Source organism: Urocitellus parryii, chromosome 1, assembly GCF_045843805.1.
Source record: "Urocitellus parryii isolate mUroPar1 chromosome 1, mUroPar1.hap1, whole genome shotgun sequence".
NCBI classification, from domain to species: Eukaryota; Metazoa; Chordata; class Mammalia; order Rodentia; family Sciuridae; genus Urocitellus; species Urocitellus parryii.
Genome location: NC_135531.1, coordinates 5870295 through 5940993, shown reverse-complemented (window position 1 = coordinate 5940993; position 70699 = coordinate 5870295). Strand labels below are relative to the sequence as shown.

The 70699-nt window shown below is 51.9% G+C and overlaps 1 protein-coding gene across 2 annotated transcripts; it reads right to left on the bottom strand.

The window, feature by feature from the left end:
- Positions 1-18865: 18865 nt before the first annotated feature.
- Positions 18866-58747, bottom strand: Ube2ql1 (ubiquitin conjugating enzyme E2 QL1). Of its 2 annotated transcripts, XR_003301569.2 has the most exons (3): positions 57422-58747; positions 20641-23882; positions 18866-20512 (listed from the first exon to the last, which is right to left on the bottom strand). XR_003301569.2 is itself a non-coding variant. In XM_026397070.2 (2 exons), exons 1-2 carry the CDS (start codon positions 58211-58213, stop codon positions 23751-23753), a joined length of 924 nt encoding a protein of 307 aa, XP_026252855.1. In that variant the 5' UTR covers positions 58214-58747; the 3' UTR covers positions 18866-23750. The 2 variants fall into 2 exon arrangements, 1 of the variants encoding a protein (XP_026252855.1); XM_026397070.2 differs by having other exon boundaries at positions 18866-23882.
- Positions 58748-70699: the final 11952 nt, after the last annotated feature.

Below are 70699 nucleotides of genomic sequence, written 5' to 3'. Positions count from 1 at the left end.
TCAGCTACCCACTCCTGGGGACTGTGGTCACATTCTGTTCTTTGTGGGCTGCTGAACGGGGAGCTCTGTTGCTCCTGTCCACAGGCCACCCTCAGTTCCTTGTCCCCCGGGTCCCTCCATCCTGGTAGAGTCTCCCTCAAGCCAGTCTGCCTTCCACGGCTTAGCAAACCCCGAGGGGCTGCCAGGGGGCCTCTCTTGAGGAATTTGTGGACCCCAACCTTGTCTGGCACAGGCACCCGGCCTCAGCTGGCCCCTTCTGTCCCAGCCATGATTCATCCACAATCCCTTACTCCGTGCCTCGTCTGTGCTGACCCTGGCAGCAACATCGAGGGGAAGGCGTAAAAACTCCAAAAGAGCAAGGTATGTTCAGGTGGATACAAGCAAATCCTTCTAAATATTTCAATAGCTCGCTGGAGCCAAGGGCACCCTGAGGACCCTTGAATGGATGATTCTTGTTTGGATCAGACTTTGGGGGCAATGAATTTCTCTAACACTCCAGCAATGTCCTTGTATCAGCAGTGTCAAGTCATCTTTTTCAAGTTTTCTCTCATAGGAGACAATGACATACCGATCACTCAGTGGGTTATAATGTCTTAAATATGAACACATTTTCTCTGTCACTGTTTGCATCCAAGTACATTGCCTGGCTGGTTTTCACCATGAGGTGGCCCAGCGACAGGGAGCATGGAGGTACGGCTCACACTCAGCCCTCAGGCTGTCCCTACATTACAAGGCTTACTACATGGGGTGGTGACATCCCATCCTGAGCACAGATGCCTGGCCTGCGACCAAGAGCAGAGTGAAGTGGCTACAACTGGTTTCTCTTCCCCGAACTCTCTGACCACGCGTGTGAGGCACCTGGAGGAGTGTAGATAGGGAGACAACCGGGTTTACCTGAGGCAGAATCAACCCACTGGAATTCAGGAAGAGCTGATGTGTGTCTTGGGTCTGAAGTCTAAGGTGGGGTCCCTGTGCTGCTGTGTGGAGGACCCCTTCCCAGGGAACCCCAGTCTTTATTCTTCTGGCCTTCAACTGATTGGATGAGAACCACCTGCGTGATGGGGGGCAATCTGCTTTACCCGAAGTCCACTGCTATGGTGTTAATCACATCAAAATACCTATACGGAACATTCAGCCTAGGGTTTGACCAAATAGCTGGACACCAAAGCCCAGCCACGCTGACACATGAACCATCACAAGGGGAGGGCCAGCTCTCCAGACCTCTGCCACAGGGTGGTGTTTTGATTTTGCGTTACCTGCTGGGAAACCCAGGGAACTCACTTAAGGCGGTCACACCTTATGCCCACCTGGTGAGGGCGCTTGCCCACGCTGACCCCTGCACTGCCTCCAGGGATGTGAGTAGCAGTCCTCTCCCTGCACAGCTCCTTTGGTGCTCCTTCCTCTTTTGATGGGGTGACCTGGTTCTTAGGCTTCCTCTCTTCTCCAAGCAGGAGGGGGTGAGTTAGAGCTCATGGTCAAAAGCAGAAGTCATCTGTAAGCAACTCCCGGCTGCAATTGATAAAGGTGGAGGACTGCTGGGTGTTCAGAAGGGAAGTAGACATCGAAGACAGTACACAGGGGACCTGGGGACCCCTAGGAAGATGGCCACTTGGGGGCTTCTGTTCTCTGTAGAATGGCCTTCACCAGGGGTCTCAGGCATCCCCACGGAGGGCTGTACTGGGCTGGGGGTGGGTGTGCTCACAGTACCCAGGCAGGCTCCCAAGCAGGGACTCCAGAACCTTCTGTGCCCTGGCTGTGTGAAGTCCTAGGGTATGGCTAGGCTGGGATTCAGGTTCTGTCTACATGGCAGATGGAGGACCAAAGTTAGAATGGATTTAAAGAAAATCAAGAAATGGCTTGGTCCCACCATTTCTTAGACTAATATCTATACCGTCGTCACCCACTCGTCACCTCTCAAGACACCATCCTCGTTCCTCACCATTGTTACTTATTTCCACCCAGAGCTGCAATCACAATAAGATCGTGCCAGTTCATCCGAACTGTTCCCTCGTTTGACCCCACAGCGTCCAGCTAGGTGGAGCCTCTCCCCTCTGCAGAGTCACCTGGTACGGTCACCTGGCTGAAGTGAGTGGCGGGCACCGCTGGCCTGAGGGAGAGCCAGCCTTCATTAGCCTCAGCTCCACCGCCAAGGTGAAAGCTTGGACAGGTGGGCGTAGCTGCTCCCCATGCAAGCCAGGGGGCGCCTTGGCACACAAGTCCTGCTGGATGGGCGAAGCCAAGCTGGGCCAGGCCAGGTGGCACCTCTGCCCCTAACAGCCGCCGTTCAGGAGAGAGTGAATTCTGCCCAGGCCAACTGGAGACTCTCTCCTACTGTCTGGGATGCTGCCCTCTGGGGTCTGGCTCTGTCTCTCTGGACCTGGGGCTGGCTCCCTCCAGTCCATGGCTCTCCTTCTCTGCCAGCAGTCTCTTGCCTTTCCAAGATGGTGGGGCCTCATGGTTTTTGCCCTGTCTGTGATACTGAGGCTGCCGATGTCTCGGCATGGATACCGGAATCGGAAAGGGCTTTCAGACTCATCCCTCCCGCCACGCGGTTCAGAGACCTCCTCCTCAAGAGGCAGGGAGAGAGGAGTCCTCTGGCAACTGGATGCTCCTGTGTCGAGAGCTCGGCAGTTTTCAAGAGCTGCTTCTCGCTTGTCCACAGCCCTGCTTCACAGGGTTCTTCTCTGCTGGCCTCCCTTAGCTCACGCCCAGGCAGACATGGGGAAGGGCTGTGAAGGGCTGCTTCCTCTTTATAGGGACCGTTCTTCAAATATTAAAGCACCACCATTGCTGCCAGGAGGCCTCTGGGTAATAGCCTGACTGCTGACCACCGTCCACTCCAGAGGTCCTGAGGAGGAAACGGGGACCGGAGGCCCCAGGGTTCAGGTGAGGCTGAACATCGTGGGGGAAGAGTGCAGCAGAAGGAAGCGGCTCACACGGTGGTCAGAAAGCAAAGAGAGAGACTCCACTCGCCAGATACAAAATACACACCCCAGGCACGCCCCGATTCCCACCTCCGCCAGCCACCCCGCCACTGCAGTCGCCACTCAGTTAATCCCAGCAGGGGATTGATCACTGACTGGGTTAAGACTCTCACGACCTAGTCATTTCTCCTCTGAACCTTCCTGCGCTGTCTCACGTGTGAGTTTTCAGGAGACACCTCACATCAAAACCATAACAAAGGTTTTACAAAATGACGCGCTGGGAATTACAGGGCAGCCATTTCTCAACAGACCCAGGCAGGAACTCGAGTCAGCATTGATCCACTTTTTCTTTTCTGGAAGAGCTTCTCCTATGGGTCTGGATTCTGGAATCTTCTCAGGGTGACCCTAAGCAGGCACTGGGAGCCTCTCACTCTGTGGTCCTCCCCAGCGATATGCAGGACTGTCCATGAGGCCCCACAGGTCAGAGGGAGGCCATCTGGGAGGTGGGTGTGTGTGCAGGGGCTCAGGGGTGGTGAGACCCCCCTTGGCCTGAGCAGGAGGAAGGTCAGCCTCTGCCTCCAGTCCCAGCCGATGGCCTGTGTTGTCTGCTGCCCACTCCTGCACCATGCATGGCTCCTGTGGCTGAAAGATCACAGCTTAGCCCCTCCCCCTGCCTGCCCGAAGCACCTGTCCTCTGGACTGAAGCTGGCCACACCCTGTCCCTCAGCGGTGCCAGCTATCTTGCCGCTGCTCTGATCCGTCTCATGGACTGCTGAGGCAGTCCAAAGTCAGGAGTGACTTGGATCCTGGAAGCTGAGTCCCACGAACCCCAGCTGACCTCCGTTGCCCTCTGCCCCATCTAGTGCGCCTTTACCCCCCTGGCCAGCTTCCGCCAGGGCACACAGGGCTGTGCTATCCATCCCCGGGCTTGGCAGGTGGTCGGGCTTGGGGCCTCCCTCGCCTTCAGGACTGGGGCGCACACGGCTCAGGTGCTCCCAGACCAAAGTCTTCCACTGTGTCTTGGGGACCCTGTCACTGACCTGCTCTTGTGAAAACCTCTTGTTAACCTCTCCTTGGACCCTCCGCCTCTTGAGGCTCCTCACCCCATCTCCCAGGGCTCCATTGCACGATGGCCACCTGGATAACCACGAACACAGCGTGGCCCTGGCACTGCTTGATGTTTGGGTACTGTCCAGGCCCTTCCTGAGGATGCCTGCAGGGACCTGTGCCCCTTCTGGGGGGCCAGCTATGTGGTTTCTTAAGGCAGCAGACAACACACACAGAGGCCGAGGGCAGCACATGCTTGTCATCTTGTGGGGCTGGAGGTCAGAAACCCTCAAGTGGTAAGTGGCAGGGGCTCCTAGGGTGGGGTCCCCCCCTGGCCTTCCCCAGCCTGGCGCTGCCCGTGTGCCTCGCCCCTGGCTCTCTCCTGTGTCACTCCAGGCTCTTCCTTCGGTTCTCACAGCTCTGATCCTGAGCCCTGCCTCCCTCTGCTGACCCTGACCTGATGCTGGGCCCATGAACGATTCAGCACAAACCTCGTCTCAAGCCCCAGTGTGCACCCTCATGAGGGGCATGAGTTCCATTAGGACATCCTTGGGCTATGTTCTTCTACCACCCCAGGCCAGACCTGTGTCTTCATGACCCCACCCTGGACTCCCCTACGGTGGCCACAGTGTGTGCCTTCCCGCGAGCCTCGGGCCTTCCTGCAGTTCCTCTCCGCTGTAGATTGTTTGGCATCTTTTCAGATTTATGCTCACCATGGAGAAATCTGCTCCAGGCCACCTGAGGAGGGAGCCTGGCCACCTGAAGAGGGAGCCTGGAATCCTGGAGAAGGGAGCCTGGCCAACTAGAGGAGGGAGCCTGGTATCCTGGAGGAAGGAGCCTGGGCACCTGGAGGAGGACACTTGGCCACCGGGAGGAGGGAGCCTGGGCACCTGGAGGAGGGCACTTGGCCACCTGGAGGAGGACACCTGGCCACCTGGAGGAGGGAGCCTGGTCACCGGGAGGAGGGCACTTGGTTACCTGGAGGAGGGAGACTGGTCACCTGGAGGAGGGAGCCTGGTCACCTGGAGGAGGGAGCCTGGTATCCTGGAGCAGGGAGCCTGGTCACCTGGAGGAGGGAGCCTGGTCACCTGGAGGAGGGAGCCTGGTCACCTGGAGGAGGGAGCCTGGTATCCTGGAGCAGGGAGCCTGGTCACCTGGAGGAGGGAGCCTGGTCACCTGGAAGAGGGAGCCTGGTCACCTGGAGGAGGGAGCCTGCTATCCTGGAGCAGGGAGCCTGGTCACCTGGAGGAGGGAGCCTGGTCACCTGGAGGAGGGAGCCTGGTCACCTGGAGGAGGGAGCCTGGTATCCTGGAGCAGGGAGCCTGGTCACCTGGAGGAGGGAGCCTGGTCACCTGGAGGAGGGAGCCTGGTCACCTGGAGGAGGGAGCCTGGTCACCTGGAGGAGGGATCCTGGCCACCTGGAGGAGGGAGCCTGACCACCTGGAGGAGGGCACTTGGACACCTGGAGGAGGGAGCCTGGTTACCTGGAGGAGGGAGCCTGGTTACCTGGAGGAGGGAGCCTAGTCACCTGGAGGAGGGAGCCTGACCACCTGGAGGAGGGCACTTGGCCACCTAGAAGAAGGGGCCTGGCCACCTGGAGGAGGGATCCTGGCCACCTGGAGGAGGGAGCCTAGTCACCTGGAGGAGGGAGCCTGACCACCTGGAGGAGGGCACTTGGACACCTGGAGGAGGGAGCCTGGTTACCTGGAGGAGGGAGCCTAGTCACCTGGAGGAGGGAGCCTGGTCACCTGAGGGAGGGCACTTGGCCACCTAGAAGAAGGGGCCTGGCCACCTGCAGGAGGGATCCTGGCCACCTGGAGGAGGGAGCCTAGTCACCTGGAGGAGGGAGCCTGACCACCTGGAGGAGGGCACTTGGACACCTGGAGGAGGGAGCCTGGTTACCTGGAGGAGGGCACTTGGCCACCTGGAGGAGGGAGCCTAGTCACCTGGAGGAGGAAGTCTGGCCACCTGGAGGAGGGAGCCTGGCCACCTGGAGGAGGGAGCCTGGGCACCTGGAGGAGGACACCTGGCCACCTGGAGGAAGGAGCCTGGCCACCTGGAGGAGGGAGCCAGGTCACCTGGAGGAGGGAGCCAGGTCACATGAGGAGGGAGCTTGGCCACCTGGAGGAGGGAGCCTGGGCACCTGGAGGAGGGAGCCTGGTCACCTTGAGGAGGGCACTGGGCCACCTGGAGGAGGGAGCCTGGCCACCTGGAGGAGGGCACTTGGCCACCTGAAGGAGGGAGCATGGTCACCTAGAGGAGGGAGCCTGGGCTCCTGAAGGAGGACAATTGGCCACCTGGAGGAGGGAGCCTGGTCACCTGGAGGATGGCACTTGGTCACCTGGAGGAGGGAGCCTGGGCACCTGGAGGAGGACACCTGGCCACCTGGAGGAGGGAGCCTGGTCAGCTGGAGGAGGGCACTTGGCCACTTGGAGGATGGAGCCTGGTCACTGGAGGAGGGAGCCTGGTCACCTGAAGGAGGGCACTTGGCCACCTGAAAGACGGAGCCTGGCCACCTGGAGGAGGGAGCCTGGGCATCTGGAGGAGGACACCTGGCCACCTGGAGGAAGGAGCCTGGCCACCTGGAGGAGGGAGCCTGGTCACCTGGAGGAGGGAGTCAGGTCACATGAGGAGGGAGCTTGGCCACCTGGAGGAGGGAGCCTGGTCACCTGGAGGAGGGAGCTTGGCCACCTGGAGGAGGACACCTGGCCACCTGGAGGAGGGAGCCTGTTCACCTAGAGGAGGGAGCCTGGCCACCTGGAGGAGGGAGCCTGTTCACCTAGAGGAGGGAGCTTGGCCACCTGGAGGAGGGAGCTTGGCCACCTGGACGAGGACACCTGGCCACCTGGAGGAGGGAGCCTGGTCACCTGGAGGAGGACACCTGGCCACCTGGAGGAGGGAGCCTGTTCACCTAGAGGAGGGAGCCTGGCCACCTGGAGGAGGGAGCCTGGTCACCTGGAGGAGGGAGCCTGGGCACCTGGAGGAGGGGACTTGGCCACCTGGAGGAGGGAGCCTGGCCACCTAGAGGAGGGAGCCTGGTCACCTGGAGGAGGGAGCTTGGCCACCTGGAGGAGGACACCTGGCCACCTGGAGGAGGGAGCCTGTTCACCTAGAGGAGGGAGCCTGGCCACCTGGAGGAGGGAGCCTGGTCACCTGGAGGAGGGAGCTTGGCCACCTGGAGGAGGGAGCCTGGCCACCTGGAGGAAGGAGCCTGGCCACCTGGAGGAGGGAGCCTGTTCACCTGGAGGAATGTGCCTGGTTACCTGGAGGAGGGAGCCTGGCCACCTGGAGGAGGGAGCCTTGTCACCTGGAGGAGGCAGCCTGGTCAGCTGGAGGAGGGCACTTGGCCACCTGGAGGAGGGAGCCTGGTCACTGGAGGAGGGAGCCTGGTCACCTGGAGGAGGGAGCCTGGCCACCTGGAGGAGGTAGCCTTGTCACCTGGAGGAGGGAGCCTGGTCAGCTGGAGGAGGGCACTTCGCCACCTGGAGGAGGGAGCCTGGCCACCTGGAGGAGGGCACTTGGCCACCTGAAGGAGGGAGCATGGTCACCTAGAGGAGGGAGCCTGGGCTCCAGAAGGAGGACAATTGGCCACCTGGAGGAGGGAGCCTGGTCACCTGGAGGATGGCACTTGGTCACCTGGAGGAGGGAGCCTGGCCACCTGGAGGAGGGAGCCTGGGCACCTGGAGGAGGACACCTGGCCACCTGGAGGAGGGAGCCTGGTCAGCTGGAGGAGGGCACTTGGCCACTTGGAGGATGGAGCCTGGTCACTGGAGGAGGGAGCCTGGTCACCTGGAGGAGGGCACTTGGCCACCTGAAAGACGGAGCCTGGCCACCTGGAGGAGGGAGCCTGGGCACCTGGAGGAGGACACCTGGCCACCTGGAGGAAGGAGCCTGGCCACCTGGAGGAGGGAGCCTGGTCACCTGGAGGAGGGAGCCAGGTCACATGAGGAGGGAGCTTGGCCACCTGGAGGAGGGAGCCTGGTCACCTGGAGGAGGGAGCTTGGCCACCTGGAGGAGGACACCTGGCCACCTGGAGGAGGGAGCCTGTTCACCTAGAGGAGGGAGCCTGGCCACCTGGAGGAGGCAGCCTGTTCACCTAGAGGAGGGAGCTTGGCCACCTGGAGGAGGGAGCCTGGCCACCTGGAGGAGGGAGCCTGTTCACCTAGAGGAGGGAGCCTGGTCACCTGGAGGAGGACACCTGGCCACCTGGAGGAGGGAGCCTGTTCACCTAGAGGAGGAAGCTTGGCCACCTGGAGGAGGGAGCCTGGTCACCTGGAGGAGGGAGCCTGGGCACCTGGAGGAAGGGACTTGGCCACCTGGAGGAGGGAGCCTGGCCACCTGGAGGATGGAGCCTGGTCACCTGGAGGAGGGAGCTTGGCCACCTGGAGGAGGACACCTGGCCACCTGGAGGAGGGAGCCTGTTCACCTAGAGGAGGGAGCCTGGCCACCTGGAGGAGGGAGCCTGGTCACCTGGAGGAGGGAGCTTGGCCACCTGGAGGAGGGAGCCCTGGCCACCTGGAGGAAGGAGCCTGGCCACCTGGAGGAGGGAGCCTGTTCACCTGGAGGAATGTGCCTGGTCACCTGGAGGAGGGAGCCTGGCCACCTGGAGGAGGTAGCCTTGTCACCTGGAGGAGGCAGCCTGGTCAGCTGGAGGAGGGTACTTGGCCACCTGGAGGAGGGAGCCTGGTCACTGGAGGAGGGAGCCTGGTCACCTGGAGGAGGGAGGCTGGCCACCTGGAGGAGGTAGCCTTGTCACCTGGAGGAGGGAGCCTGGTCAGCTGGAGGAGGGCACTTCGCCACCTGGAGGAGGGAGCCTGGCCACCTGGAGGAGGGCACTTGGCCACCTGAAGGAGGGAGCATGGTCACCTAGAGGAGGGAGCCTGGGCTCCTGAAGGAGGACAATTTGCCACCTGGAGGAGGGAGCCTGGTCACCTGGAGGATGGCACTTGGTCACCTGGAGGAGGGAGCCTGGCCACCTGGAGGAGGGAGCCTGGGCACCTGGAGGAGGGAGCCTGGTCACCTGGAGGAGGGCACTTGGCCACCTGGAGGAGGGCACTTGGCCACCTGGAGGAGGGCACTTGGTCATCTGGAGGTGGGAGCCTGGTCACCTGGAGGAGAGAGCCTGGCCACCTGGAGGAGGGATCCTGGCCACCTGGAGGAGGGCACTTGCTCACCTGGAGGAGGCTTCCTTGTCACCTCGAGGAGGGCACTTGGTCACCTGGAGGAATGTGCCTCGTCACCTGGAGGAGGGAGCCTGGCCACCTGGAGGAGGCAGCCTGGTCAGCTGGAGGAGGGCACTTGGCCACCTGGAAGAGGGAGCCTGGTCACTGGAGGAGGGCACTTGGCCACTTGGAGGAGGGAGCCTGGTCACTGGAGGAGGGAGCCTGATCACCTGGAGGAGGGCACTTGGCCACCTGAAAGACGGAGCCTGGCCACCTGGAGGAGGGAGCCTGGGCACCTGGAGGAGGGAGCCTGGTCACCTGGAGGAGGACACCTGGCCACCTGGAGGAAGGAGCCTGGCCACCTGGAGGAGGGAGCCTGGTCACCTGGAGGAGGGAGCCTGGGCACCTGGAGGAGGGAACTTGGCCACCTGGAGGAGGGAGCCTGGCCACCTGGAGGAGGGAGCCTGGTATCCTGGAGCAGGGAGCCTGGTCACCTAGAGGAGGGCACTTGGCCACCTGGAGGAGGGAGCCTGGCCACCTGGAGGAGGGAGCCTGGTATCCTGGAGCAGGGAGCCTGGTCACCTAGAGGAGGGCACTTGGCCACCTGGAGGAGGGAGCCTGGCCACCTGGAGGAGGGAGCCTGGTATCCTGGAGCAGGGAGCCTGGTCACCTAGAGGAGGGCACTTGGCCACCTGGAGGAGGGAGCCTGGCCACCTGGAGGAGGGAGCCTGGTATCCTGGAGCAGGGAGCCTGGTCACCTAGAGGAGGGCACTTGGCCACCTGGAGGAGGGAGCCTGGTCACCTGGAGGAGGGAGCCTGCTCACCTGGAGAAGGGAGCCTGGTCACCTGGAGGAGGGAGCCTGGTCACCTAGAAGAAGGGGCCTGGTCACCTGGAGGAGGGAGCCTGCTCACCTGGAGAAGGGAGCCTGGTCACCTGGAGGAGGGAGCCTGGTCACCTAGAAGAAGGGGCCTGGCCACCTGGAGGAGGGAGTCTGGCCACCTGGACGACGGAGCCTGGGCACCTGGAGGAGGGCACTTGGCCACCTGGAGGAGGGAGCCTAGTCACCTGAAGGAGGGAGCCTGGTCACCTGGGGAAGGAAGCCTGGCCACCTGGAGGAGGGCACTTGGCCACCTGGAGGAGGGCACTTGGCCACCTGGAGGAGGGAGCCTGGTTACCTGGAGGAGGGCACTTGGCCACCTGGCAGAGGGAGCCTGGTCACCTGGAGGAGGGCACTTGGCCACCTGGAGGAGGGAGCCTAGTCACCTGGAGGAGGGCACTTGGCCACCTGGAGGAGGGAGCCTGGTTACCTGGAGGAGGGCACTTGGCCACCTGGCAGAGGGAGCCTGGTTACCTAGAGGAGGGAGCCTGGCCACCGGGAGGAGGGAGCCTGGTCACCTGGAGGAGGGCACTTGGCCACCTGGAGGAGGGCACTTGGCCACCTGGAGGAGGGCACTTGGCCACCTGGAGGAGGACACTTGGCCACATGGAGGAGGGCACTTGGCCTCAAAGGACCTCCTTTGCAGCCCGGAGTCACTGTTGAGCGGTTTCTGGGCCTGATGTGGTGTGTCACACCCTTGTGTTGAACTCCTGGGTCTGCTGTCCTGTGGGTGCCTCCCTTTCCCCCACCCACTCCCCGCTCCCTGGCCTCGGGGTATAGCAGCCCTGGTTCTATGACAGCAGCAGAGCAGCTCCTTCCTTTGCCGAGACCCCCAGCTTCCCCTGCCCGCTGTAATTCTCCCCCTCTGTTTTCGCTCTCCCCCACCCTGTTTTTATTTTTTGTATTGTTTCCTTTTAAGTAAAAAAAAAAAAAAAAAAAAATTGCTGGAAATACCCTGCTTTCCCTAACTGAAATGGAAAGAAAAAGAAGCCACATAAATAGAACATCAGGCGGCTCAAGTGGGCAATTTGTGCCGTTCTGAGTGAGCTCTCATGTCCAGGCCCACGCAGCCCGCTCCCTGCCGGGCTCTGTGGGTTAGGATGGTCTTGCTTGTGCGGCTGCCTGGGTTCTACTTGTGGTTGAGAAATGCCAGCCTTCTGTGTGGGTCTTGGGATGACAAGGCACCAGCGGACCCAGTAAGCTAGGAGGCCTCCACACCCAATGACAACACCAAATGTCACCCATCCTGAGCAGAGGCCTCCAGTGGACCCCTAGGAACAGTGGCCCTGGGAGAGACTCCGATCTCACGTGCAGTTCGATTACTTGACATGTGATTCGGTGTCGTGTTTAGTCCTGGCCTGTGTGAGCTCTGGGAAGCTGAGCAGGTGGCATGGCCCAGCGCTGCCCTGCGCCTCTGCCCACAGTCAGACTGCCAGCCTCAGGAGAGGCGGGTCAGCCTCTCCCATCTCAGCTCCCTCTAACTAAGAAGTTTCCTCTTTCTTCGCCAGGCCTTACAGAAGCTCCTGAGTGGGAGACAGACAGACCCAGACAGCCCACCTGGCTGAATTCTGGCTGGAGGGTGAGATTGGACCTCAGCCCCAGGGATGTGAGTGTTCCTTGTTGGGGCAGAGGTCACTTGGGTGGTGGAGGGAGGTGCCCTGTGCTGGGAGAGGTTTGACCTTCTATTGCAGAGAGAGACTCTGAGAGTGGCTGGTCTGTATTTGCCTCAGGGCTGGTGGGCTGGGGTGGGAGGTGGGGGGTCTGGGGGTGGAACGGGAGGGGTTGGGGTCTGGGGGACCAAGGAGGCTTGCTCCTCAGAGTCTAGCCATGATGATCTTCAGGGTGATTGGTGATGCATTGACAGAGCTGTGAGAAGACTGATTGTTTTAAACCCCAATTCTCTTCCCTCTGCGCCCCGATTGCCCCAAGACATCTGTTCCCAGTCAGGCTGGGAGCCCTCTCAGGAGGCTGATGAGTCAGGACCAAGTGGCAGGCCTGGGGCTGGTGACACAGCAAACATTTAAGGACTTTGAACAAACTAGCTAGAGAAAAATCCAATTACAGGGAAAAGGTGCACTGTGACTCACTACCCCCTGGGGAGTCACCTGGGGCTTCCTAATAAAACGCCTTTATGGGTCCTTAGACCCAGCAGAACCACCCAGTCCTGCCTACTCCTTTCTCCCCTGACAGTGTCCAGTGGAGGAGCAGTGGCCCCTCTGTCCCTGGCCATGGGGAACTGACCTCCTGCTTACCTGGAGGCTGCCTCCGGGCCCCTTCCCCTTCCCAGAAGAGGGACACTTTGAGATGGGGCCTAACTGGGCTTCTGGTATTCAGGTGTGATGCTCCTGGGGCCGTGGGCACTTGGGGATGAGGGTGGTCAGCAGATCACAGAGGAGAGAAGGGCTGCTGTCAGCAGCTGGAGGCAGATGGGGCTGGGATGTGGGCGACCACGTGCTTGCTGACAACGATGCCCAAAGTGGGTGGAATGGAGGCCAGAGGATCTATCCATGTCCTAAACTCTGAAACCTATGATTGTGACCTTAGAAAGAGTCTCTGTGGGCGTGATCAAATTAAGGATCTCGAGATCATCATGGATTATCTATGTGGGCCCAAACCCAGTGACCTTCTCTTCCTCCTTGAGTTCTGGGTCTGGGGTAGGGACAAATCAGGACAGAATGGGAGGTTTGCCTGGCATCTTAGTTGCCGTGTGACCAGTCACAAATGCCGAAGTTGAAAACAGCAAGCCTTTATCACCTCCCCATCTGCACAGGCCAGGAGGACAGGCTCATGGGCCAGCGGGCTCCTTGGGCAGGACGTGGCCAGTGTGCAGCCAGGGCATCAGCTGGGCTGTGCTCTTTGCTGGAGCTCAGTCTGTGTCCAAGCTCAGGAGGTTTCTGGCAGAACACAGACCCTTGAAGCTGTAGGAGGGAGGTCTCTGTTTTTGCTGGCTGTCACCTGGGTGCTAGTCTCAGCTCCAAGAGGCCCTACAGTGCTCTGCCATGTGTCTCGTGCCTTCAGGGACAGCAGGAGAATCTCTCTCTGTCTTTCAGGGCTGGGAAGTCCACGCAGGCTCATGCTAGACAGGTGCCCTGTCCCTGAGTTACGGCCTGGACCACAGTGATCTCTTTTCAGGAGGCTCAAGGCATCCTTCCAGGGGCTCATCTGATTAGGTCCGACCCACCCACAGTAATCTCTCTAAGTCAACTGATGAGAGGCCTTAACTACACCCTCAAAATTTCCTCATCTTTGCCATCAAGTGAAATATAGCGGGTGAAATCCCGTTCCCTTTTCCATGTGCTATGGGCCTGCCCCACTCAAGGGGAGAGGGTTCTACCAGAGCACCTCTCACTGGGGTCACCTTCAGGTCACCTGTGGAGTCTGTCTTCCTGGCTCTGGGCACAAGCTTTCACTTTCTCTCTAGGCCCCTCCCTCCTGGCCCCCAGCCTAAGAGCATTGCACCATTGGGGTCTTTACTCCCAACAGAGGAAAGTGTCAATGTCACTAGAACCCTGGCACCCAGGGTGTCAAGGATTTAAAGGGTGAAGCTCAAAGAAATGACTTTCAGGTTACCAGTTAGTCTGCCCAGCTCCAGGGAGGAGTCCTGTGGAACTTGTGCTCGGCTGGGCTCTGTCCCTGTGGTATGGGAGGCAGTGGGGACTTTGGCCCTCTGACTTTTCTCCTCTCCTCCCAGGTGTAGACACGGTGTCCCCTGCATGTGACACTACTAGTGATCTCATGTGAGAGGTAAATGGGACAATGGGGGTCCAGTGCCTAACCTAGAGCCTGCGGGTGGCTCTGCCGCTCCCCTCCTTCCTGTAGCCACCGTCTCCCAGGGCCCAGCCTCTCTTCCTGAGCAAGTCACAGGGACAGGGCCATTTCAGAATGCCATGTGCCAGAGAACATCCAGTAAAAAGACCCAGTGTTTACCTGTGGCCTTCTGTCCCAGAACCCAGGGACTTAGGAGAAGAGGGACACCCTGCTCTGTGCTTCTAAGGTACATTTGAAGTAGGGCAGAAGTGTCCTAAGAGGTTGAAATTTTAAACCCTGTTCTACCAGTAGACAATAATGATATATGAAAAGTCTTATTAAAAGAACAAGAATGGAAAAAAATGTAAAAACCAAATTGATACAGAAGCATAGTATCTAGCAATTTCTATTTTACATTTTTTATTATTTTTGCCCAAACAGCAATTTTTGCATGACATGAAGCCAAAGGTACACATTTTCCATATGCCTGAGATTTTTGAGTTAGCATGACTAGTATCTTTTGAGGTATGAGGTGATTAAGAAGGTGACAAATGGGACTGGACACTAAATTCTGTCTAGACCACCTGGACCCCGAGGGGACACTAAGGCAGAGGCGAGTGGAGCTCTGGGTGTGAGCCTTGCCCTGGTACATAGAGGAGCCCTGAGGACTGCTGAGCTGGGGCGGTGTCCCCCGAGGCCAGAGCGCTCCCGGGTGCTCTGGAAGCAGGAGGATCTGCCTGTCTGTCCTTTCCCTGGACCTCACAGCCTAATAACATAAGGCCCCATGGGAAGATCAATCCTGCTGGAGGTGAGAAGGGGAAAATAGAGGCTGTTTCCACATAAAGCCAGAGGTCAGGCTGAACCAGCCACTCCACCTATATATCCATCCACCATCCACCCTCTCCATCCGCCCACTCATTCATCCACCCACCCATCCACCCACCTGCGCGTCCACTTCATCCATCATCCATCCATCCCCTGCATCCCATGCATCCCATGTGGTTTCTGACTTCTTCCACCCAAGCAAGATGAGCAAAATGGTCTTCATTACTATACCAGCTCTACGGCAGAAGACTCTAAAGGCAAGTCCAAACAGACAGAAAAATAAGAAACAATTAACCAAAGGAACTAGAAACTCCCAAGAAATTGAATCAAAAGAATTATCCCATTTGATCCTTACCCGCAGAGTCATCTCACAACAGTTGGGCCCCCGAGAGAATCCAAATTTCCCCCTGACCATCATTTCTACTCCTTCCCAGTCGGGCTGGGAACTCCTTTGGAGGTTAATGCTTCCTTTGGACCAAAACAGGAAGTCCATCATCTGAAGAGGTCCTGGTTCGAGTGGCACTTTGAAAGTGGTTCAGTGTGTTTCAGATGCAATCCTCCAGACACCAACAAAGACCCTTGCTTATTGTTGTGAGCCTGATAGTAACTACTTGTCTGGTGCTGTGGTCTTTGATGGACTGAATGTCTGTGTCCCCTTAACATTCAAACATTGCAACCCTGCCTGGCTCTCAGCCCCAGGGATTGTAATGGGAGGCAGGAGCTTTGGGAGGGGATCAGGATTATTCTGAGAGGGAGCCCTTGTGATGGGATTAGTGCCATTTTGAGAGACCCCGGAGTGTTCTGCTTCCACCAGATGAGAATGAGGAAGGGAGTCTCCTCCAGATAGAGAATCTGCAGACTCCTTCACCTTGACCTTGACTTTCTCAGTTTCCAGAACTATTAGAAATAGATGTCAATTGTTTAAGCCACTGATCCTTTATTCTTTGTTATAGCAGCCCAAACAGACAGAGTCTGACTAAGTAAGTTATATTTTAAGCAAATTTGTGTCCTCCACAGTCAGACTAAATCATTATATGAGAGAACACAGCTTGAAGTGAGCATGTTCTGCTCACTGGGAGAAGTTATTTCTTCCTTTTATTCTTTTCCCATGAGGTACTTTTCAGCATGGTGGTTTAAAATAACAGAAATTTGCCCGTAGAGTTCTCAGGAACAGAGTGTAACACGGTTGTCTTTAGGAAGGCCCTTGGTGCTCTTGGGGTATGGAGTGTCACGGTGATGTCCACCCATTTCCTGGGACTTCCCAACTTTATCTCTGCTTCTCAAAATTTCCTTTCTCTTGTAAGGACCTGCCATTGATTTAGGGTCCAGACTAAATCCAGGGTGATCTTAGCATTCTGATATCTTTAGTTACATCTGCAAAGACTAATTTTTCAAATAAGTCACATTCACAGACTCTGTGTTTTAGGACATGAATATATCCTCTTGGGCCACTATTCAATACACACACACACACACACACACACACATTACATATTACGTGTGCATCATTTATATGTATAATTACATGCATCTATACATGATTTTCCTTCACATTCCAAGATCAGGCCTACTTCTTAGCTACATCTCACATGTGTTTATGTAGATACATTTTGTATTTCCAAAGCAGTGTAACCAGGAGGAACAGCGTTCTCATTTCTGCTCCCAGTATCACAATATGTTAGCTGAAGACCCTGGATCTGAATGTAACTTTCTATGCCTTAAAATGTCCTGAGAAGTGAGGCCTCTAGGTTTTGCTATGTCCCTTGTCACAGAGAATCCTTAGTGGAAGCCATGGGGATGGGTTAGGTTGCAACCCTCCTTGTACTGGGATAGAAGTGTGTTTGAACAGTCTCTGAGCTGAGGCCTGAGCCTGGGACAGACCCAACCAAATTCAATGACCGAGTTCTTCCCAGTGATCTCTGTGGCTCTTTCCAGTTAGTTTATTTAATAAATAATGACGTGAAGTTGAGAAGTCAGAGCCTTGCTTTATTTCCGATGCTTCAAGATATTATTAACCAAATTCGGCTTCTATTCCCAACATTTGAACAGGAGACATCTGATCCTTGGAGGCTGTGAAATCCAGGGCTCCGTACAAGTGACACAGGACTCAAGAGCCCTCACAGGTGTGAGCAAAGGCCCTAGAGACCCTCAGTCACAGAGAGGAAGAGAAGGGAAGTCGGAGCTATTCTGGACATTCATGTTTTATGGAAAAACAACACCATCCATTGCAGAAGCCAGAATAAAGCAAGAAGAAAACCGTGGAACAATGAGAATAAGATCACACAAACCAGCAGTGTGTGTGTGTGTGTGTGTGTGTGTGTGTAGAACTTGATGAAAGTATGAAGAACTTTCAATAGCAAATAGCAAATTTCCTGCTATTGAAAAAAGGCAAATTTTGGAGAGTTGCCGCTCAGAATATCCCTCCAAATTAGAGATTTAGATGTTGTTTTAGGATCAACTTAATGTAATGTTTTAGTGACAAGGAAAAGTAATTGACCATGTTTAAGTAAAATCAGATTAGAAAAATCCATTGAATCTAATGTTCACTTCCCGTCTATAGGCTGCAAGCCGCGGTCTGCTAAATCCATCTTGCAGTGTTGCCCACAGAGATGAAAACAGAAGATGGCTCCAAAGGCCTTGGAGCAATTAAAGACTTAGCAAGTGTAGGCAGAGAAGCAAAAAGATTTCCTGGAGGGAAGCTCATTTAAGCTGCTTAGAATCCTGTCACTGGATTTCACCTTTGATATTATTTTTTAGACAATAAATTCTTATAAAAAGTTAAAAAGTTGGACTTTCAGACTTGCCACATCCCGACCCTGACCCGGCTGCACACAATTCCTCCACTGGAAAGCTGAGCAAACACAACTTATCTGAATTCCATCTGGCAAACAGTGTGTGTATACATCTACCTTAATACAGCTGTCGTTTGCCCCAGCTTCAGTAAAACTAGCTTGCTTCCAGGGACACCTGGTATGTGTCGTGGTGAGGAAACAGAGCTTTTTAAGACACACACCTCAGGGCAGGTGAGGCAGAGCCCGGAGAAAGCTGTGCATCCCGTTCGACCTGCAACTGTCCTGCTCCCTCGGACACGCCTTCAGGGTCAGTGTCAGTGTCCGGGGTCCATCCTCTTGAGTTTTCCACTTTTGGCCTTATGACACAGTGCCCAGGCCACGACCTGTCAGCTCTAAGGCTCCAGGAGAGTGTGAGCGAGCACACCCTGCCTCCTCCACCCTGGAGCTAGAGGAGAGGCCCTGCAGCTGGCGCCACTCCCGTGCTTTTGCCAAAGGAAAGGGTGCAATTCTCCTGGGGTGAAGGGAGCAGCCTGAAAGGAGACCTAACATCACTCCAGCCGTCACCTGCCCGCACCAAGTCTGTCTCCCGACCCCTTCCAAGGTCGTCCACTGAGGCCCAGTTGCACAGGGGGATTGCTTATTGTTGGGACCCTGAGAGTAACTACTTTCTGATGTTGTGGTCTTTGATGGACTGAATGTCTGTGTCCACTTAACATTCAAACACTGCAACCCTGCCTGGCCCTCAGCCCCAGTGATTGTAGTGGGAAGCAGGAGCTTTAAAACACTTTAAAATTTAAGTCTGGGAAGCAGAAATGGGGAGTGTGGACTAAGCCCCTTACCCTTCTCCGCCAAGAGGAGGAGAGTGAATCAAGGCCGTTAGATTCCAGGACCGATGTCCGTTCAATACCGAAACACTGTATTCAGATTTTAAAGGAAAAAGCGTGCTCTCGATCCAGAGATTGTCCTGAGTATTGACCAGGTAACTCCTCCAGTAAGCAGTTTAAGATAAAACTGAACCCAGCTGGCACACCAGTGTGGTAAATGAGCTCAAGTGCCTTTTACATAAATGATGCTGAAGAGTTTTGAAAATTGTTACTTCCTGGAATTGCTCCTCCGCACATTTTCCCAAGAAGTATCTGTAATTCGGGAGTATTTTAGGCTAGAGTTTTGGGCTAAGCACAGTATTTCAATTATGTTGAGGAACTTTACTGGGAATCTCTGGCAAACACTTTTACAAACCTTTACAGTGCAGGTGGCAGCAGAAGAGACCTCATCACACGGTTCAGTTGCGTTTCATTGATTTTTATGGAGGATCCTGGCGACAAACTTCAAAGTTTTCACTTGGCAAACCACAAGTCAATCAAAGCAGGAACCATCAGAGGGCCCTACATGGCGGAAAGCCACCCACCACGGACTACAGAGACCCAGAGGAGCCCTGACAGCCCCAGGCAGAGACCATGCGAGCACACGACAAGCGTTCCACAGAAAGACATTTATTGGGTTTCAAGGCTTGCTTTCCAAATCGTTTTTCCAATTGGGGCAGTGCCTCTAGATGGTTTGACTCATGCACTCACCATTCTTCTGGAACCAAACTAAGATCGATGCTAAACATTTTATTTTATTTTATGGCACATGCATTTTGATTTCCCTCCTTCTGAGGATTACAGGACAGGATAACTCTAGAAAGAGGACCCTCGGCAGTCTCACCGTGAATTGCGCCGATGGCCTGAAAGTGGACATGATATTCAGTTAGCATCCTACCATTGACAAGGTGTCAACAACATTCATGACATAGAATCACATTCATGGAGAAGGCAGGCGAGAGGGAGACCCAGCCCATCGGCTTATGGCAGTTTCTATCTCAGCTCCATTCATGTCATGACCAGTGATGGCCCAAGATCTTGAGGTACAGAATGCCTGTGTGTCGACAAGTGGCATAGTTCAACTCTGCGAGAGAAACAGGGTGAGTCGGCAGCGGGAAACCACACCGATCTCCATACGGCCCCCGGGCCCAGGAGGATGGCCTTGCCCCAGACCCTTCCAGCCCTTGCTGCTTGTCTAGCTCCGCTACAACCTCGAGATAGAATCCTGCTTCTATTTGCACCTACGCTCTCTTCAAGTGCTCTGTTTTGATGACGATTATCTGGCCAGCACAGTTTGCTCCCGTTTCTTCTGGAACCCAGCTAAGATCATTTATTGCCTTCCCGAATGTCAACACTCACTGTTGTTTGGCCTTTCCAGTTCACTGGCCATGTTCTCCCGGCCAGATGGGCCCTGGGGATGAGAGACGCCAACACGTGTGAACTGGAGGCTGCAAAAACTGGAAAAATAAGGCCAACAACTGAGAAGCAGAGCCATGGACCATTTTAATGTCTTGGACTTGGCGGGGATCATGCAGGCTGAGCTCAGAGCGCCCCCCTGCAGCTCCCAGGGCCGTTGCGGTCAAGTCCCTGCCTGTGCACCTACTGGCTTTCAGTACAGAATGGGTCACCTCCGTGTCCCCCACACAGTCTGGAATGCCTGTGGCCGCACTGACCCGAAGGTGGGAGGAAGGTGTGTGCTGGAGTGTGGGCCACAGGAACGGCCTAATGACCTCAGGAGGTGCATCATGAAGGACCGGCCACAGCAAGTTGGTGACCTCGCCACTTGCCCCTCTCTGGGATTGTTCCCTTCACTATAGAGTGCATGAAGTGTGGCCAAGGGGCCTCCCAGATGCGGTGGCTCTACCTTCCCTGTGGTCAAGACAGGGTCTTCTTTCCCCAGAAAGAAGGTTCCATTCAAACCTGCTGTTCAGGGGTCTTGATAAAATGATGACATGCAGGCCCTGCACAGGGAGCCAGTGACCGCCATCTCCGCCCTTCAGGGCTCTCTAGGGAAACCCCAGCCGGCCCCATTTCTGCAGCCGCCCTCTCCTTCCCTTTGCCCAGCTGTGGCCCACCCCCGACTCCTCCACCACATCTTCCTGCTGAGGAGTCAGGAAGTCTCAGCCTGCGGTTTCTGCAGGGCAGCTGTGCACGTGTCTCCCTGGCCGCCATTTCCTGTGTGTCCTGAGATGTGCCTTAACTCCTCTGATGGCCCATCTCTAGGAGGGAAGCGGACTGGGTGGAGAGCCAGTGGCTGAGTGAGAATGTAGAGGTCTGGGGATGAAAAGCAAGAATGTAATTACATGATAATTGCATTTTAACCTCTATAATTATTCATTCTGAGCAGGTCTCCAAGTGTGTTCTAATTAAAGCCTGTTATTGTGATATAAATTTCCCGGTACCGTGAAAATAGGGTGTTCAATTCATACAGCAGTCTTTGGTTTCACGAGCACTTCGCCCCCGTCATTTGAGTGGGTCTTGTGGAGTTTATAGCGGAGGAAGCCAGGTGCAGGTGGGTGATGTGACCCGCCAGAACCTCGGGGCCGACTTGGGCTTCAGCCTCTCAATCCCAGGTGTTTTCCCCTGGTCTGTAGGTTGACCTCTCAAAAAATAAAGTTGAATTTTGATAGATGGGATGAACTTGGGAGCTGAAACTGAGGCCTGAAGCCTGGTGTATGTGAGTAATGGATGAGGGAGACTGTGTCCCTCCTGCAGCACTGGGTCATGTGAGGGATGGGTAACAGGCCCGCTGATAAGTTCCTCAGAGCCTCCCCTTGGCCTTGGAAGGCCTTGGAGAACACGCCCAGGAACCAGGCTGTCACTGTCAAGGCCTGGCCCCGGGAGTGGGGGGGGCTATGGGAGGGGCAGAGATTTGGGAGCTGGGGAAGCATCAGAGTTGGTATTTTTCTCTTCCTTTGGATCTGCAGCCTCTGGCTTGATTTGCGTTATAGCTGATTAATGGACAATGTGAGATGTGAACGTCTCCTTCCAGTGATCACCTTGCCGTCTGTCTGAAGAGGGACCCATTTTTTGGCTTTGTGGGAACATAACCCCAGGACACAGGGCATAAGTCTCCTCTCCCACTGGGTCCACAGGTGGGCATCTCCTGCAGAGGGGAAGAGTGAGGCTCCTGGCCAAGGTGTGAATAGCCAAGATATGATAGGACCAGAGTGCGGTGGACACAGGGTCCCCTAGTGTCCTGCCATGATGCAGGATGCCAGATAGGGACTCACAGCAATAGGCATGTTTTACGTTGCCACTGCTTTGAAATTTTGGAATTCTTTCTATTTAAATGAAAAATTGCTTTTCTTTCACTGAAGAATTGATTTCTTCTGTAGGTTTCCAGCAAACATAATGGAAAGGCTGAGCAAAGTAACCCAAATTCCAGGTGCACTGAACGGCTGAGATTGAGCTGCACGTCTCCCTGCCTCGCTGTGGGCAGTAATGGAGCCCACGGGGGTGGTGGCATGTCCCCTGGCAGCACCTTCCTGTCCTGCTTACCTGGACACAATGGCGGACACATTTTCCAATCAGCTGATAAAAAATAAATTGATCCAGCCTTGGATAAATATTTTTTCCAAAAAAAAAAAAAAAAAGGAAGTTGCTTTCAATTTCACATTACCTGGAAATTGCTAAACTCAAGTGCTTTCCTGAGCTGAGAAGAGGTCTCTGCCCTAGGTCTTCAATGCCCATGGAGTAATTCCATCCCAACCAGCAGTCCCAGGGGCCAAAGACCATCAGCCCCTCACTGGTTCCAGCTTGGAGAATTCCACGTTGGGGATCAGAGAGGTCAGGCTGCAAGGCACTGTCATCGAGTTTCCTGACCACGGCCGCTCTCAGGGAACCTGAGCTTGAGGTCAGGCCTTCTCAAGTGGGTCACTGTAGCCTGGCAGCTGCATTTGTGTATTCGGGGCAAATAAGGAAGGGTAAGGAAATAAGAACAACCATAAAGGACAGATTTGGTTGATCCCCAGTCACTCTGCGAGGAGCAGACCTTGTTGTTTGAGGCGAAGCCTCTCTGGTCTCCAAAACCCTTGAACAAAGAGAACAGCGACCCGAGAGTCAAAACTGCCTGAAGAGTCGTTCGCAACCGTCCAGAAGTGGGCTCTTCTTGTCCCGCGGGAGGCTTGGGTCTGACCCAGACGTCCCTGGTGCTTTCAGTTTAGATTCTCCTCATCTCCCTGGCTGCCCCTTGGGACTGTTTCCACCTGTTAGATTTTTGCAAAGACTGTGGGTTCCTAAGACTGCATTTCCTGGCTGTGAGCTGTGGCTCCTGAAGTACAAGTTTTGGTGTTTGCAGTCTTTGGAATATTCACATTTGACAAAGCAGATGAAATATTTTAAATGGAAGCCTAGCTCACAATGATTGGATTCTTGAGTCAGTGTGTCAGGTATGCATGATTTTATTTAAAATGTGTCCAATCAGATTTTCCACTTGGAATGAACATTTTTTACCTCTTTCCGCAAGTTATTATAAACAGTATTTCCTCATTTCATGGAGTTTCTTAGAAAGTTCTAAGTAACTTAACAGAAGAGAAAAATGGAACGGCGGGAGATTAAATGACAGGAGGTTTACACCACACGAGGTGCCCGCGTCTCAACCGTGGGGGACACACATGTGACTACTTGGGGAGGAAACAGACCCGGCCATGCAAGTCAGGTGCGATCCCGTGGTCTCCCCGTCACTAGCAAGCAGTCCACCGAGTCAGATGATTGCATGAGTGGGAGACTGTCTTTGCTCTGGTGGCAGGAGCACGAACACGCTGCTGCCGCGGGTGGGAGTGTCTCCTCGTCTCTGCCAACACCACTGTCTCTGTCACTGCTCTGAGCCCCAGGGGGTGCACCTGGCGTGCGTTTGCAGCGTCCCTGTCTCTCATGGAATGGCACTGGTTTATCTGGAACAGCAGCACACCACACAATCAGCATAGAGAGCACAAGTAACCAAGTGGGCGGTTTTAATCACTAGAACCTGGCAATGTTAAATTGTTTTCATGAGCCGAAGGTCAGAGCATGGATGAGGTCTAAATGATGTCACAGCAGACCAGAGGCCACAGAAAGAAAGACATGTCTTCAGGTTGTGTTGACCTGCCAGGAAGAGAGACACAGACACAGGGCACAGCAAACAGGGGCCGGCCGGCCGCAGTGCGAGGTGCTCCTAGGAAACAGGAATGCGCCGTTTACATGGGGCTGGAGCTGGCGAGCACCGAGGCTCCCGCCTGCTTGCTGGAGCTGCTGGCATGGGAAGAAGCTAAGGGCCAGGTGCCGGGAGGGCGGGGACGGGCGGGCTGGGGAACGTCACCATCTCGACATGTGTTCTAAAGCGCTTAGAGATGATCATTCATTTATCATGGAAACCTAACCCCTTCTCTCTGTGAATACACTTGTTCATAAATAACTTCAACGTCTCCTTGGCATTCAGGGTGCAGTTCTGGCTGGAGTAGAAAAGGATGGAGGGTGTGCAGCGTGGGGAGGAGAGGTCAGGGAGTCGGTGCGAGTGGACACGGGCGGGCGGTCAGCCGTCAGACACGGGCGGGGTGACCCAGCCGTATTTTTCGTGAGTCTTCACCAAGCTCTTAAAGGTGGCCTCGGCCTCCTTGCGACTGAAGGACTTTTTGGACTTGCCGGCTTTTCTGCAGATCCGTCCCTGCGTGAGATGAGAAGAGAGAGCAGGTTAGAACTTCAGCTGTCCTTCTGTCTCCCATCAGCTCTGCCTAAAACGCGGGAGGTCGTGGGACTTTCTGAATCAAGGTGACCTCGTGGCCATCAGCGGGGTGGGGCCTCTCGGCCGGGCAGACACAGAGCCAGGGCTGGCAGACCTGTCTTCACAGACCACAGCCTTGGCCTCCCTGAGTGTGCTCGCTCCAGGAGGCAGGAAGCCGGCCTCTGCCCTCATCCCCAAGATGGCTGGCAGGACCAGCCGTGTGGGGCGAGCGTCCACTGGGAACCCAACCGTCCCCCTCTAAGGCGAATGGGCGGAAGGCTGTGAATTCTGACTTCCGATTCCTCTCTGATAGCCGTGGGGGTAGTCACCTTGTGTACAGGTGCATTTGCATATTCACAGAAGTATCTGAAAGCTCTGGCTTTTAAAATCAAGCAGTGAGCTCCTGTCACTCATGCTGTGTGTATTACACAGCTGGGAGGTAGGTGAGGGGCAGGGGACAGGTCACCTCCCTGGCAGTGGCCAGTGAGTGCTGGTCTGAGGACTGAGAAGCTGGCTCTGCCGCGGGTGAGGGTCTTGAACCTCCTCAGGTGGCACAAGAAGGCTCTAGACTGTAAGAGAGGAACTGGGACAGAGTCTTGGAGAGCCCCCAGGGCACAGAGCACAGCAAAGGCAAGAGCACACAAGACAACCAGCATCCAGGGCAGGGCCTAGACGGACCTGCTGGGGCCCTCGTATTCCAGCCTCAGTTATTCCTGAAACAGCCTCGTGATGGAGAATCACCTGAATCGCCCCCCCCCCCCCCCGGCCTCATGGGTTCCTCTGCTCCCCCTGAGCCTGGAGTAGGCTTAGGCTTTCCTGGGGATCTGCTCCTTTCCCAAGTGTCTCATGCAAGCCTTTCACACATGGGGCAGAAACATCTCGAAAGATCTGGCTGCATTTCAACAACTAACAAGTGCCTTCTAATGATTACTGACTACCTCCTGCTGTTTATGGAGCTTTACTAAAGGCAGAGCTCTCTGAACAGGCCCACTGTGTTCCCAGTTGTCATGCTGTTTGCAGCAGCACAGCTGGGCTCACGGTGGTGCCTTGAGCGGAACCAGGCCTCAGCACCCCCACCTCCTACACCATACTGCAGCCTGCCGCCCGGGACAGCCACTGTGGGCCGCACCGCCCGGTCCCTGTGGCTGGAGGCAGGAGTGTCTCCCAACCTTAGCTCTCTGACAGTCCACAGTGGGAGAAGCTGGGCGAACCTCCGAATCCTCTGGCAAATGGTGCCCACACCTGAGGCCCGGGGGACACAAGGCCGTCGTGCCCGTCTGACTTAGGGCTGGGGCTCCTTTTCGTCAGTGGGCACACTGCACGATCCCTGGCTGGGGGGCAGAAGTCCAGGTGAGGTGTGCTGCCCTGAGTGGGCAGCCCTCTCACTCTGTCCATCTGCCATCGGGAAGGGACACCTTGGAAAGGGCGGCTGAGTTCACATCATCTGCACCCACCGCAGGAAGGAGCAGGGAGAGGAGAGGACAGGCAGTCACCGGCTACGACTGCTGGAAGGCCCTCGTCCTCGCAGTACGACTCCTGGTTTTGATTTCCTCACTCTGTCCCTCGCTGTCTGCTGCATCGTCAGTGACAGAGGGGACTGCTGAGAGCTACCACGTTCATGACCGTCACCTCCACGTGCGGAGATGGGCCCCAGCTGGCTTCATTAAACACTCGAGGCACATCTTTCTAGGGACCCTGGTGACAATGCACGTGTCCCGCGAGAGCTGGTAGCCAGGGCTGGAGTTTTGGGGTGAAGCGCGTGTTTTCAGCGCCTCTTTCTTCTCTCCAACGCTGAGTGTGTGGTGTGACTCGGGGGTTGTGAGCAGAAGGCACCTGGACCAGCTGGTCTGGGTGGCCAGAGGCAGGAGTGTTCCCTAAAAAGCAGAGTGACCTCGGGGCATCCTATCACGTTTCGCAGAACGTCCACCTGGCCTGTCCTTCATGAAAGTCCCAGCTCTTACTAGAAGCAGCAGAGAAACCCCCAAAGGAACAGGCCAGCTCGGTCGCCTTTTCTTCTCGGGGAATCACGAACAGAAAGCCCAGGGCTCTGTCAGTTCAGCACGGGAGACAGCGGCTGTCCTGGGCCAGGGGTTGGACGCCTCCCTCCTCTAAGCCTTCCCTGGGGAACCCCCAGCTCCCAGTGCTCCCCGCACTCCCAGTTCACAGACCCCTCTTCACCGACATCCATCTGACCTCACTGGAGGGGCCATTCCAACATCGCACACCATGTCCCCACTCGGTAGGGTGGCTGAGCTGTTCCTGTTGAGCTGTTCCTCATGCCCAGGGCACAAGAGGACACCTGGCCTCAGTCCCTGAGCTGCTGCTGGCGTGCGGGGACTCTCCTTCTTGCTTTACACATGGCCTCCTGAAACTTGGTCTTTTGGGGATTGAAGTGTGGTCAGTACCCGCTGCAGCATCACCGTGCTCAGGAGGAGAGTGGACTTGCAGACCAGCACGCTGTCGCCTCCTCTCCCACCTCGGGTCTCACTGAGCTCAGGTCAGGGACCAGCCCAGGACACTTCCCTGTGGGAGCTCCTGCCCTCCGCCCACCCGCTGTGCTCAAGGCTGACAGGAAATTCCTGCCCTGCAGCGGCTGGCCACCACCCAGAGTGGGAAGGCTGCTCTCGGAGCCCTCTCAGGAGCCCTCTCAGCATGGGACTGTGCCTCCTCAGCCTCAGAGTCCTGTCCCGTGCAGAGGCCTCCCGGCTGCACCTGTCTGAGGGACCGATGGGGCAGCTTTACCCCGAGCTCTCATTCTCCCTTTTGGGGTCAGCCGCTGTACTCAGTACGAAGACATTTCTCTTCAGCCATGAGTCTCCGTCCCGGGCTGGTCCACCCACTCCGTGCCGGGTGCCAGGAGGCAAAACCAGGCTGCCTTGGGGGCCACGCGGGGACAGGCGGATGGATGTACTGCAGCCGCTAGGGCTGACCTCTGGGCTGGGAGGCTTGGTGGTGGGTGGTCCTGGGCAGGGCACAGGGGAACCCATGCCTGGCCTCGCTGGCCAGATGCCAGGGCACCCCTGAGCCGTGACAGTAAACTTGTCTTAACCATGTCACATGCTCCCACAGGAGGGAGCCCCTGGCACACGGGGCAAAGATGCCCATGAGCCAGGCTTTTTATTTTTTAAGCTATCATGGAGGGTGGCATCTTTTCATTAAATCTACTTTTATTCTGCCTTCTTGAAAAAGCAAAAGATTTCTGTCTTTTAATGTGGATATTGTGATTCTATATATTTGGTCCCCAAAATGTCTTCAGGCAAATCCAATCTATTGTGTTTACATGTTTAATCTCAGCCTTTTAAATCGTGTCCATTTCCAGTGGTCCATATTCATGTATCCAAACCTATATTCTCACTTGATTAGATTTTTCTTTTATTTTCCTTGCAAACATACCCTCTTGGTATTTCTGTGTTTCACTTGCCTGTGAATTACAGGGGTAGGCTCCCTAGAAACAGTTGAAACTTCCAGACTCCTTGTAAAGATTTGAGGTCCCCGAGTGCGGTTCCTGAGCCTGGATGGCGGAGCGGCGGCTGGTGGTGAAGCCGTGGTAGTTCAGCCCCCAGCAGCCTGCCCGGCGCCATTCCACACAAGGGCCATGCGCATTGCAGACTCCCCATCCCACAGGACCTGGGGAGCAACCTGGAGCCTTAGAAGGCAGCGCACAGTGGTGCTGCAAGGAGGTGCCCTTTGGAAGACACTGGGATCCCTTTAAGGGTGTCCGTAAAAGCCCATGTGTGTGGACATAGTGGTGACATTCAGACAGCAAGGACGGAAGAAAGTGTGTCTGCAGCGCACTGACCAGGGACCAGAGCCCAGCAGTGGCCTTGCTGAGTAGAGGGAGCCCTGGGTGCATGTGCCAGGTGGAGGGCAGCAGCCTCCACCTTCAGGCTGGGGGGCTTGGTGCCTGTCACCAGGACTGTGCCCAGCAGCAGCCCACCCTGAGGAGAGGAGCAGGGTCACGAGGATGAGGCCCATGGGCTGCCTGGAGCAGCTTGGCTTCTGTCCACAGTCCAACTCCCAGAGGTCGCAGAGCCCATCGCCTCCGCAGGGTGTCGCTGACCCAGGCTGAGTGCATTCCAGCAGGTGAGTTGCCATGGGCAGCTTTGCACACGGCCCAGGGCAGCAGAATTCCAGCCCAGCCTCAGGGCTTGCTGGGAATCGGAGCTTCCATTAGGTGACTTACCACAGGCTACGGCAGAGCTGGGGTTCCCACCTGGGTCACCCACAAGACCCCGTCAGAACCAAAAGAGAGTCACGGCTGGGTCTGTGGAGCCTGGGGGCCGCACTGGCCTGGGGGCCACCCCGGGAAGGCCAGCCTTCCTGCTCTCACCCCTCCCCACGGGTTCCTTGGCTGGTGCCTGGCGGAAGGAAGCCCCCGCCCAGCACGACTCTGGTTTCTCTCACTATTGAGGCGTCCATGTCCCCCACCAACACAATCCTCCAAAAGTTTCAGATTGAAATATTCAACCTGTAAAATCTATGCAAATATTCCAACGTTCAGAAGTTTCTGGAATTGGAGGCACTTCTGGTCCCAAGCGTCTTGGATGTCAACCTGCATCTTTTTGGAGGACACCGCTCTACCCACGACAGGAGGGAGGCTCCCTAGAGAGCTCTGCTCCCCGTCCTGTGGGTGAAAGGGCTTCGGGTCAGGTTCCTTTGGGGATGAGTCATTTGGGAGGTGTGATGGCCAGACGGGTTTGGTGGCTTGTCCAGGACGTTAGGTTATTGTCATGGTCCAGAGAAGGTGGCTGAGGGCCTGGGAGAGGTGGGTGAGGAGAGTCCAACTGAGGCCCAGTAGAACCACCACCCAGCTGTTTCAGGACATTGCTTATCTTCAGGGCAAAGTCAGAAAATAGTGTCCAGATGCAAAGCTGCTCCTCTAAAGAGGAAAAGTCCCTTGGGAGAACATTCTAGGACTTTTCATTAAGATGTTAACCACAGATTCTACATTATCATCTCTAAAATATTTTCCTAATTAGTAGCCAACCCATGTATTGTTTCTTAAATTTGTAAAATCTCAGGATGACAAAACCAGCATCGAAGTTTGGGCCAGCAAACCAGTTTTGTCTAAATTTTGATAATGCTCATTAAAAAAAAAAAAAGTAAAGCCACTCCCTTCAGTACTATGACAACAAGTCCTCAAGCCCTGGCAGCACTGAAGGCACGGTTCCCAGATGCTCACAAAACATGAGCGTCTCCCCCTACGCCTGAAAGAAAGTTCTAGCAATTGTCAAATCTGCTTTGAAACAGATGGCATTTCTTGGAGGAAGCCAGCAGAAAAAGGAACTTTTTTCTAAAAATATAAATGACGGCAAATGATTATTTTAAAAAATTGTTTTTGGAGGTTCCATCAATTCTCACAATTTTGCTTAAGCGGCTGGACCCCAGGGGGTTTCTTTAGAAGGCACCTCAGTGGGTGGAGTGACAGCCAGGGGCCACTGAAGGCCAATGAGGTGCGCAGCAGGCCAGGCAGGGCTCTCAGGATGGGATGAGCCCTCCGGCCCAGCTCACCAGGGCAACCCTGGGCCGTCACCAGCCCCAGATGACAGCCGAGGAAACGGGGACACGGACATGGATAAGATGGCTGGGAGCGGGGTCAGCGCCGGAGCGTCTGGCTTTGGAGGCCATCTGAGCCCAAGGTCAGGCCAGCCCTCAGAAGCAGGAGCAGGGTCGCTGATGGAAGAGAAGGTGACAAGACAGTGATGCCCCACACCCTGCAGCTGCCAGGCTTCTGCCTTGCGCGCAGCACTCTCCCCCACCAGGGGATTCCTTCCGCCCCTCTGTCCCCTCTTTCCGACTTGTGACTCCCACGTGCACCCTGTGGTTTACCACAGCTTGCGTACACCTTGAGCCTGTCAGGACATTGACTGGGCCTTTGTCTCCCAGCCTTTGGGCCCCGCCACGGAGCCTGGACCTCCACACGCCCGGACTGATTCTCAGGGCCTGGCAGGCGCACCCTCCCGGGAAGGCTCTGTCCGCTCAGGTCCCCATGCTGAGATAATGGCAATCTGTGTCTTTCAGAATGCAAAAGGAAGATGCCCAGCCAAGGACACTGTGTTCCGTTTTCAAGGCTAAAACATCTATTTAGCACAAAACTGCCCCTCCTCCTGTGTTTTCTCCTTCAGAGACAATGCTGCCTGATCATGGAGGGTTCTAGAAATGTTCCCTGAGCACACCCCCACTGTCACGGGCGACTTGTGGGAGGACGCAGACAGGCACCAGTGCGTTTCCTTGAACACTGTGCTCCTGCACACGTTAGTGCCATTAGCCTGCAAGCCCACTCTCCCGGTGTCACCCTGACCCAAGATGGCGCTGCCCAATCCCACACTCTGACTGTTTGCAAGGAACAAGGCATTTTCCTGTCTAGCCTGACCTCTTGGCTCAGAATCTGGGCCAACCCTCTCTGTACGCTTGGTCTTCCTTCGGGCACCAGGCTTTTCTTTCGTATTGGATCAGATTTTGAAAGGGAAGAAACTCAGGCTTCCCCACGGAGCCTCCCCACGGAGCCTCCCCACGGAGCCTCCCCCACAGCGCTCACCCGCTTTTGCCCCTGCCTCGTTCTTGGTGCTCCCTTCTCACTGTGCCCTCCTGTTCCAGAGAGTGCGACTCTGCTCCATCCAAACTGTGGCCGCCATGACACCAGGGCTACCTCCTACTATCCATGTCACCTTGACTTAGGGCTGGGACCCGGGGTCCCACTCCGTGCTTTCCTGGAGCTGCATGTCAAAAGGTAGCAGGGTGCGCCAACCTTTGTGGGAGAAGCCAGGCCTTGCTCCCGACCAGGGGGACATGCGTCCGAGAGACAGGGAAGCACAGCCCTGCAGAAGGTGGTCAGGGAGACGAGATGCTCTGAAAGTGACCCCCTCTCCACGTTCCAGACAGACAGCATCTTGGCCGACAGGGACCGCTCTTCCCCATGTGTGGGACACACTCCACCTGCAGCCCTGAGCTCCTCTGCCGTGTGCTGTTGATTGGATGGCTGTCCATCATCAGGCAATCAGACACCTCCTTATTTCACGACTCCCATTGTTTAGTTCCCTTAATGCAGGTAAGAGTTATGACAATGTCTTTGAAGGGAAACACCCCCCACAATGAAGGAGCCAAGAAAGCACCAGGTAACATGACAGGAGAGGGTGCTGGGTAATTAATCTGTCAGACGGAGGGCAGCCATACCGTGCTCTCTACCCTTGCTAGCTGGAGCTCCGTGAGTTTGACAAGAAAACCCGAATGTGGTTCTTCTGGAGAAATCCCATGGAGAGAGACGCAAGCCTTTCGCAGACAACCAGGGTGACATATGCATGGAACACTCACTCTGGACACGGTTCCCGGCTGCAAGGAGCAGGTCTTCCTAGCACTTGGGGTGACATTTCACGGCTTCATTTCCCAAGTGATGGGACTTGTAATGACAGAGAAAGTTCACGTGGCATATTGCAGCACAGGAGTTGACACGTGCAAAAAGAACTTCTGCAGCATTAAACAAATAAAGCTGATGAGATTCTGGAATCCGTGGAGGTTTTGGGATATGTTTTTGGGAGAAATTGAAGAGTGAAAATGTTATGAATTGGGCACAAACTACATAAAATACATATTATTTTTCATAACAGTCTGTTTTGCTGTCAAAACACGGCAACAAGACTCTGTGGATTATTTACTTCACCTACTTTACGACTCTACTGTTTTTTTCAAGAGGAGCAGAGCCTTAAAGATGTGAAATTTCACTTCTTCCCACGACTTGCTCAACAGCGGCTGCCTGGCTCTAACGGGAGGGCTTCTGGGGACAGAGCAGGGTGACTTGAGTTTGGTTTTCTCTCCCCAGACATCTGGTACCAATGGAACTCCTGCTGTGGGGAGGGAAGGAAGCCTCCTAGAATAGCCCAGGATAGCTGCTGTTTGCACAGAGTCACGAGACTGTCAGAGGTTCGCTTGGTCTTTGATCCATCACACCATGTTTGGAACACTGGGCATTCCCAGCTTCAGCCTCCGCCACTCACATGAAGACCGTTTTACTCACCCTGACAGACACTTGCACCAGGCAGCCACTGCCCTCTCCAGTGGACACAGCTAAAGTCCAGCTCACACACTTTCTGCCCCAAACACTGCTTTTCTAACTCTCCTACTGTGAACAAAGCCAAACCAGCTTCCGGCCAACCATTTCTCCAAAGCCTGTGATGCCATCAAGAGCCTGCTGGGGGCTGCTCCAGGGTCTTGGGTTTGGAGGGGTAGGGTTAGCAGGGACTCCACCCACAGCTGTCCTGGTGGGGGACACCGGGTGGACTTCAGTCTCCCCTCAGCCCACAGAGCAGCAGCAAGTCTGCAGGGGCTGACTTCAGCGTGAAGGACTGAGCCTCAAGCCACTTGCTGAGAACCTGCTGTGATGGAAAACACTGTAGGTCCAAGATGGTGGCCCTGACTTCATCACACAGAGAGGAGGCCATGGCTAGGGCTAGGCTTGGTCTGTGAGGCCCTGTGGGCTGGGTGGGAAGGGGGAGTGGAAAGGAGCAGGTGAACAGGGGTGGTAACAGGTAGAGGTAGACAGGTGGAGGTGGGCAGGTGAAGGTGGACGGGGGGAGGTGGGCAGGTGGAGATAGGTAGAGGTAGACAGGCGGAGGTGGGCAGGTGGAGGTGGACAGGGAGAGGTGGGCAGGTGGAGGTGGGCAGGGAGAGGTGGGCAGGTGGAGGTGGACAGGGAGAGGTGGGCAGGTGGAGGTGGGCAGGGAGAGGTGGGCAGGTGGAGGTGGACAGGGGGAGGTGGGCAAGTGAAGGTGGGCAGGTGGAGGTGGACAGGGGGAAGTGGGCAGGTGGAGATAGACAGGTAGAGGTAGACAGGTGGAGGTGGGCAGGTGGAGGTGGACAGGGAGAGGTGGACAGGTGGAGGTGGGCAGGTGGAGGTGGACAGGGGGAGGTGGGCAAGTGGAGGTGGACAGGGGGAAGTGGGCAGGTGGAGGTGGACAGGGGGAAGTGGGCAGGTGGTGATAGACAGGTAGAGGTAGACAGGTGGAGGTGGGCAGGTGGAGGTGGACAGGGAGAGGTGGACAGGTGGAGGTGGGCAGGTGGAGGTGGACAGGGGGAGGTAGGCAGGTGGAGGTGGACAGGGGGAAGTGGGCAGGTGGAGATAGACAGGTAGAGGTAGACAGGTGGAGGTGGGCAGGTGGAGGTGGAAAGGGGGAGGTGGGCAGGTGGAGGTGGACAGGGGGAGGTGGGCAGGTGGAGGTGGACAGGGGGAGGTGGGCAGGTGGAGGTGTACAGGGGGAGGTGGGTAAGGAGAGGTGGACAGGTACTCATCTGTCTGAGGTAGCACTGTGGCCATCACTTCCCTCCTCTGGGGGGGAGGACTGTAAGTGGCTCCATTTGGAGGGTCCACCCTCCTGCTCCTGATCTCTCTAGAGTGGCCTAGCCCCCAAGGACATGGGAACCCTCATGTGACCAAGGCCTTCAGCATCCATGTTGGCCACCGGTCCCAGGATCCAGGTGGAGGCCACCCCAGGATGGCTGAGGTGGAGGTGGGAATTCGTGAGTCCCTGGAGTTGGGGTTGCTGGTTTAAGCAGAAGGGGCACTTCCACCTCTCTATACCTAGGGGGCCGCTCCTGCCCTTGTGAGCAGCAGACCCTGTGATGGCAGTAGTTGCCAACACTGATGGTGCACCTCTATGCCTCCCAACAACCTTCTCCTGCTGGAGGTATGGATTACTGAGCAGTGGGCAGTGCTGATGGACAGGCTGATGGCATCCGGTGCAGCCACGGGGACCCAGTGCTGCCACAGGCACCTGCTGCTCTCCAGCACTTTCACCAACATTACCCCGTAAGTCTTGAGTTTTGTCTGCTGGAGAACGCTGCACGTGGCCCCCGCACCCCTGGACCATCGTCCATCAACAGTTCCTAAGAAGCACCGCCCCCTCGCAGCTCCTGTCTGAGGCAGCAGGGACACAGCAACCCCGGGAGCTGAGTGAGGGCACACCCCGAACTCAGTCCAGGGCAGGATGTTTTTCACCCTGTGGGAAAATTAAACCTTTAAATGCTGAAAAACTTTTAATAACCCAATACCCACTAAACACATGTGCATTTGCCCTGAGAACACCCTTCTGATTGTTTTGTACAGAGGCTGCTAATGAGGTGCTAATGAGGTGCCAGGGCTGTGGGTGCAGAAGGAAGCATCAACTCAGCGTAAAAATAATGACTCCCTCAGCACATGGTTGGCTCCACACCACCAGCAGGAAGAGGAGTCTGGAGCCAGGACCCCTGAGACTCCAGGTATTCATCCTGAAACCAGGCCGGCGCTCACCTTCCCGATTTCCAGAACCCTGGAGTGCTCTGAGCCGTTTGCGGGGTGTGACAGGTGGCAATCCTTCTCCACTTTACAGCACAAGTGCATTTCCTAAATCCTACTTCTCCGGGGTTTGCAGTGAAACCAGCAGCCATAGCAAGGGCCAGCTCTGGAAAGCAGGGCCACCTCTGGGCTGGGAGTGTCCTTGGCTCCTAGCGGCCCTCCAGCTCTCTCCGCACCTGCTGCCCAGCCTCCAGCAGGCCAGATTCCGTTTCTGCCACAGCACCAGCCAGGACCTTCCTTCCATGACTGGGAGACCTTCTTCCTGCCCTGGCCACCTCTGGGGCTGCCACTCCCTTCACCCCTTCCCCACGCTCCGGCTCCGCTCACACCCGTTTCTGGTTAAATCAGAGCTCTGCGCGCACAGGATCCACACTGCACGGAACTATGAGGGTGTGAATAGGAAAACCTTCGAACCCTTTCAAGGCTTTGAGACGCCACCTCACCCTTGAAAACAGGCTGCTGCTCTGCACATCTTGGTTCTGGTGTACCTGGGCCCAGGTCTTCTATGTTTGCAAGGAAACTGGGCAGAGACACAGCAGGAATTAGCTTGGTCAGTGTTGCCAAAACAAGTTGGGGACCTTTGTGGAAAACGTCATGTTCTATTACCATAAAATAGTTTCAAGATTGTAATCAAGCAAGGAAGCTGATTCTAAATTCACATTTCTAGACTCTAGCTGAAACGCTTAGAAAAGTAAGGGACTGATTCTGTTTGACCTAATAAAATCAGAAAGAGATTTCCTATAGGCAACTGGGATGGCTATTATTACTTTTAGGTCATTACTTTGGGAGATGTTCTGATTTTAATTCTTTAATTTGTACGAAGGCGTACTGCCACAGAGTCTCTGCCTTTTGAGTTAAGGAAGAATTATAACAAGTAGAGAAAAGAATCCAATCATTGATTTTTAGAAGCCTCCCTGGAAACCTTCTGGCACTGTGTATGTCATAGGCCCATACATGTAGAAGAGTGTCAGCCCCATTCTGAGGACTTTCCATGTCCAAGGAGGCGTGACAAGGAGACAGAAGCAGAGGCTGAGGTCACACAAGGTCACGCAGCTGATGCCTATGGGAGCCAGGACCTGAATTCACAGTGCTGGGCTCCAGGGTCCCCCCTGGAGTGGTTATGATAACGGCTTCTAATCATGTGTTACAAGGAAATCTCAAGACTCTGTCACTCCTTACTTGGGTGGGCAGGGATTCATTGTGAACGTCACACAACCACACCCCCAGCAACCACTGTGTGCTCCAGCAGAGGATAAATCTTGAAGAATCATCACCCTTTGATCTGAAGGCCCTTATGCCCCAGCTAGAATTCTGTTATAATTCTAGTCCTCAACCCGGATGTGGGCCCACTGGTAATTATGCAGATGATCAAGTAGATAATTCAGGGCAAATAACTTTCACGGTAGTAGAGGTAGTAAGTGGCCAAATCCCTCCACAACCTAAGCCTGGTGCTCGAATCAGAGTAGTCTCAGGATATAGCAGCACATGGTTGGGATTTTTTAACAGCTGTCCGCCAGGACTTCCCAACCTTATCGGACCACAGAGTACCTGGTTCACACCACACCATGCCGAACTTGTGGTAGTCATTAACAACCTGAGAACATGAACTCATGCGCAACAGGTAACAGGAAGTCACCGATAATGGCAGTGACAGCCTCAGACTGTACGTAAAATATCACGTGCATGGGCCAAGGTCACATCAACCCTACAGTCTCAAAACTCCAGTTAGCATTCCACTTCCGATTACAGTGACCCAACTAATGTTTTTAACAAGGTAAACATGTTGAAACAACTGGAGTTTAGAAGTAAAATCTTTCAGTTTGGCTCCAAGTACTGACACAACATGTTGTTACGATTGCAGCTAACAATTTTGTGGCAGCCTCATTGTGGACACAGAATGTCCACTTATGAGATGTCAAAAGGTGTTGAACAACTCATCAAAACCGCCTTTGTGAAATAAGGGAGAAGTAATCCCAGGTGTCTTTTCTCCATGGACGTAAGAAATTAACTTGATTTTGTTATCTTGATATTTACATGGGTTTGCAGTAAGATTAAAAGACGTCAAAAATCTAGCTTATTCTGTCTTCATATTTAAAACTGCAAAACAGTTTTGCTCTGGTTTTGTTTGCCTGCCTCTGACATTACTGAGTGTTTTTCTGAGGCACTGAGATGCAACATTACGTTAACTTTGTTATTTTCAGATGAGAGAATTACCCACACAGAAAATCACAAAGACTCAGCTATTTTGGGGACCTTGACTTGATAGAGAGCATTTGTGTTCCACAACCTGCCATGTGTTTCTTACATTTCTGCCACTCTTGCAATCAGACTGTGTCCACATGGCCAGTTCTGGCCAGTGACTGCAAGCAGAAGCCTCGTGGGTGAAGGCAGGTATCGCCCACTGAGCTTCCCGCTCTGAGCCCTGCAGCTGGGAGCTTGGAGGCCCTGTGCTCCAGAGAGGGGCTCCGCAAGGCAGAAGGACATACCCCAAGTCAGACTCTGCACTGAAACGCCCAGTCTCTGTGCTGAGCCTGTGATCTAGGACCTACGGGAACTTGAGTTTCCGCTCTCAGTAAAATTCCCAACATAACAGTTGAAATCTTTCCATGATTGACAAAAAGCTAAGACAATTGAAAAAGCAGAGCCGAGAGGTGGGTCCGGGTCTGTGTGGTGTTTGGCCATGGGGCATATGCTAAGACCGGAGGAGGTTTGGACAGGAGCAGGAGAGGTGACGAGCAGATGAGAGTCATGACGTGGATCAGGAAGGGTGAATGAGGCACTCACAGCAGCGGGAGGGGCTGAGCGGCCCAGTGGGCAGATCAGGATGGCTGCACACAGGGTGGAGGGGTGAGCTGCTCTTAACCAACAGCACACAGAGAAGTGCCCCTGAGGAGGGACCTGAGATGCCACAGGCACAGTTCTGAAGCCAGCAGCAGAACACAGAGGGCACATCTGCTGACAGTGGGGAGGAACGGCCACACACAGCCTTTCCCATGAAAAGACAGACGAGGCAACCACTTCCACTCCTTAGGGAGTTGTTTTTTTTTTTTTTTTTCCTAAAAGACAAGAGAGAAAATGTTGGAAGAAGATATTGGCAGCATCTAAAACCCACACGAGGAAGTGAGATCTGGAAAACAGAAAGAATTCCTGAAAACCGAGAAGGAAAGGCTGGGAAACCAGGAAACTCAATATACTAATGAGAGCAAGTCCAAACGGCTGCCAAGGGCCCAGAGGGACATCCAAGTGGACACACACAGGACACCACTGAGCACCTCCAAGGGCAGCGCCTGGGGAGGAGGATCTGGCCGGCTGCTGGCAAGGAGGTGTGGGACTGACCACTCTGGAGGGTCTCTGGCCACACCTAGAGGAAATCAGCAGAGGCCCACGGGTCCAGGAGCTCCCAGCTGCACGTCTGCCCCCAGAAGCCGGCAAGCAAGCTCTGAAGAAAACCTGTTTGATGACCAAAGGATGGAGGGGGCTGGGCTCCTCCCCAGGGCAGTGGAGGGGCAAACTGAGCCTTCACACAGTGGAGTCACATGCAGGCGGGAGGAGCTGCCAGCCAGGTGGCTGCTCGCAGGACCGAGATGTGCAGGAGACATCTAAGAGGGAGGCCCAGGACACAGCGTGGTCCCTGCTCCCTGAACGTGCACACACAGGGCAGCACTTCACGTTCCACGGGGCCCCAGGGCACTGGAGAAGGTCTGTCCCAAACTCTGAGGTCCCTGGGCAAGGAGGGCCCTGTGTGAATGCAGGGCTTCCCCTCTCTGTACCCAAGTAAAAGGTAAGTTACAAGAAAAGGGAGGTTAAAATCAATACACAGGCAAAAACTTTTAACACACAATGAAAATGGGATCGTTTTCCTGTCAATAACAACACGTTAGAAAGGATGATGCAAACGAGGTCTCACTCACAGATCGAGAAACGCTCTGTGAGCCTGTGTGGAGACCCTCCAAGGTGTCCTCAAGGACACTTGATTTGCTGTTCACACCCTGTGTGTCCCCTTTCCTGAGGGGTCAGGACCTGTGACTTGCTTCTGTGGAGCAGAAGGTGGCTGGAAGGCTGGAGGGTTCTGTCTGAGATGAAGCCAGAGAAAGATGACAGCCCTGTCCTGGGTGCTCTTGTCCCCTCACTCTTCCCTCTGGGAAAGCCACCACCATGTCTCCACCACCACGAAGACGCCCACCTGCCAGGGACTGTGGGAGCCACCCAGGAAGGCACTGCCCACCACCCCTGAGTCGTCCCGGAAGCTTGGCTCTCGGAAGCTTGGCTCAGCCAAACCTTCCAAGGTGACAGCGGTGCTCGCCCCCGGTTCTGCTCAGCTTCACGAAGCCCCAGAGCCGAGGCGCCCAGCCAGTCGGTCACCCAGCCAGGCGGTCACGGCAGCTGCGAGACGGGAGATGTGTGCTGCTCTGAGCCACTGGGTTTTGAGATAGTTTTGGGTAATAGGTAACTAATGCAGAGGCCTGGGAATCCATTTAACAGAAAGAGTTTCTAAGTTAATAAGAAATAACAACCTAATTTAAAAAGGAAAGAGGGTGAAATATAAAATTTCAGTGGCCACCCCCAAAAAAATTCAAAGAAAAAAATCCCAACTATATGAAAGATGATAAGCCTTAATAAAATAAAATATATGTGGGCTGGGGATGTGGCTCAAGTGGTAGCGCGATCGCCTGGCATGCGTGGGGCGTTGGGTTCAATCCTCAGCACCACATAAAAATAAAATAAAGATGTTGTGTCCACTGAAAACTAAAAAATAAATATTAAAAAATTCTCTCTCTCTCTAAAAAGAGAAAAATAAAATATATGTAAGTTTAAAAAAAATGAGATGCTTTGCCAGTGAGATTAGGAAGTCCCATGATCTTGGGGTAGGTGGCCGGATGTTCTGGTCTCTTGCTGTCAACAAGATAACCAGGAGAACCTTTCCTATGGAGAGTTTGATGACTCTGTCCCATCAATGTGTGCAGTGTCCCCACCCTTTGGTGCAGTGCCCCGCTTCTGGGGCACCCCTTGAAGTATGAAGGCACAAGAGCTAACCTGATGTTCAGAGTGGTCTACTGGACTGCTGCCCGCAGGAGGAACCAAGGCTCCTAACTGTCCACAGGCTCCGTCATCCATGGCACACCACACCAGGGGGCTCCAAGTCTGAGTTACCAGAAAGATGGCCGGTGTACCTGTACCGAAATAGGTGCCCCCTTCAGCCACCATGAAGAGCATGTCCCTGCTGCTGGAAACCCTTGTAGGCCTGCTGGGTTGTGTGTGGACCTGCCTCGCCTGCGTGCAGAGAAAGGCCATTACCCCCTGGAACCGGGACTTCAAGACTCTACCTTGAGCTTCTGGTACTGCATAAACTTGATACAGCGAGTGGGTCATATTTTCTCTTATCAGAAAACCTCTTAGGGGCTGGAGACATTAGACAACATGCACATGATCTTGTGCATTATCACACAATCTGCTTTTCTCAGTCCTTCCTGAACCATGAAAGCAATGATATTCATGGCAAGAGTTGTAAAATAGTCATAGTAACGACAGCTGTGGTCTAACTGTACAACTGGCTTGTGGAGGCCTGGACAGTAGTGACCACCTGCAGGGAAAGACGAGTCTTTTGAGGACCCATCTTTCAGAGGTCCAAGATGCGGTGCCATGTCCTGTCTTCTGAACAACTCACAGTCTCTGTTGTCCTGCGCTCAGCCTGGGCCACACTCCAAGGCTGCAGCTCGGCCCTGGGCCCAGCTCCTTGGTGCTGAGCTATGTCATAAGGCATCTCCTGCGTTTACTCATGGCCGGAGGGTGTGGTGTCAGTAGTGTCCGTGAACCTGAGCTGAATGGGAGCAATCTATTCTCTATTAATCGCTACCATCATGAGGACAGATCAAAGTCACAAGAGAGAAACTCCATTTATGTTACTTTTAATTGGGTTTGGGCTTTAAGTGTATTTATAGGGGAAAAAAGCCCTGCAGGTCACTTTAATTATGATATTATAACAGGGGTGTCACCTGAAATTAAAATGTAAGTATCAAAATGTATGTAAAAATTATATAAATACTTCAAACCTATTTTCAATTTACAAAAGATCTATCTGATGAGGACCTCGTCTCAGGGCACGTTGATAGACGCTGATATTCGTGGAGTTCACGGAGAATCTCCCCACTCCACCAACATCTGGAACTGCTCAGCCTCAGAGGCAGAGCGTGGAAACGAGGGCTCATCCCTCCGCCAGCTGTGCGCGTGGACCTAGGAGACTTGGCCAGAGCTTGAGCTTCCCAGCCTTGGCCACGTGGTGGATGAAACCCAGCCCGCCTTGCTCCTGGTCTTGCAGAGCTCAAGTTCCAAGAAGGCGAGAGGCAACCGGCTTGTCACCTGAAGAAGGTGCAAGGCTCCAGTGTGAGTGGCTCGGCCAGCCACGCTGAGGGCTCCTACCCTGTTCTGGGATCTTTGTGCCATATGGGTTGGTGGTGATATTTGGGGTCATTTTAGTGATTTTGCCCACTTTTGAGTAAAGGAAAAATGCACACAAAGTGCAAATGGTTGAGCAAAGTTCTCCTCAAGGATGCCCTGGCTGGTCCAGTACCTCCCACACCCCTGTTAAATGCTTGTTTCCAACCAGTTTGATAAATAGAATTACCAATTGTTCTCTGATGTGACTATAAATTAAATGAGTAGAATTACCATAAAAAGTGGAATTGAGGGCTTTCAGAAAGCATCTTACATCTAATTTGGCAAGGACATCTGAAATGATAAAAATAACTTGATTAAAAACAGCTTGTCAACTTGGGTGGATTAGCATAAAAACCAATTGCATCAAATATATTCACCATGGAAATTCAACCTCAGCTGTCCACAGAGCAGTTGTTAGGAAGCCCTAACTTGTTTAAAGTAATGATCCAGCCATCATCCTCTGCTTCCTTTTGATCCACTGGCATGTCTACACTGCCTGCTCGATCCATCCCTTCCACTCTGGCTTTGCCAGACCACCCCTTTCTACAAATGCATGAAGCAGGGGTGACCCTTGACTCTGTCCAGAGGGCCTCCAGGCAGAAGAGGGCCAGCTTTCCTGAGGAACAAGCGAGGAGAGGAAAAGCACCCAACCCAGGAGAAGTCGGAATGGGTGGCTAGCCCAGCAGGGGAAGGACATTCTTAGGACAGGAGTGGCTGGAAAGAAAATCGAGAGAACTCTTTGAACTGTGGACAAATTCGGAGGAACAACATGAGAATACGGTGGGAGGAGGAGGTTCATAAGGACCCAGAAAATGCAAAGTGGAACAAAAAAATAATTATCATGCAGGAATTAGGAGGGAATCAGGAGAGAGTAGAGGAAGACGGACAGGCTCCTGCTCACTGACTCATAAAAGCAGAGAGAGAAACCACACAGACAGAGCGAAAGGGAATCCTAGGCTGGGAGGAAACAGCATGAGGAGGTTCAGGCAATCAAGGCAATTGGAAAGAGTGGACAGGACAGCAGGAAAGACAGAAACAGCAGGGTCTCCCTGAGGGAGAGGCCACTGGGAGGAAGGCCCAGTCACTGACGCTGGGGCCTGGAGGTGGCTGGTCCTTAGGGTGAGGGGCAGGGAGGGACCAGGGCAGGAGCAGGCGAGAGGAGACTGAACAGCCACGGCCCAGGCTGAAAAGGCGCTGGTGTGGCCTGAAGGTGTCCCCCAGCTCCTCAGGACGTGACTGCACTTGGAAATGGCAGAAGTAATTAAGTTAAGATGAGGTTCTTGGGGGGCCCTGACCCAATCCATCTGATGTCCTATAAGAAGAGGAGATCAGGACACAGATGTGCACAAAGGGAAGACCCTGCGAGACCCTGTGACTGTGAGGCCAGGAGAGAGGCCCAGGAGGGGCCCCCCAACCCACCTGGCCTCACTCCAGCCTCCAGAGCATGAGTGAACCTTTTCAGCTCTTCAGCCACCTGGGCTGTGGTCCCCGGTTTCAGCAGCACTCCAATGTCAACACCGGCTAACGGAGGCTCCAACCATAGAGGCCACAGCTGAATGGAAGAAGGGAAGCGGGGAGAGGACAGAAACTGGGAGAGGAGAGGATGAGTTCCCACATAGCATAAGCCATCTCCAATCAGGAAAGACCACAAAGAAGTGAAACAAAAGGTGTTTACAGAATTTGTAAAACGACACCCACTCTAGACTTCTCAATGAAATCAATGCCAAGAATGAGTGTAGGTGGACCAGCAGTCCGAGGGCGCTCAGCCGCCCAGTGGCTTCCCGCCTGGGCTCCAGGCCCCGCCTCTGCCCAACCACCCCCTGCTGTGTTTTCTGGCCAGCAATATGACGATGCTTCAAGGGTACATGGCTACAAACACAACCCATAAAGCCAATTCTCATTGGCTAAAACACCATGACCCATGCATTCAATGTTCAGAGAAAAACAGAAAATTCCGATGGCATGGGATGCACAGGGTGCCAGGAGTGAGAGGATTCTGTGCTCAGAGTCAACCAGAAAACGCCCTTTGACTGAGCATTGCTTTGTTGCTAAAAATGTCCACTCTCCTGGCACTGCAATTACAAAGTACTCAACACCCTCGATCTTCCTTTGATGATTCATGATCTTGCTGCGCCTGAAGGGCACCGACTCGATTTCATCCTACAGCTTTTGATGAGTGACCACTAGGAGCCAGGTCTGGGCTTGTTCTGAGGTCCTGTACTCTGGCAGGCCAGAAGCCACATGGCTTGCCTTCCCTGGGGGCGTCCAGCTCGGCAGGTGGGCACCCAGCTGCTCCAGGAAACACAAGTCTCCAGCAGGCCCAAAGCACTCAGGAACCCAGGCAGAGGGTCATGGAAAACCTGACACCCAGAGGGACCGGCAGATGGGTGGGAGGCAACAGGAAGACCTGGCCTGGGGCTGCTCAAAGGGGGCTTGAGACCTGCTTATGTGCACAGAGTCCTGAGTTCAATGCTTCCCAGGACAGGCCACTGGGTCCTGAGGGGGACTAGAGGTAGACTCTTGTTCTGGGATCTGGAAGAGGAGACTGAAGGTGAAGAGCCATTCACTCCTTCCTCACGGTGAGCTGCATCTCCCCAGTTCCAGTCAGAGCCTCAGGCAGGGGAGGGCAAGGACGGGGTGGGGACATAACACCGCAGGCCTCACCAGAGCCTGCACAGGGCCCTGCCCTTACATGGCACAGAGCAACACTAGCACCAAGGAGGGAAGCCATGGTGGAGAACCGTTGCATCCTGAGATAAGTGACTTGGTGACAATCATTTTTTTTCTTGTCCCCTAGCTTTCTCTTATGAGATTAAAATATTCTTTTGAAGAATCTTCTCAATGCCTGCCACTTTACTTGGCTCTGAAATTTCAAGGTGAATGCCTCTCAACCAAGAGTCTAAAAAAACTAAGATGGCAGTGGCATTTTAGAAGTGTGACGGGGCTCTGAGCCCCATGTGAGGGCGGTTGCTGCCTGTGTCTCAGGGACAGGAGGGAGGGATGCCCTTCAGAGTCCGAATGCCCGCCACCGCAGGTGGTGAAAACACCCAGATGCGCTGTGCCCGACGTCAAAATGAAACTGCGTTGAAACATCATCAAGGCATTTAAGGTCCTATGGGCGGTCCCCAAGAGGTGCCGTGTGGGGTACGCACCAGTGAAGCCCAGTGCAGGGGGCCTTCCTGGCCACACCTTCCAGACTCCCGGCCTGCTGGCAGGACGCCCCTAGCTCTGAGCTCTAGGGAGGGAGAGCAGGGCAGAGCAGTCCTCTTGGCCGCTGCCTGACCTCTGCACGCCATTCAAGCCTCCTCTAACTGGGAAACGCAGCCCAAGTGGCCAAGAGCCCTCTGCGATGCCAGGGAAACCAGCCGCTTCTGATAAAGCCCTGCGGAAACTTCAACAGACCAACAAAGGAAGAAAACGGAGCTCGTGTGCTGAGCGGTTCCACTGGAACCGACTGGGAGCTGTTTCTCATTTCTTTTCTATTTCTGAGATAGCATCTGGCCACCTGGAATTTGGAATTGTCTCACATCTGATCTTAGGGCTTTCGTAGCTTGGTGGTCTGTACTGCAGAACTTAACATACCGGGAAGAGGATTTACTTTGAATAACAGGAAAGTGCTACATGTTGTCACAGCTCCATAAATATCACTGAAATCTTGGTTTACAAATAACTCGTTCACGACGCCTACTTTTCTCAATTCTGCTTAATTATGCTATTCTAGATATTCATTAAAAAAAAACCCTTAAATTCCTCTGAAATGAAACATAAAATCACAGCACAAATGCTATTAACCTGACTGGGCTTTGATATCTTAGAAAACGAGGAGGTTCATGCAGATTGGGCTGGGAGGGCCACATGCCAGGAACCCCCACCTTCCCAGTCCACACCAGTGGGACAAATGGCAGTGTCACATGCCACGCTGTTCCTCCCCATGCTGAGATCACTCTACCTGCCTCTGCATCTGTTCAAGTGGCCCTCACGTTCCCCTTCACTGCTATTTCCCAAACTTATACCCTTTCCACAGGTTTTCCTGAAAATCGCTGCATTATATAGTTAGAATATGGCATGCTTTTATGGTTTGCAAGAGGTCACTTTTCAAAGGATTTACTCGCCCAATCCTGGAGTAAAACATTCTAGAATGTTCTGAAATAGTTTCTTTTTAGAAAACTTATAACTATTGGGACACAGTAATTTAAAAGTTTGGCAGGAAACGGTGAAATAAGAGACTGAAAGGAGGTGAAGAAAATTAAGATTGGCACAACATTACTAATGATCAGTGTAGAAAGTATCATATGCAAAGGAAAGGGAAGGATTCAACAGTGAAGGGATGAATGACTTAAACACATGTGGCTGAAGGGAAGATCACCGATGAAGCATGCTCCCTGCTTTGATCAGGCCCCCAAACTGGACTGGACTTAGAAGACCAGTTAACTTCACTGCATTTTTTTTTTTAAACAGACCAAACAAAACCACAAACTAGCCTTTCACAGCCGGTTTCAGAGTTAGAGATGCTGACTTGCTTCCTTGCTATGGAAACCTTACCGTGTCCCTCGACTTGCCGGGCAACTTAATTTCATGGTGAAGTGGGAAAGTTTCCATCAAACTCTGTAGGGATGGTCCCACAGCAATTCTGAGTGGGCTTGCTCTGCCCTATTTCAGCTAAATCACTTCTTGAGTCCTCTGACAAACACATTTGTCCATCCCGTAGGGTGGATCAACTTCCCTCTAACTGGAGGGCTCTCAAACTTGGGAACTTGCAACTTGGACTTGGTGACGTGTCGACATGAGACAACACAGAAGGAGGAAGGTACACCTGGGAACCCTCACTATGAAGACAGGAGGTGAGCCAGGCCCTGGGGGCTGCTTGGGAAGGAAGAGCCTTGTTCCGTCAGGCACCCTCGGGAGCCCAGGACAACAGGGCCCTTGCTTGTTCCTCATGACTGCCAGCCCCTCTCAGCCTCCCACTCTTGGACTTGCAGAAGCCCTACATGCTTGTAGTCTCTAAAGTTGAATACACATTGAAGGTTGGGGGTCTATCTCACCCTCTGCAGCCCACCTCAGTTATAGGATGCCACTGGCTGCCGCATCCTCGATCTTTCTTGATGGAGACCTGTGTCACTGGGGCCATCATTTGACTGCATCCACCCATACTTCCTCCCGCAGTCAGGGCTGGGTCCTGGATTGCAGTGTCTTTTGTGCTTGGGTGCTGATCAAGACCCGGTTCTGAGGTCCCTGAGCATCTTCTGGCCACAGAGATGGTGCAGGGCCATCTGACAGTCCTGACAAGGTACATATAGGCACTCTTGTTTATGCTTGTTGAACCCCTGGGCTCCCAGCAGGGCCACTAACTATGTCAACTCTGAGTGACAGCCACCATAGAGTGAGCTGGGTTCACTCCTTCCAACAGAGCTGTCAGGGCTGAGCCCAGGGAAGGCCCGACGGCTGATCTGCAAGACATCTGGTGCAGCTGGGAAGCCTCCCAGGGCCCTGAGACCTCCTACTGGTCTCAGAACTGGAGATCTTGTGGGAGCCTCACTGTAAGAACCAAGGACCTTCCAGATTTTTCTTAGAATAGGGCCACTAAAATAGTCTCAATCAAGAGATTATATAACAATTAAATGCTGTGTTTATACAGGAGTGAAAAAGAGAAATTTGAGAATACAGTCTGAGCCACTGGGTAGAACTGTTTCCACTGGCTGACTATGATGCTAAAAAACATGACAAACATGAAGAGGTAGTTATGGCAACACAGCCTAAGCCCCCAAACGGATGTAGATATCGCCATGAACTCTGTTTCCATGTGAAAGATAATATTCCTTCTTAGAATAATATTCAGGGAAGACTGGGGACCACTGGGGACAGGAGAGTGCTTTGTGCCTATAATGTTCGCAGAGGCAGAAGTTTCGCCATTGCTGAAATGTGGGACTATGGTCACAAGCACAATAAAAATAGTGGATGAATCCCAGAGTGTCAATGAAGTGTGTGCCAGCCTCTCTCCCTGTAAGGATGCTGATTCTACCCATGTGAGTCTTAGGATTTGGAAAGAACCCTAGAGATGGCTACTCAGTCTCCCCCCAGGGCAGGCAGTCCTCCCAGATCCTGGGCCACTCCCCAGCCCCAGCTGACTAAGAGATTAAGAGAATGTGAATCAGCCATTGGCACTGCATTACTGGTGAGCCTCTGATGGCCAGAATATCACCTGTAACACCCACAGGTGTTTCTGACCAGCTCTTTCAACAATTCTTGCAGGTCAGTTAGGTTTATCTTGAATTCCACTCAGGAAAGGCCTTTCCCCAAGAGCACTGGAAAGGCAATGTGTAATGGACCACAGTGAAGATCTCTTTCAATTACACTGAAATGATTTATGTTCATTTTGGATGAGCTATGATAATTGCTGGAGTCCACAACTTGGTACAAAATTTTAAATTAGATTTACCAACCAGTTTTTCACTTTAAAAACAAAATGGTAGCAGAGTTTTCAAGTGGACATCATATTTTGTGGTGTCTTTTGTGCTTGGGTACTGATCAAGACAGAATTTCAACAATAGTTAGTGAGATTATGAGAACATATGGCGTGCATCTAGAGATCCTAGATCCAATGTTATAAACGATAATATTCTCCCATGTAATTTTCTAACTTAACATCAGCAAAAGCTGAGTTAAATGTAAAGATACTAGTAACAGAATGGTATTCTTAATAGAACAAAGCCAAAAAGGTGAATAAGTGGGACACGGACATCACCATGACCTTACCAAAAATCAGTTCCTGGTGCTGCAGAGTGGGGAGCCAGCAAAGGTAAGGACAGTCCATCTAAGGCAGCGTCTAAGAGGAGAGAAGGGAGCTTCCCCTGTGTTTCTTGGAAGTATTTATAAAATTGTGTTAGACATAAAAAGTTGAGCCAACTAGACATCAATATGACTATGAAATACTAACAACATGGGTCATTTCACACACTCTTCTTTTTTATGTATTTCGATAAATATTCTACTTCTTTAAAAGAGGGACATCTGTGGGTCACCTCCTCTCTCTGAGGAACTTGCCAACATCATTTCCTTTGAATATTATGATTCCCAGGAGCTACTGGGCTCATGCTTTCCCTATTTATCTTGAATTTTCCTATTTATCTTGAAGGAGGTGCCTTATGCTCAGAAAGTAGCTAGCTGCCCAATAGTGAATGCGCTCAGGGCCAGGAGTGGGATTAAGTGCTGCCTTTGCCTCCCGATCCACTAGGGTTTTATCCTAACCCCACCCGAGAGCAACATGGCAGAACCGGGACACCTATGGGTTCTGGCCATGAGCTGCAGAATAAGCTGTATAGTCTTTCCAAGACACCTGGAGAACCAGGAGTCACCTGGAGCCTGTGCATTCCTAAGGATGTATAAACTTGGGTGGGAAAAATGTCAGGATTTTCACTTGTAGGAGTCATTCAGCACTTCTAAAATTCTGGTTGACTGTGGTAGACCCTAGCAGTATTACAATGCCTTGACAGTTGTTAATAGAAACCCCAGGTTTCAAAGTCACATTATAGTTGCTATTGATATTTAGATGCAGCAGGAAGGGACTCCTGGGATTTCCTATTTCTCTGTTCCTCAAGAATAACCAAGAAGAGACCTCCATTTCTTTTATTATTAAAAAGGCAGATGCCAGAATCACCTTTTAAGCAGAATTACTAATAAAATCATCATCTTGATTCAATTCGTAGAGTTCAAGCTCACTCTTTATTAGACTAGTTTTCATTTTGATTATGATAATGTCTTTTAAGCTTTACATGACTTTATGGGTTGGCCCTTAGAGAAACTGTCTTGTAGGAGTTCTCTCTGGTTAGGATGCTTCACACTGTGTAAGAGATCAGAGGGAGTCCATCAGCAGGGCTCCGAAGGCTGGGCCCCTACTGCACGGCTCCCTGTATTCTCCAGAGATTTAGGGGCTCTTCCCCTGGCTGTCTTGCCTTCATTCCCCAGCCAACATGCATAGGGGGAGGGGCAAGGGGGAGGGCAGCCCTCCTGCCCCCACCAGGACTGAGTTCTCAGACACAAGCCAACATGAAACCCAGGGAAGGCTTGATGAAGGATGACCCACAGCCCCTTTGCAAAAGATAAGGTTAAAGAAATTGTGATTCACAGGGTATTTTGATGACTCTTAACCAGTCACATTTTAAAGGTTCATAATATTCAACTAGTTACAATTAATGTAAGCTTGTCACAGATTCAGATTTTGGTAAGTTTCTTCATGTTATTTCTGTTTTTCCTTCATGGGGAAGCAGAGTTGCGCATATATGTCCTTAACCACAAGGACCCCAGCACAAATGAATCTCTGCAGCAACTGATATTTATTCCATACCATTATAAGCAATGCTTAGCTGACACCTTTTAAGAAGCAAACTGGGCACTCACACTGATACCCACATATCACCCTAACACATAAGTATCAGTAAGGCTAAAATAATTGTTTTTAACAATAGCGTGCACAAAATATCCAAGTTCCTAAAGTATCAATAGCTGCTTTTTAGTATCACAGCTATAATAAATTCTGAATTTTAGAAAAGTCTGATTCAATATAGGAAAATATCTTTACAATATTTTTCTAGAAATTTCCCCTTCAATTCCCAAGTGAAATGAATAGTTTCAACTTTACCTGTAATGATTCATTATGTGACAGCACTTCCTTATCTCCCTCACCAAAAAACTCAATAAAAATTATTGGGAATTCTTGCCAAATATTGTGATGGAGAATTGGCTTTTATTTTACAAAAATTATTTTTAAAGCAGCAATTTTTTCAATCGGAGTGCTTTCACCAATGCAATAATTATGTTCAAGAAAGCACTTTCTCAAGTTATTTTCAGAATCTTTAAAATGCCTTTTTCTTTTGCATATAGAAGAAATAAAACAGCACTAATTATCTTTCTCCTACAGTTTGAAAGAATTAAAGCATTATTCTATTTCACACAACAGAATCAACAAGCTTAGGGGGAAGTTGGGCATATATTTGCCCAAATTGATAATTCAGGACCGTGTATCAGATTTGATGGATGCATCATCAACCCCCCAGGTCCTCCATGAATTATTCCTGAGAAGCACATCAAGCAACAGTACTCGGATATCCACCTGCACCCATGGGGACCAACCAAGCTACACCCTGCTCTTGGTTGGCTCTGGCTCCAGACTGCCGGGGGGCAGCTCAGCTCTGCTCCTTTTACTCCTGTGCTTCTTGCCTGTGATTAAACCTCCACAAATCTCAGTTTCCTCCTCTGCAAAATGGAGTAACAGCAGCAGCCACCCTGTAGGCCGTTGCCAGGCTTTAGTGAAATGATCTGCATACAGCAGCTGGCAAGCAGCTGGCTCACAGAAAGCACCTGTGCATGTTCTTGATTCTTGTGTTGCTCTTCAGGAAATGGCAAAGTGAAGGGCATGGGTGTCTGCTCCGATAAAGGAATCTTGCAACAAGCATATCTATTTGGCACACACAATGTGTTGGACATTGTGTGCAGATAAGAGGCAGCAAAAGTGTAAACATATAGACACAATCTAGCAAAATAGGCTCAGAAATGAACAGTTCTCAGCCCAGAGGGGTTCAGAGGAGGAAATCAGCACTTTGGAGAAGCAGGAAGGGGCCCTTTGCAGAGGAGCTGGGGAGACATGGCAGGGTTTAGAAGGACGGTCAGGGGCTCGCCCAGTGGACAGGACTAAAGGACCTTCCAGACAAAGGGGATGGTGAGGGAGAAATCCTGGTGGGTGCCATGGAGCATGGAAGAGTGTGCCATGGTGGGCACTGCTGGGGCACGTGGGCTGTAGTGTGCAAAGGTCATAATCAAGGGTCTCAGAAAATCAGGTCTGCATTTTAGAGGAACCATGTGGGAGATGGCAGCAGGTAAGATGAAGGGACAGGAAGATGGTGGGGGCTCTGCAGGAATTCAGGCAGAGCATCCCTCTGGATAGGGCAGCTCAGCAGCGGTCTCCCACTTCTGCAGCCGCACTTCAGCCCTGACGGTTCCACTCTGTTCCCTCCCTTGCTTTTACAATCAGGTGTCGTTGGTTCCCTGCTCAGCTAATTTCTTCCCAGCCTCCCAGGATTAGTGGGCCAGGGAGCAGACCAGCACAGGACCAGGGACAATACACAGAGAGGGCATGACAAGAGTGTCATCGCTACAGTGCCCAATCACGGTACACCCTCAGCAAATGGGTGCTAAATGACCGAATGAAAGACGCCGCAACCGTGAGGAAATAAATGAACAACTGGACCTTATGTCAGCTTGCCAGCTCACTAGGCAGGAGCACCCAGTCGCTACTGGGAGGACTTCTGGCAGTAGGACAACTTCTTGGTGGGGTTGGGAAATGCCTGATCTTTCCACTTACTGCCAATGAAACAATGCTCAGAACAGGCCAACAATGTCAATGTCAACCCGACCACCCTCAAGTAGAGGGTTCTCTCTGAGAATTGAAGACACTTATGACCTCAGGGCCCCACCTGGCCCGAATCCCCTGTGCACATCCAGGCCACTGCCAACTGTCAGGTCCATGGATATTCAACAAATGGGAGCTTCTCCTAATAGGAACCAAGATGTGTGTGACTGTGAAGATAAAGATGAAGGGGGCTGCATTACTCCTCAGAGAGCAGGCTCTTGGTGCCAGCTGCCTGCAGGCCCTCTCCCCTTCCTGCCCAGGCAGTCCTGGTCCACAGCAGGCCTCTGCGCATGTGCTCTGCTAACCAACGGCCCTTCCTCAGTCTGCACACCCCAGGCCCCGCCCTCCACAGCTGGGTCTGCTGGAGGACTCAGGGAGCACATTTGCTTGCTCAGGGCTTACACTCCCTCTGCTCCATGTGTTAGTAGTGGCTTTGGATGGTTCAGCTTTAGGATGGTCTTCTCTACAGTGTTGGGCTTTGACAGGCTGAGTCAGAGCTGCCCAGGGGTAATGAGTGCCCTGAGAATCACTGGCAGAAAGGACAGGATCAACCCATGTCATCACTTACCCCTCTATCTTAGGGCTGCAACATCAATGCTTCATGGACATCTGGAATGTGGCTTGAAGAACCCACTGCGAGTGGCTGGTCGGTTTACATTTAATGATCATTATTTTTAACACAAAACCCACTTAAACTGGTTCCTTGTCTGTCGCCAACACGGCGCTAGGGAGTCTGCTTTACTTCTGCACCTGGATCCAGGCACCTGGATCCAGGCCAGTAGACATCAGGGGATAAGAAAGGAGACATGGGGCCTCGGGGTCAGGCCATCAACTTATTGTCCCACGCGAGCTTCAACTTACTGTCCCACGAGGGCACATGCCCACAGACAGAAACAACAAACCTATGCTGTCCCTTCAAAAGAAAAACCACCCTTTCCCAGCACTTAAACCAGAAAAGCAAACAAATACACATCTGCACCCTCTTCTTGCAGGTTCCGATTCTCAAATGTCACCACTCAGGGTAAAGGAGGCGGATCCTATTATTAACTGTCCTAAGAGCCAGGGGCAGGCGCTCTCTGGGGGAGCTCTCCAAGTTGGTGTGGGGCTATTTTTAGGATGCAGAGTCCTGTCTGTGTCCTCCTTGTGCCCTACTTGATAGAAGAACAAGTAGCTATTTTTTTTCTCCGAATAGTCAGGCATATCAATACCTCAGACTGCACAGCCATGGTCGGTGGTAATTATCTGTCCCCTCATGCTGCACAGGACAAAATGACAGTGACTCACAAGAACATATACTCGAGTCTCCTTGGGTGGATCAGATGGCGACGTCCCCTCTGTCCCCGTGGTACTGTTTACACTCTAGCTGTCCCCAGTTCCCTCTAAACACCTGAGTTTCTCTGCTCCCACCGGCAGGTGAGCTGAGCCTCCTGTGCCTCCCCACCTGAATGAGGCTTCACCGAGGACTTGGTTTTCAAACCAGCAACAGCTCTAGAGGAACAGGATGTGGTCTTGGCTAATGCTCTGCTGGTGCTGTTGATTCCTTCCTCCCAATTCATATGCTCGGTGCTAAGTCCTCAGGAGCCAGAGTGGGACTTTACTTGAAGATGGGGTCTTTAAATCAACTTAAATCAAGGTCATGAAGGTGGTCCTAACCTCACAGGACTGGTGTCCTACTAAGAAGAGGAGATGAGGACAAAGACAATCAGGTGAGCATGCAGGGAAGCCAGCCCCGCTCACACCTGGATCTTGGATTTCCAGCCTCCAGAGCTGTGAGAGAATGAATTTCTGTCACTTAAGCCACCCAGTCTCTAGTCCTTTAGTACAGCAGCTCCAGCAAACTAACACAGTGCTTTTAGAACTTCTGTGTCAGTTGTAGCAGGTTAGAAGCCCACAAATTTCAGAAGCTCAGAGGGCTGATTGTCTTCTGCTCTTGACCAGAAGATGTGGTAATTTTATAGTCCCGGGTCAAGTGCTGCTTCCAGGTCTTGAACGTGGAGGGCCTTCTGGAAAGGGGCTTTCCTTGTGTCTGTGTGTGCGTGCTCACGTGCACGGTTCTCTGTGACACTGCAGTGTAGACTGAAAGTGCTAAAGCCGACCTTGGTCGCATCCCTGAACAAGGCTGAGCTGCCGGCCCTTTGCTCACCATCACACACAGACAGATGGTGATATCCGTCACTTTTCTTTGTTAATAAAACTCCAGGAACCAGTGCTGTTAAGTCAACATGACTGTCCTGCAATCCTTACTAATTTTTAATTCAAACTCTAAGACGCCGGGATGTTTTACTCCGGTCATTCTGTGAATCTTCTGCTGATGGCTGGCCTGTGTCTCTTCTCTGTGGATACAGTGATTGTCATTCAGGTCACAGTGAACAAAGGATTGCCTGGAAACAGCAAGGTGCCTGGGAGGCCTGGGCTTGACTGTGCCCTCTGGGTAGCTTTTGCTCCTGCTGGAGGGCTTCAGAGGCTGGCCTCAAGCCATATGAAGTCAGCCTGACTCTGTGGCGCTGCAATTTCCTTTCTGTACAATGACCATCTACAGAAGGGCACCCAAGGAGGCTGAGCACGCTGCACGCTCAGCTGGCCCCGAGCTTGGCACAAGCCAGTGGGAAATGCTATCTGCGGGGCTGACACCATTGTAATCAGCACTGTGTCCTGGCTGGTAGGGTTAGTTCTGAGGGACAGGGAGGAGTGAGGAACTGTCACTCAGCTGCCATCTGGTTCCTTGCCGCTAGCAATGTCTGATTAATTAAAAGGGGGACACTCAGGAGGTGTGCAGGTGAGAAAGCACAACAGTGAGTCAGTGCACAATCAAGTGGCTTTTTTGGTCCCTGCTGCTCACACAGCTGCAAGGGCAGGGTGGCCGGCCACTCATGCTGCCATCTTGTGTCCCACCCTCGGAGAAGAAGCCAGGACCCCACCAGGCTGTGCTCGCTTGTCCAGGTTTGCAGTTCGCTCTCGGTACTCTGGGATTGGAACTTCTGTAGGGTCCACTGTCTGCTGAGTTTCCTTTAGCTTTAAGACATAGATCTTACACTTTTCAATGTCAAAAATCCCACATGAAAACTATGAATTATAATCTTTTGTCTCAGTAAATGATAAAAGATACAAATGATGGTCCAAGAGGATACTTGTAACATTTTCCCAGCTCATTTTAAAGGCCCAAGGATTATTCATTTCAACTAAACAGAATAAAACGCCTTTGTTTAGTAAAGAAGGTTTAGTCACAGATGAGAGGATCGCATCACTACTTCTACAGAGAAATTATCATAAGAAATCTATACAATCCTTTAATTTAAAACAGCCAAAGTTCATACCACAACAGGAAAGAGATGTTGATCATGTGGGGAAAAGATTCAGTCAGGTAAAAATCTTCATGAAATGACTGAATTTCTCATATTATGTGATAAATCTAAACTTTTGTATACAAAGCTGCCAAGCAGATATTTTTGCAGTATTACACATGAAATCTTAAAATTGTTTTGAGGTTTCTCTAAAGATATAAATTTTAATTCAGAGTTGAGATAAGGTAAGTGTTTTCCTATAGGAAAGAGGAAAACACGCCTTTTCTAACTTTGCAGCTTAAGAGAATGGGTCCTAAAAAAGAAATCCCAACTAACAGAGGAACATAACTTCCATATTACGACTCTTTCTTTTAAAGTAATTATTGGTTTGATAGCATCCCAGTGCTTTCAACACCTGAGTAGGTATTTTGATTGCTTTCCCAAAGCACATTACCTTTAACTATGGAAATAATTTGGCAATTGCTTTATGCACAGTGAACAACCTACAAGTAGTGAAATTGCACAGGGACTCAAAGGCACCTGACACTGAGGTCACCTGAGACACTACCATGTCCTTCTGTGCATGAAACCCTAAAACATAAATGATGGTCCAAGTTCTTCAATCCTTTCTTTGCATTTTGGCAATTTCATGAGTACCACACCTTACTCTCTTTTGGAGAACTGTATGTTGGTTGAAACCAGCATGGAAAATGCAAAGAAATTGCACTGATATTTTAAAAAATGCTGAGCTTTAAACATCATTCCAAATGTCAATATTTAAATGTAATACAATGTGCTAGGTGGGAGAAGCTGAGTCCAGTTAAGATTTTATCAAATACATAAAAATGTTGATAATTGTTTTCAATACTGAAGCCTCTGATTTGCAAACTGAATGCTTGGCTCTCAATTTTGATTACAAAGAAAGTGAATGTACACACCAAGACTCCTCTATTTTAAGAGAAGCTTAAGGTTGCCAATAAGACAGTTTTTATTCATAGCATCAATGTAGAAATAGAAAAAAAAACCATTTAATCTACTAAGATATTTCTCTTTTTAAAAACAACTGCTTCATTTCTTGTTTAAATCTTTTTTCCCTGTTCCAGAATGAAGGCTGCAGTCTAAGATCCCCCCAAGTCTAAAATGTTAGGATTCGACTCTGTGATTCTATAGGGAAAAATTACAATTCTCTGCCTCTGACTTCAAAGACATATTTCCTATAAAGAATGAAAGACAATAACAGACAGGTCCAAAGAATCCTGATTATGTACAGTGAAATGAACAACAAGGCATTTCTGTAGAATATTTTTCTACACTTGTATATAAATCGTGCTTGCTAAATAAACTGAGATCCAATGGCTTGTATTCAATCACATGCACCTTGCAGTGGACCCAACATTCCACTATATGATGAGGAAGATGCTTTGACATTAAAGCATCAAGCCTTGCTCAGTTAAAGCTGTCTTTCTAGAGCTGTTATAGCCATCCTATCCCTAATTCAAGAAATAGGTAAAACCTGGGCCCTAGAAAAGATAAGAATTAAGTGACCTTCTCTGCTGGAGTTGGGATGCTATTTGTTTGGAATCCCAGGGGTTCCACCTCTAGTGAAACTGGCAGAACAAGCATCTTTTGATTAGTGTGAAACCCCCTGCAGTGAAGGGGTCAGAGGCAGCAATGGGAAGAACTGATCCCTCCGATAAGGAGACGGTATAAAGACCACAGGAGGTCATTCAGGGTCTTTTTTAAGAAAACAAGGATTCTCCAAAAGACACCTACAGAAATATTATTTTATCCAATAATGTTTAATATCATTTCAGGAGGACACCTCAGAATTTGAACACGTTCAAGAACATATAGTTGGGAAGATAAAACCAGAGGCCCCTGCCTGCAGCCAGGCAGGACCACATCAGAAAATCCATTCTCTGCTTCCCTGCACTCTGGGGCTTCTTTCCCATAAAGCAGTCCCCTGGTACAATAGGGGAGAAGAATCAGGTGACCTGCTTAGCCTTCCTCTCTGAGTTTAGTTAAATTCTTTAGCCTTGTCAACACCCAACCTCCACCCTGGGGACAAGGAAAAAAGGGTTTAAAAGAGACCAAGACTTGGAGGGCTACCCCAGAGGTTCTGGAAAGGAGCAGGTACCAGGCAGGAAGGGAGCCTGGCTAGGGACTGCAGACATTGCCTTGATGGGGTCTGGCCGTGTCACTTAAGGAAGGGCTCAAACCACACTTCTGCCTCTCTCTAGAGAAATTTCTCAAGAACACATCTTTACAGGGGATGCTAAGAAGGAGAGAGCAGTGGAGAGGAGTCACCTGCAGGCAGCTGGCTCTCAGAAAGGCCAGAGGAGGAAACCTCTGTGTTGGGGGGGGGGGGCAGGGAGGAGGCAATATGCTGGGACAGATGCCTAGGTCACGCTACACAAGAAGTTCCCACCTTCATAGATTCAGGGGCATAAGATGGGTTGAGTAGACAGGATGGAGAGGGAGACAAAAGGGGGAGGGCAAGGAGAAGGGGGCGACTCTAGAGGGTGGAGAAGGGGAAGGGAGGGCAGTATGCAGATGGGGGAGAACAGGAGAGGTTAAGGGCAAGAAGGAATAGAAGAGAAAGGGGAGAGGACCTGGGAGGGAGGGAGGGAGGGAGGAGAGAGAGAGAGAGAGAGAGAGAGAGAGAGAGAGAGAGAGAGAGAGAAAATGAATGAGAATGAGAATGAATGGGCAAGCTAGAGAGACCAGAGACACTAACAGGGCCAGGCAGGGGACAGGAGCGACAGGATGGAGACGCAGGGAAAGGAAGAATCTATCAGGGAAAAGAGGCAGAGGCGCTCAGGAGCATCCCTCCCTGGGGGAGATATATTCAGAAAAACTCCCTGGGAGGTTTATTCAGAAAGAGCCAGACCGGCACAAGTAGCCCTGGGCCAGGAGCAAGGTGGCCAGAGGCCCATCCCTGGTCTCCCATCCCGGACCGGGTGCACCGGGCCCTAGGGGTCGGATCGCCGCATCGCCGCCCCGTGTCCCCAGGCCCCCCGCCCCCCTCCGCGGGCCTTACCTGGCCCTTGACCAGGCTGGCGGCGAACTGGCGCATGACGGCCTCCACTGTGTAGGCGCTGGACCAGCCGCGCGGCGTGAGCAGCTCCATGCAGATGGCGCCGCCGTCCAGCACGTAGCCGTTCTCCAGGCGCGGGCTGAGCACCCGCATGAAGGGTGGCGAGAAGGGGAAGTTGTCGGGGAAGGTGAGGTTGAGCAGGATGAACTCAGTGTTGGTCTCCTTCATGTCCTGCCACAGCACCGAGTCCTTGTCCACCTGGTGCAGCTTCACGTTCCAGTCGAAGAGGCTCTCGTCCACCAGCTCCACGGAGATGAAGCGGTCGCTGAGGCGCGCGATGTCCTGCAGCTCCTTCATGAGCCGCCGGCTGCGCACCTGCGTGCAGTGCTGCTGGCGCGCGGCGGGCACCAGGCTGCCGCCCGCCGCCGCCGCCGCTACCGCGGGGCCCGGCCCCGCCCTGGCGCCCGCTGCCCGCTCCCGGGGGCCCCCGGCGCCCACTGCCCCCGCCGCCCCCGCTGCCGGCTGCGGCGGCTTGTCGCGCGGGGCCAGCTCCGCTGCGCGCTTGCCCTTGCCCTTGCCGGGCCCCGGGCTCGAGTCGCCCGCGCCCCCGGGGTGCTGCTGCTGCTGCTGCTGCTGCTGCTGCTTGTGGCCGCCGCTCTTGGCGCCGCCTTTGCCGCGCAGCGACGCGCTCTGCTGGCCGCCGCCGCCGCCGCGGTGGTTGTGGTGGTGCTTGGGGTCCTCGGTGTCCCGGTTGTGCAGGCGGATGAGCCCGATTTTACGGAGCAGCGTGGCCATTTTAGGCTCGGCGCCGGCTGGGGGCTTCCCTGGACTCCTGCCCCCGGAGCCCGCGAGCCGGGACGCGGGGGTCGCGGGGCGGCGGCTACCGGCGACCACTCAGTGGGGTGCGGCGCGGGTCACCACAGGCGCCAGCGGCCTTGGTGCAGCGGAGCGGGCGGCACGGGGGCTCGCAGGCTGTTGTGTCGCCGCTGTCATATGACGGGGCCCGCTCCGGCTCTGGCTCTGGCCGCCGAGGGAGGTGTGGAGGAGACGCGGCGCCGCTAGCCGTCCCTGGGCCGGTCCCTGGACGCAGCCCTCGGATTCCCAGTGTCCACGGTCCTTTGTGCGCGGCCGCAGCGCGGCTGGCCCCGAGTCCAGCGCCGCGCCGGGGCGCGCAGAGTCGCCCGCAGCGCCCCGGAGGCAGCGGGATGGCCGTGGGCTCCGACCGTGAGCGTCTGCCCGGCTGTGCCGCTCTGGCGGCTACCGCGGGGCCAGGGCCACTGCCGCTCGTGTCGCCGCCGCCGCCGCCGCTGCGGCTGCTGACATTGCAGAGGCGGCTGCTCCGTCTGAGGCGAGCGCGGCGCGGAGGGGGCGGCACTGCCGGCCGCGGGGGGGGGGCGCGGGGCGGAGCCGCGGGCTTGCCTGCGCCGTGCCACCCCCGCCGCCCGGCTCCCGCGGCGACACGCGCTCGGCCGCTGGGGGGAGACAGCGGTGCGCGCCCGGCCCGCCGGACTCCGGCTCGGGGAGAGCGGCGCGGTGGGCTCGCAGCCCCAAGCCCGCAGGGGCCGCGAGGGAGGGGCTCGCGGGGAGGGGACTGTCTGCGCGCGCTCAAGGGGTCTCCGAGGCCACGGGTCGGGCTGTGCCGAATCCGGGATGGCTGTGGACCCCAGCCCGAGCCGCAGGCCCCATTTAACCTCCTTACAGCAGCCCAGAGGGGAAGGGCCGAAAGCAACCTGTTTATTGATTCCTTCAGATGGAGACCAGTGTTCCCGCATAGCCGATTTGGGCGGTCGGGGCCAGAAACCCGCGGCGGGACACTTTTCATAAGGATCCTTCAAAGAATCAGGGTTAGCGGGGGACGGGGGGGCGGGACGCCAGCCGCAAACCTCCTAAAGAACGGACCCTGGAGTCACGACTCCGGTAAAGGTGGACGTTTCGCCAGCTCATTCCCCCTCCTTGGCCCGCTCCACTCCTCCTGCCTGAGGTTGAGTGTTCTGTGGCAGGTCTCCGGAGGAAGGGACCGTCAAGCCGTGTGCCCAGTGGCTCGTTTTCAGCTGCGGAGAAGCACATCAGACCCCCGGAGGCGCGAGCAGCCGGGTCTGCGCCCCGGAGTGCCGGCTGACCGCTGGAGGAGCGGGAGTTCTGCCTTCGACCTGAGCCTCTGGGTCCTCCCTTTCCTCTCTTTCATTAACCCGCTGAAAATCTTATTTTTAATCTGGTGAAATAAAAAAAAAAGTGAGTTCAGACCCCCAGAAGCTGGAAGGTCCTGAGAATTCTGGCACATTCACGGTTGTGCCCCTTTCACTGTGCAAGGGACACACAGGAAACACTATCTTGAACCTAAAACTGATATGGCTTAAATTCTAACCCCCACCCCTTAGGAGGTTTGGCTTTTAATTTCGGGAGACTCTTCCAGTTTCTTCTGGAAAGTGTGTTGACTTTTTGTATTTGATATCTTTTTCCATTTTCATTTTTTCCAAGTCATTAGAAAAATTCACTGTAAAAAAACACTGCTTTGGGCCTAGAGAATGTGGGGTCCTGTCTCTTGGGGATGTCTAACAGGAGAGAGTTGAACTTGTGGTGAAGGAGAGGGAGTGACCAGGAGACAGGTGCATCCCTTGTTGTTCAGATGGTGTGATTGAAGGCAGTGTGGTAACACAGCTGACCTGAGGGGCAGTGGACTCTCACCTGAAGCAGATCCAGGGTCTGTGTGTCCTGATCTCAGGGGGTTTTCTTTTTGTTTTGTGACCTTATCCTATGCAATATGTATGTGTGATTTAAGATAGGGCGAGAGGGAAGATGACAGTGTCTACTTGCAAAGTTCTGTGAGTTCATTTGACATAAGGAAAGGGCATAAGACAAGGTTGAAAGCTGATATCGAAGGAGAAGCAGTCATTCCGTGTTTTATTATTTAACTTCCATGGAAGCCCTCTCAGGTTTTATCAGATTCATCAATATGGTGAAGAAACTGAATTTCAAAGAGGCCTTGCAGCTGACCCAGCTCAGCCATGTGCTGGGAAGGAAGGCTCAGCTGGACCTGCACATGGGGACCCTCTGCCTCCAGATCCTGTACTTGCTGTTGATCAACTGCCCTACCAGCTGCTGGGCCTCAGATCCATCCAGGGTTGGGGTTAGGGTTGGGATTAGGACTTGTAAGAGGTGGGGCCTAGTGGGAGGTCAGTACTGGCCCTCCCTGCTCTTTGGCTTTCTGTCTTCCCATGCAGTCTTCTCTTCCTTCCACCAGGAGCTACCTGCTATGATATGCCACATCTGAGGAGCTCTCAGAAAAGCGGGTGCCATGCTATCTGTACTTTCAGCCTCCCAAACTGTGAGCCAAACAAACCACATTTCTTTACGATTACCCAGCTTCAGATATTTCATTGTAGCAATAGAAAACAGGCTAATAACAGTGATTGTATAACTTCTTTCTGGTTGTAAATATTGTTTGAAAGTGAAAGGAGCCTGATTAATTCTGATGCTGAGATAAGAGGTGCAATCAGGACAGGTTGACCCAGGGGGATGGTGGCATCTCACAGGTTATCTTTCTATCTAAAACATAGACTCCTGGATCAACTCTTTAAAAGGCTAAAGCCAAATGTTAAAAATGAGAAACAACCAACGTTTGAACAATAGTCAAAGTGTCAAGAAAATTATACCTAGTCCACTTAAAAGTATATTATACAGCAACAATATTATAGTTATGAAGATTACATGAAACATGGAAATATTTATGATCTACTTAATTTTAAATGAGAAAGCAGAGTTCAAGATGGTACCCCTATGTTGCTACCATTATGTAAAACTATGGTAAAAGTAAGGAAAAGTCTAGAAGGAAAATATTTTGAATGGTAACTCTTGTTACATTAAAATAGTGGGTTATTCTCAGTGCCAGCACATGAATCCAAATGTCACTTCACCTGCAGGACAGTCAGGGTGGGCAGAAGACCTGTGTGGTCCATAAGTTCTTCTTTTCCTTTCTCAAGATCACAGAAAGTTCTGTCTCACCAGAGGAATGAACAGATATGTACCTGGACCCACAGTGTGACAGATTATCTTTTGTTGTTACAATTATTCCTTTTTACTTGATTTTCAAACATTTGTAAAAGGAATGTGTTGCAGTTGTGATAAAAAAAGTTACATTAAACATTAAGTTAACAACTTTGTCCTAGTTGAATACAGTGCATTTAGTTAAAAAAAAAAATCTCTAAGGACAACTATGGGTTTCAACTAGGGGTTGGGGAAAAAGATGGTTAGGGAATCTGCAGCCAGAGCCTGAACCAATCAAGCAAGAAAAGAAGGAAGGGAGGTAGGAAGGGAAGAAGGGAGGTGTTTACAATAGGTGGTCACTTGAGCCTTGAGTTGCACCTGCCAAAGGCTTCTCCCAAGAGCATTTAATCAGTGTTCCCAGATACTAGCTCTCTCCAGTTGCAGTTTTGATAAAAAGGCAGAACTAGTGTTTTTCCATGTACTTTGCCTCAAAGGAACATCTCCCCATTATTTTGGTTCATCCTGTTTCCAATGAGCACCAATCTCATAAGGTCACCAAAACACCATTCCACCTCAAAATATCTGTCCCAGAGCTGGGAAGGGTGGTACACACCAATAATCTCAGTAACTCTGAAAGTAGAGGCAAGAGGGTTGCCAATTTAAGGCCAGTCTAGCAACTTAGTGCGAACCCCAGGGTCAACTTTGTATGACCCTGTCTCAAAAAAAAAAAAAGGTCAGGCATATATATATAGATCAATGGTAAAGTTCCCCTGGGTTCAATCCACAGTACCAAAAATAAAACAAGTAAATAAATACATTTGTATAAGAAAATATCTGACCAAAATTCATGCACATAGTTTGTTTTCTTGAAGTAGATTGTTAAGGTCACTGTCGATGTTGAAAAACATTGTCTGTGTGGATCTGTGTCATTACAAGGTCACAGGACACATTAAACCACTCATTTCTCCATCAGCAAAGCCTGTGACTGGAAGGCACATTCCATATCTGAAGCGCCATCCACACAGACCTGTTTATCTTCATGACAATCCTATTAAGTAAGTCCTGTGTCTTTCCCTTCCTTATAATTCTGTAAACCAAAGCACAGAGAAATTAAGCAGGCCCTAGATAATGTGGCAAATGCATGGCTACCATGCTTTGGGACAGTTTGCAATCCAAGGGTGGATGACTGATACAACTCTTAGGGTCCTGGCCTCCAGGAAAGCAGGAACTCACTTTCCCAGATGGCCTTGCAGCCAGGCATCGGCATGTGACCTGTCTCAGCCTATCAGAACTTCAAGGTGGAAGCCTGAAGGGGGCTAGTTCTGGGTGAGTGGGTGGAGGAGCCCTGCCCAGCTTCCTGAGGCAGCTTTGAAGCTCAGGTTCATGATTCCATCTAGAGGTTGGACCCAGGCTGGAGTGGGCTTCTTTGTTGGGATGCTTCAGTGTTGTGATCTAGATGACGTTCCAGGCTGTGTAGCAGCCTTCGAATCAGATTTCTGACCTCCTAGAGATTCTTCGTGTGACAGGGTACATTCCCTTTGGTTGCAACAAAATGGCTTTGTTTCCTTTAACCCAGGACGTCTGGCCAAGTTAGACTGCCCTTGTTGGGAATAGTGCCCGGCACGCTGTCCTTGCTCCTTTCATTTGCTGTCGTTAACCCCCACCCCAACTCACGTGTCCTCACGCTTCACCTTGCTTCTCAAAGTCTTTGCTTCAGTGACCACCTGTTTGCTCTTTTCCATCCCAACCTAACTCAGCAGGGAAAGTGGGTTTTCTCACCTCAATGGCTTGGGTCAGTTAGCCAAAGCTGGCAGCAGCGCGGTGTGGGGAAGGATTGGTGCTGGACTTAGAGGGAAGTACACGGGGTAAAGACTTCAGCTTGCACCTGTTTTTTTTTTCAAGTGAGTTTAAGCCAGGCAAGTGCTATTCAGCCACAGATGACATTCTGTAGGCTACTTTGTATCTAAGTGTGACCTGAGGTCTGAGTAAAACTTAGAATATAATTTCCAGGCTATTTAAGTACAGTTATTTCCAGAATCTGGAAAAGGCATTGGTTGGGTCACCGTGGAGGCTCTGTGTTAACCACCCTGTCCTATTACATAGGAGAGAAATAATTTTCTTATTTGATCCTCTGGATTACTTTTTCTTAAAGCAAACTAACCAGGGCTCTAACTAATATGAGCCATGTTATCCTAAAACATAAATATTGCTAGGAAACCATATAAGATTTAAAAATCCCATATGACAGCTTAATCAAATGGCTTTCTTCCAGGCTCATTGCAGTTAAGTCAAGGTCAACCTGCTGCTAGGGATGCTAGTTCCCCATCACTTGGCCTGATGTGTATGGCAGAGGTCCTTAACTGATGATCTCATCCTCCTCTAAGTGGCATTTTAATAGCTTGATTTTAGAGAATGAACCCATAAAATGGATTTCAGATCACTCGTGCATGAGCTTTTTATTAGGCTTTTCCTCGGCCACTGTCTCTCCCCTCTTCCCCTTCCAACGGGGACACGGGTTGCTGATAGAGTACATTAATGCCACCCCACCATTCCTTGGGTGTGTGAGCTGTCTCCCTTTTAGATCAGACATGGCACTCAGCCCCTCATGGATGCAAGATTTCTTCACAAGGTGTCTTCCTGGGATACACTTAGCACAGGGCCTGAAGCAAGGGAGGATTGCTGTTTTAGTCAACTTTTCTGTCACTTTGACCAAAAGACCTGACAAGAACAATTTTAGAGGAGGAAAAGTTTATTTGGGGCTCACAGTTTCAGAGGTCTCCATCCGTCGATGGCCAACTCCGTTACTCTGCTCCTGAGGTGAGGCAGAGTAACGGGCATGGTGGAGGAAATCAGCTCAGGACCTGACTACCAGGACCTGACTACCAGGAAGCACAGAGTTCTCCACTCACCAGGGACAAATATCTACTGCAAAGGCACACCCCCAGTGACCCACTTCTCCAGTCACACCCTACCCTCCTATGGGTACCACCCCGTTAGTCCCTATGAGTGGATTAATGCACTAATTAAGTTAAGGCTCTCATAACCCAATCTTTTCACCTCTGAATGTTCTTGTATTGTCTCACATGAGCTTTCCAGAGACACCTCATATCTAAACCATAATAGCTGGTCTTCTTAATTATGCAAATGGACTCATTTCAATTCTCAGGGTCCTACTTATTTCCAACAGATGGTAATTCTCATGGGAGAAGTTTGATATGGCTGTGAATTCAAGGCACTGTGTGATTCTGCAACCTCAAGAATCAAATTTTAAAAATGTATATTTAGTTATGAATGGACACAATACCTTTATTTCATTTGCTTACTTTTTGTGTGGTGTTGAGGAGCCCAGGGCCTCACACATGCTACGCTAGCACTCTACCACTGAGCCCCAGCCCCAGCCCTAGGAATCACATTTTGGGGGTGTTTTCCAGCAGATCTGAGAGTTACACTATTTTAGGGTTGCTACAGGACATTCCCCTAGTCTGACTGCCCCCTCTCTCCTGTCATATGTCATAGCTGCAGCTCTGTGTCTCTTCTTTAAAAACAATTCTCCAAGTTGCTGTCAGCAGTGGCAGCCCCCTACTTTGTCATCATTGGTTCCTCAATGGTCAGTGCAGAAGGTGCTCTCCAAAGCTTTCCTTCCAATGGGTTTGTCACCCCAGGCCACCACAGGTGTGCTAATGACGGCATGGTGCAGCTACGGCTTTATGGCTTTATGCTCATAACCATTTTCCAATTGGCCACTGGCACTAACACCATGACCCAGCTTAAGGTCAAAGTTGATTGGTCGTCTTGGTCTTTGAACCCCCTCCTGTTACTGGGCTGTGGATGAGTCAGGGTCCAATCAGGAACACAGGGCAAGTGTTTCAACAGAAGAGATTGAATCCAGGCAATGAGTCACAAAAATGCTAAAGCCCTCCAGGACCCAAAGAAGAAGCGGAGTGGTGGGGAAAACAAGAAGGAGATTTCTTGTCCTGAGGTTTCAGCTGCTGACCTTTCACCTGGAGCTGCCCTTTAGGGACTGGAGAGGCGCTGTCACCTGGGGCTGCGCAGATGCCCAGAGGCTTCACCTGCACGGTCACTGTGGCCACTGCCAGAACCTGCAGGGACCTCGCCACCCCTCTCTTCATTCATGGCTCCAGTGTCTGGTGGTCAGAACTGAGCCCGTGGATGGGGTGTGGACTCCCTGGAGGACCCACAAAAACCATTTCTGTGACAATCTCTGAACGGTTGCTCTTGGGCTATCCTCAGCTTTTGGAAGAGAGAAGAAGGGACCCGAGCTGGCTTTGGTAATTACGGAATAGAGATTTTTCTCTGGCAGCTGAAGGAATTCTTGAGTGGTGAAACGAATCACGTACTCCTTCCTGAAGCAGAGACTGCTTGGTCCTAAAGAGACTTCCAGAGATAAGAGTCTCCTCTTCCCTGTCCTTTTCATCTTTGCTTGAGGCAAAGACAGCTTCTTTCTGGTTGTGTGGAAGTGTGAAATGACAGCTGATATTGTGCCAAGGTGGCATCTCTATTCAATGCTACCTTCAATATTAGGTCTAAATATAGGTTCCAGTGCAGAACTCTGAGGAGGGGAGGTGGATTTTGCTTCCTGGCACTGTTAAGGGGTGGTGAGTGCAATATCATCATTAGTCAAAACCAAGAACTTGTATCATATTTCTATTATGCATTTCAAAGCATTAGAATGTAATAAAATCATTTGAATCTTTTTGTTTATCTTACCATCAGTGTATGACGGTAAATGTTTTGTTGCTCCCATGTCAGCTTTGAAAAATTTATTTAGGAATAAATTCTCCAACTTTGGCACTTGAAAATAATATCTAATTTTAAATCGGTTTTAAATAGATCTTAACTGCACAATTCAGTTGGCTTTGAAAAAAAATGAATGTGTGCATCTTTGTGATTTTTACCCCAATCGAAGCACAGAATATTTCCATCATTCTAGAAAGTTCTTCCATGTTTCATTCCCCTCAAGATTACCCCCTCCTTCCACCAGAGATACCCTGTTTTGAATTCTATTACCATAAATTAGTCTGCTGGTTTTTTTTAAAGAGAGAGAAGAGAGAGAATTTTTAATATTTATTTTTCAGTTTTTCAGTGGACACAACATCTTTATTTTTATTTTTATGTGGTGCTGAGGATCAAACCCAGCGCCCATGCATGCCAGGTGAGCATTACCACTTGAGCCACATCCCCAGCCCAAGGCTTGCTGGTTTTCTGTGCATAATATGAGTGAAATAATACAGTCTATACTGTCTCTATCTTGCTTCTGTCTGTCAGTATCTCATCTCTGTGAGATCGGCCCCTGAGCCCTGTGTGTCAGGAGTTTTACTTCCTGTTCGTTGGTGGTGTTCTCTGGGTGTGTGCCGCATCTGCTTACCCGTCTTCCTGTTCAAGGACACTTAGGCTGCTTCTGGCTTTTTCTGTTTTACACACAGCTTCTAGGAATGCTCATGTCCAAGCTTTTTTGACACATATTTTTACTTCTTTTGGATAAATGCCAAAGAGTGGCATGGCTATGTCAAAGGCTAGGTAGGAAGTCATTTTATAAGAAACTGCCATGTTGCTTTCCAGGGTAACTGTGGCATTTTTCGTTTCCACTGGCATAACAGCTGCCAAGCATGGAAGAAGAGCATCCATGGGCTGGCGTTTGGAGGAATCCCCGAAGGAATGTGCAGATCGGGACAGACAAAGGATGCAGTCTCAGAGGTCTGTAGCAGGACATTTCCTCCACTGAGGCTGGGACTATCCAGGGTGAGTGGAAATAGCCAACAGGACAGGGCAGGCCTGAGGTCACCCCCAGGTGCTCCTAGCTGTGCTGGCAGGGGGCAAATCTGAAGATGTACCCGCTCTTAGAAGTGTGAGTGTGGCTGGGCAGCCCAGGAAGAACCGGAAGCTGCTGAGCACATGTCAAGTTCCCTCCTTCCAGAAGTGTGCCCCACCTCCCTAGTCCTGGAAGATGAGGAACTCAGAACCAGCCTCTAGCAACCGTGAGTAGGGAACCCCAAACACACAGACATTCATTCACAGAAGAAAAAAAAAAGACCACGAGACAGCTGAGAAAAAGAAACCTTAACCAAAGGCTTGACCCCAAAGGAAACAGTTAAAAGCAAGAAGGATTGAGAGAGGGGATTTGAATAGACACCAGGAATATCTTCAAGAGAGATGTGAGTAAAGTGCACTGTTATCTCTCAGTGCACAGCATTTCTGCAGGCAGTCTCATTAGATGATTGGATACATGCCTAAACAAATTAATCCAAGAATAAATATGTAAATAGAAAAGTCTGTCCCCACTGGCCTTGCTCTGTCGAGAAATGTACTTCTGCAGCTTTCCTTGGGCACAGTCAGGCCTCAAGAGGGAGGACCTGGGTCTCACTGGTTCACCATGTTGCTTTAAACACACACACACACATACATATACATACATATATTTAGTTGCAGATGAACATAATACCTTTATTTTATTTATTGATTTTTATGTGGTGCTGAGGATCAAACCCAGTGCCTCACATGTGCTAGGCGAGTGCTCTGTCACTGAGCCATAGTGTTGCTTTTGTTGGTTTGTTACATACGGCCCATGCTGTCCTGCATGTTTGCTTTTTAGCAATTCTCCATATGACTTTCTACACATCTCAGCTTGGACAGCTTGCTTCTACAAAGCCCCCCACTGTTTTGAGGGGTTGTGTTCCCACAGAGAGTAGGCAATGCATAGGAGAGGAGCTGCCCCAGGGTGTATGCAGTGGGACGGCTGTGGCTTCTGTTTGTCAGCAGAGACCACAGCAGTGCTGTGGCTCCCCTGGGCTCATGTTTCCCAGAAGCCTGCTGCAGAGCTTGGGGGAGAGTGCTATCCAGTGTGTGATACAACCCCTTTGATGGACACATCAGTGTGCAAGAGCCAGGCATGGAATCTTTTCAAACATGGCAAGGGTGGGGAGAAGAGTAAACCAAATTCTATTTAGATTGCTAACTAGGAAAAAAAGAGTAAAAAGCTAATGTGCCAACTTAATGGCAATTTCAATGGAAGGGAGAGGTCATGTTTAGGGTGTGCAGCTGTTCCCATCACCATTTTAGAATCCAATAGTTTGCCAAAGCTCACGACTATTTGCATACTGAACAAAATCTGGACATACAAGGGTGCAAGAGGCTGATGTGTTTAGAGACCCCACATACTTAATTTTAGGAATAAATGACATTTTGGATTGCCCGAGTCTGAGTTGCCTCTGAAATCATATTTGTGTTTCATTTTTGCCCTTTATCTTGTTAAAATGTGAATTTCATTTATAAACATTTCAGCAAGAAATGTGTTTTGGACGCATAGGACAGGGAATGGGCTGTAACACAGATGTGCATAATCACAAGAAAAATCCATAGGCCTTCATTAGAAGTCAATGGCTTCTTTCTGAAAATGTCCACAGTGTCTCCTTTCCACATTTGCAAAGGGGACATGGCTCCTCTCTTCTTTGCCTCAAGCTTACATCACCCATTGTTGGAACCAGCTCATGAGATGATAGGTAAAGCCGGGTGGCCTGTTTGGTGTCTCTGAGCAGATACTGCGTTTTAGCCTGTGATCCTGGTCAGCCCATCCAATTGAATTTCCTCCCAGGGATGTGACACTTGCTTATCTGAATCTCTATTCAGGTCTTCCCAGCACCTTTTGTTTAGCCTCTGGAAGCATTAACCCTTCCTGTCAGGAGGAGGGTGGGTGGTGGGTGAACGAAAGGGCCACAAGTCCTACCCCTCCTGTGTGCAAGGCACTCCGACGTGTTCTTTGTCATCTCCTAATCCAGCCAGTTCTGTTATTTTATTTTTCAGAAGATGCTAAATTGATTTCACTTCCTCCTAATATGCTTTGATCTACAGTGTTAAAATCCTACCCTATGTTATCTCCCACTAATAAGAGTCACCTCTTCCCGCACATGCATAAAATATTTGTTTTTATGAAGCATTTTATAGGTAGGAGAATATTATTCAGGGCTAAAGCTGAAACACTCTACACGAAGCCATCTTTTAAAGAAGGGGAATTATCCTGGTAGGACCTTGGGAGTAATTGCACTGAGTTATTCCCAATATGTGCAGAATTCTCTTTTACCCTGGGATGTGGGCTAGTCTGCACAGGGTGTGTTCACACACAGGAAAATCCAAAAAAACTTCATTTTGCTCTCTGCATTCACAAGTAGCTAGGAGCAAAAGCTTAGAAGACTTCCCTCTGAGTCTCGTCACTTTGCAATCTCATCTTCTCTGAGAAAATACTCATTTTTTTTTAACTTTCTTTCTTTTGTGTGTGTGTGTTTCTTTTCAGTTTAGGCCAGCAATATTTTTCTGAAAAGATATTTTATTCAGAATTAGTCTTTACAGAGTAAAAAAAATAGCTAATTTAAAAAGACAGATATTACTTTCTCAAAACAGATGAGACGTGAGTTGTATACACACATGCACACGCACATGCATGCATGCACATATTTAAAAGCAATTACCATCTGCCTGATAGAGAAGAATAACTCTGTTGGAATTGAGGGTTATTGTGTAGCTTTATAATTAGGATGCCTCTGCACAGAATAATATCCTTATCAGAATTCATGAAGAATGCCTTCTAATATTTTCCTTTTATTTTCCAACCCATTATATAAACAGCGTTTTGGTTTTCAACTAGAGGAATTTAGAATATAGCAGGTTTCTTGTAAGGCAGAATATTCAAGAAGATATTTATATTTTCTAAAGGGTTTTGAGAGGTGGAAGAGCTACTCAAGATGAGACATGGGCCCTCTTTGATCACTGTCATCCATTTCGGTCACATTGAGTGTACATGCTGAACTGCCTGTTTATTCCAGCACCAGACCCCGTCCTGAGTGAATCAGAGGCGGGCAGATCAGCCCTTACTTCCACACCTTGCAGGACGATGGGAATTGGGGGTCAGTTCCCCTTGTCCTGCAAGGCTCTTCCAAGCACTCAGTTCTACGTGTCCCCTTCCCTGCTCATGTTGAAAATGATCTGCTTCAGGTTTCCAGAGTCACTTTTCCCTGGATAGCCTTATCTCACCTTCCCCAGTCCCCTGTAATGACCTAGAAGGACTGTTTATTTGGATAATTCAACTGCTAAGAGAAAAATGAAGACCAGCTCAGTTTAACAGTTTACTTGAATAAGAATGAAAGGTTCTAGGTTCTGCATCATTCTGGACCAGATTCTACTTCTAACCAGAGAAAAGAAAGTGATATCCAGAAGCAACCTGATTGGCTACCTTGGGAGTTTTCTTTATATGGACAGGGTCTGATGAGTGGACAACCTGTGATTGGC

Excerpts from the sequence above, each read along its gene's own strand:
- Ube2ql1 (XM_026397070.2), bottom strand. The coding sequence starts at position 58,213 with ATGGCCACGCTGCTCCGTAAAATCGGGCTCATCCGCCTGCACAACCGG. Across the intron at positions 23,883-57,421 it reads CCAGCCTGGTCAAGGGCCAG|GGACGGATCTGCAGAAAAGC; the intron begins GTAAGGCCCGCG and ends CATCTCACGCAG.